This window comes from Phodopus roborovskii, unplaced genomic scaffold, assembly GCF_943737965.1.
Source record: "Phodopus roborovskii unplaced genomic scaffold, PHOROB, whole genome shotgun sequence".
Taxonomy (NCBI): domain Eukaryota; kingdom Metazoa; phylum Chordata; class Mammalia; order Rodentia; family Cricetidae; genus Phodopus; species Phodopus roborovskii.
In genome coordinates this window covers 6,343,098-6,415,186 of record NW_026126651.1, presented here as the reverse complement: position 1 = coordinate 6,415,186, position 72,089 = coordinate 6,343,098, and the positions used below count along the sequence as shown (strand labels likewise).

The window sequence follows — 72,089 nt, the reverse complement described above, 5'->3', positions numbered from 1 at the left end:
CCATCTCCCTTTTGTTTGGATCACTGACATTCAGTTTGTCTTTGGGAAGAGGTCAAGAAAACAGAAATTTGCTATTCATTTATTCTGCTGGGTGACCTCTCTGAGCTTGCAGAGCTTACAGAGTTTGCTACAACCAATTTTTCAAAATTCATGGTAGTCATTTTTTTTTTTTTACACTTCAAGGTCATGATAGACACTGTTCTCTGTGCTCCTTAGAATTCGTCTGAAGAGGTACCTTGCATGACAACAAAATACTTGCAATGGAATTAGTGATGGCACTCACATATTGATTACCATTCTCTAAGATATGTGGTCTTATTTACAATATCTTTATGAATTGTCTTTTCTCCCATCCTCATCTGCCTCTGAGTTACTTAATGTTTCTTTGATAATTATATTTCAATTGAAATATATTAAAAATAATTCAAATTAAAAATGAAGTGAGCAAGGTAAATTGTATCAGTTCAGAAGCTAATGTCTGGTCATCATTAACACATACACACACTCACACACACACACACACGCATGCACACACACACACACACACAGTAACAAGATTTTATCACTTTAATAATCGGTATTACTGTATTGACAGTGTCAATGCCTAGTATAAACCATAGCATCATATAGAAAGAGCATTAGTAAGACAGCCAGCCCGGGGTAGGAGGAGAATGTGCTCAAGGTGACTACACTCACAGTGCACAAATAGAACCTTTTGGTTCGGTTTAGCTTATGATGCCTTCAGTTCGTGTCAATGGCATAGTCAAATCTTGACATCTTATTCTTTTTTTTTATTTTATTTATTCTTACTTTTCTTACTTATTCTTATTTTTTACATTCCATCATCTTGCTTTCTTTTGATCACTTCTGAATAATAACATTTTTAAAATTTAATTTATATAAACAAGTCCATTTAAATGAGAACAAACATTTATAGACAATATTTGGGAATTTGGGTGTCATTCTTTCCAAACTACTTCCTGCTGGTAATGGGTGCTGTCATGGGGGATTCTTAAACAGACTCCAGACCACTGGTCCATCTTCCCAACCCAGCTTCCACATTCTACATTTTTTCCCAGCATTCATTGGATTGATCATATTTTTGTACTATGATTGAGACGTATCTGTTTACCATTCTCAAGGACAAAGGCCTTGATATTAGCTCAAAACACAAGAAAAAAGTAATTGCTTCTGACTTCCTGCATTGTTCTTACACAGACAGAGCATGTCTTGAGGGATGTTGATGTCCAATGTCTAGATTGGAGTTGTCAGTGATCCTTAGATGAGGATTCTTTCAGGACCAAGTTTGCCATCTCCAGAGCTTGGAGAATCATGGAGAATAAAATTCTCTGGGAAATGGCTCAGAGGAGAAACATTTTATACTATTATGTTCTCAGTTTCAGATTTATAGTTTGAATAAGAACATTCCCACTTATAAAACTGCAAGCAGAAAACATGTTCAATGGGAAAAATACAGAGGATACTTGAGAAATTCATTGACAGTGCCAAGTTGAAGAAATTCTTCTGTCTGACTACTTTAAGGACGATATGAAAATTGGATTTTAAAAACCATTTGAAAGCATTTCAGTCCCTGGGGAATTTCTGAGAGGAGAGGAAGTCTGTGTGGTGTGTTGAGTCTCCACCCCTGTTGACTAAAGGAGGGATTATTCACCATTCTCTACTTTCTGACATCTCAATGGTTTTCTGAAGATGGCTTGCTCTACACTCATCCTCCTCAGGCGTGTCCTCCAGAGCCCTCTGAAGAACCCTTTTGAGGGACCGATGATGCCTATTTTGCCTAAAGGAACCTACGAAGAAGTAAATTATGGGGTTGGCACAGCTGTTCACACAGGACAGGACAGAAGTGATTCGGTAAAGGTGACACAGGGGGTAATGGAGATGCACTTCCAGCCAGTAGAGCAGGAAGAGGTAAAGCCCAAGAGGCAGGCCACAGATGAGGAAGGTGACCACTGTGAGTGAGATGGTAACATACAGCCTGGTCAGCGGGTTCCGCCTGGAACCACAGAGGATCCTGACCAGTAGGGCCACACTGGACCCGACGAGAAGAATCAATAAAAAGATCAGAAATGCAGTTACAATAAAATCAACATTTTTCCACAAATGCTGATGAACCTTGCTCAGAAACCCTGAGAGGTACCATTCAAGGATGCTCGTCAGAAGGGACAGAGCCCAGATTAGGGCACATATGATAGCTGACATGTTTTCTGGGCGGTGACAGTGATACCATATGGGCCACAATACAGACAGGCAGCGCTCTGTGCTGATAGCGCTGAGTATGCTCAGGCCTGAGATATAAGGAATGAAAGCTGCATTGCCCAAGATTTCTTTGCTTAGTTTATGGGCATAGAAGCCATAGAAATCAAGGACCCGAAGGAGCGAGTCGATCAAGTGGCAGGAGAGGAAGAAGGAATCTGCAAGAGCCAGGTTGAAGATGTACACTGAGATGGCTTTCCTTCGCACGTGGAATCCCAGGAGCCAGAGTACAATGGTGTTTCCTGTCAGTCCAACCACGGCAATAACGAGGGCCAGGAAGTTCAGGGTCAGGATTGGGTTGCAGTTTTGATTCTCAGGCTTACCAGTTTCATTTGTTGGTGTAGATTCGGTGTTGTGGGGTGAGATGGTTGGGTCCATGTTCACAAATCTTCCAGCAGTGTCCCTGAGAACACAAACCATATTTGAGTACCTTAATATGGTCCCTTCTCCACAGGGCTGTAACATTATGCAGATACCGTTTTTAGCATTTTCTTTCTTTTTTTTAATTTTATTTAATTTTATATAACAGTCCAATTAAATGAAAACAAACATTTATACACAATATTTGGGAATTTGGGCGTCGTTCTTTCCTAACTACTTCCTGCTGGTAAGGGGCGCTGTCTTGGGGGATTCGAAGAAGATTCAGATATCCTGGCTGTAGTCGTTTTTAGCATTTTCAAATAAATTCATGCGTAAATGAAAGGAGAGTACATGGCTGCACGGATTAAGCCACTTACAGAGAGCTGTAGAGTTCTGGACTGTGGATTCAAACTCACAGTTTGTTGACTCTAGAGTCTGAGTTGTCCTTCGTATGTATAACTCAGGACCTCTAGATCACAAGGAAATCATCCATGTTATTCTATGTCATATACATATATTCTATGAGGCAAACTTCTCAATTCAGGAGGCTGAATGGACCAAGCACTATTGCTCTCTGGACCATAGTTTTTGGGAAAAGCAAAGAGGTGATCATGACACCCCCATGACTGAGATGGTTCCATCATCCATGGAGAATGAACAGCATGTTATAGGGTCACATCACAAGGATTCTGTGGACCTTTTCTAGAACATTTATTAGGATGACCGGCTCTGGTGATCCAGAAAGGACCTAGGAGGCAGTGCTTAAAGACAAGAGTACTTGGCATCCTACCGGGCCCGCTGCTCCATTGCTCTGGTTGAGCATTGGGCCAGAGTGCGGGTCTAACAACCCCTCCACCTCCATGGAACCTCCTGGGTCTGCTCTGAGCATCCTGGACCTGCCTATCCACGATGCCACAGCCACCTGATCTTTGGACCCCATCCCTGGTTCTCTGCCAAAGGAGAGACATCCTAGAGAGCTTGGACCATCCAGAGTTATAGAAATCGAACTCCTGACCCACCTATGCCCACCGGGAGAGTAGGGCAGAGAAAGACTCCACCTGCACCCACTGGAAGAAGTGATGGGAAGACGGCAATACAAGAAAACACCTAACAATAGAAAGACAAGCATGACACCACCAGAATCTAGGGACTCTACACCAACTAACTAGACCTGAACATCTCAAAGCAGATGAAGCAGAAGAGAACGACTTAAAAAATATCTTCATAAAAAAGATAGAGACCTTCAAAAATGATGTGAGAAAATTCGAACAGTTCAAGACCTGAAAACTGAAATAGAGACAATAAAGAAAACCCAAACCGAGGGAATGCTGGAAATAGAAAAACTGGGCAAATGATCAAGAACTACAGATGCAAGCATAACCAACAGAATACAGGAGATGGAAGAGAGAATCTCAGGCACTGAAGATAAACTAGAGAAAATAGACTCATTGATCAAAGAAAATCCTAAATCCAACAAATCCTTAACACAAAACATCCAGGAAATGTAGGACACCGTGAAAAGACCAAACCTAAGAATAATAGGTATAGAAGAAGGCGAAGAAGCCCAGCTCAAAGGTGCAGAAAACATATTCAACAAAATCATTGAAGAAAACGTTTCCAATCTAAAGGACATGCCTATGAAAGTACAAGAAGCTTACCACACCAAAGAGACTGGACCCAAGAAAAAAGACCCCTTGACACATAATAATCAAAACACCTAACATACAGAATAAAGAAAGAATATTAAGAGCAGTGAAGGAAAAAGAACAGGTAACATATAAAGGCAGACCTATCAAAATTACACCTGACTTCTCCATGGAGACTCTCAAGGCCAGAAGGTCCTGGATAGAACATCTGTTCTACAGGTACTAAGAGTCCACGGATGCCAGCCCAGGCTAGTATACCCAGCAAAACTCTCAATTGTTATAGATAGAGAAAACAATGTATTCAATGACAAAGCCAAATTTTCACCCCCAGACTGATAGCTGGGAAACCAGCAATGGACCAACTCAGACCCCCTGAACATGGGTCTCAGAAGGCCTGGGCAGTCTAAGGGACCTCTGACAGTGGAACCAGGGTGTATCCCTGGTACACAAAAGGACTTTGGGAGCACATTCCCCATGGAGGGGTACTCCCTTTACCTAGAGGCAGGAGGAAGGGCCTATTTCCTACTCCAAATGATTTGACAGAGTTTGTTGACTCCTCCTGGAAGGCATCACCCTCCCTGAGGAGTGGGTGGGTGGTGAGATGGGAGGGGATTTGGGGGACATGGGAGGGACAGAGAACTGGGATAGACATGTAAAATAAGAAAAAACAATAAAAAAAGAAAAAAAAACAAGAATACTTTCTATATTTTTCAGGGCTTAGATTTTTGTATATTTTATATATTCTTTTATTTTTAAAAGCATGTAAATTTAAATATTACATTTAAAAAGTGTGTGTGCTTGCACACATGCATGAGTCCTTGTAGAAATCAAAGTTCAAGGATTTGCTTCTTTCCTTGAATCTTGTTTTTCCTGGGGATTGTATTTAGGTCATTAAGATTTGGTAGCAAGTACTTCTATGCACTAAGGCATCTCATTGGCCTACATTGTGGCATGGCTATTTCCTCAATGAGTGAAAGAACAGATGAGTTTCCTTCTAGTATTAGGTAATTTGGATTAAGTAATAAAATATAAATTAAAATAAATAAAGATAAATGAATGTGTATACATACATACATATATATAATTTAGTTATAAAAATATAATTCATTGTAATTATTTTTATAGGTAGGTCTGTATATTTTGGAATGATGTCTATGCCCAAATAATTGAACATTTTTGTTGTGAGAATTCAGGATAGTTTTGGTTAGCATCTAAAATCATTTTCAGACTTTGAGCTGGAGCTGCATTTGTTCATCAGTACAGAAATGAAATATTAAGTTAGAGAAAGGGATATGAAAATCAATGGAGGAATATTAAGAGTATGCTGTGGAGTGAATGATATAATCCAATCCCTATCTCTCTAAAGATATCTTGAGTAGAGTTCATTTGCTAATTAAAGCCTTTGTATTAAAATAGTTTATTGATGGAGAGGCACATGCAGATACTAAATAGAAAAAAAGACAGCTCACAGCTGGGGGACTAATACCAGGTCCCAAGAAGAGAGAAAACAAGAGACAAAGTCACAAATACAAAACCTACTTCTTCTGGTTTGTGGTGAGGTTAAACGTCATGATGGGAGCACATTGCGTAGGAGAGAGGCTCATTTAGTGGAGGTCAGAACGCGGAGATGGGGTGCCTGTGCTAGCATCTCCCTTCCTCCCGTTTGTTACATTGGGCACTCAGCTTCTTGGATGAGACCACATACGTTCCTTCTTGGACTCCTGTTTTGATACTTGTCTACAGTGGTCTCTCAGATACATTAAGAGTGTGATTTAGTAATTTTGTAGAATTTCCTTAATCCAGTGAAGTTGCCAGTCATGTTTACCCATTAAAAACCCAAACCACATCAACTTTGCACCCAAATACATTTCCTAAAAATCATTCTGAGTAGCATGGATATAATTCTACTTAACACAGGTGTCCTGCATACAACGAAGGCGCAGTAGTCCACCCCTTTAATCTCTGCAGGGTTAGCTTGCTCAGTAGCCAACACCCACAAATATCTTTTGAGACTCAGACTAACTTCTTAGTTGCCATTCTCTATAAAAACAGTATGAAAAGCCAAATGTAGAAACCCCCCAGCATACAATAGTATAGGGCAAACATTCTCATTCTAAAACAGAGAATGTCAAGAAAGTGTGGGCCCACAGCAACAAGGAAACCCACTAGCGTACACACTAAATCCTGCATCTTCATATCCGTCACCAAGGTCACATGGCACTGTGGTGTGGCCTCCAGTTACAGACCATGCAGCCTTTTTGAAGGGCTTCTGTGTCCTCTACCTGAAGCTGCTCCAGAAAATATCCCATGTCCCTGGCATCTCCAGTTCCCTTGGATTTTCATTTTGCCTTCAGCTTTATTCTTTTCTATTTAAAAAATTATTTTTCATTTTACATACCAATCCCAGTTCCCCCTTCTTCCCCTTCCCCACCCCCCTCACCTACCACCATTCCACCCCTCATCCACTCCTCAGAGGGGGTAAGACCTTCCTTGGGGAGTCAACCAAGTGTGGCATACCAAGTTGAGGCAGAACTAAGCCCCTCCCCCTGTATTAAGGCTGAGCAAGGTATCCCATCCTAGGGGGTAGGCTCCAAAAAGCCAGTTCATGCCCCTGGGTTAGGTCCTGGTGCCACTGCCAGCCCCCCTAACAGATCAAGTCACATACTGTCGCCCACGTTCAGAGGGCTTAGCTCAGTTCTATGCAGCCCCCCCCCCAGCTGTCAGTTCAGAGTCTGAGCTCCCACTAGCTCTGGTCAGCTGTCTCTGTGGTTTTCCCAGTCATGGTCCTGACCGCCCTTGTTCATCATATGATCTTTTCTTCTTCTCTTCGACTGCTCAGTCCTATGCTCGGCTGTGGGTCACTGCATCTGCTTCCATCAGTTACTGGATGTAGGTTCTATGATGACAACTAGGGTAGTCACTAATCTAATTAAAGGGGAGGCCTGTTCAGACACCTTCTCCACTCTTGCTAGGAGTCTTAGCTGGGGTCACCCTTGCAGATTCCCGAGAATGTCTCTAGGACCAGGTTCCTCCCTAACTCCACAATGTCTCCCTCTATCAAGATATCTCTTTAATTATTCTTCCCCTCTGTCTCTCCCCCAATTGGTCTTCTCGATATTTCATGTTTTCATCCACCATTCCCTCCCTTCTACCTCCCCTGCCCCATTTACCCAGGAGATTGCAACTTTTTCCTTCCTGGGGCCTTCCAGGCATGTCCCTCTGTGGTCCCCCTTTTTACCTATCAAGTCCATTCTTACAGCAAGTTAATCAGCAGATTCAATATACACACAACAAAATACCACCAGCTAGTTCTGTGACAGCTTGGAATGATTATTATACAATTTGTGAGCAAATGCAAAAAGACACAGTTAAGATCATTTCAAAAGTGAAAAACCACGTTAGAGGGCACACACTAGTGGATGTAGAATTACCACAGAAGTAGGTGTGAGTGTAACTAGACCAGAAACTAACACATATGTTTAGATAAAGGGAAAGATAATATTTTAGTACTTGAAGCTAGATGGTTTCTGCCATAAATAGCTAACTTCGTTGTTGTGTGAAGGTAGCCACAGACAATGCATAAATAAACATTGCTTTCTCTTCTTTCCTCTTATATTTGTTTCTCTCCTCTCTCTTCTCTCATTACCTACCCACCTACACAATACACCCCCACTCCCCACACCCATATGTGTCTATATATGCTATTATGTCTGTGATTTTAATGAGCTGAAATTTCAAACCAACCTTGGTAGATGAAAGATGATGACTTTAGCAGGATTCAGATATCTCCATAGTTTCTTTAAACATTTCTTTTTTCCGAGACAGGGTTTCTCTGTGGCTTTGGAGCCTGTCCTGGAACTAGCTCTTGTAGACCAGGCTAGTCTTGAACTCACAGAGATCCATCTGCCTCTGCCTCTGCCTCCAGAGTTCTGGGATTAAAGCCATGCACTAGCAGTGCCCGATTGCCATAGTTTCTTTCTTAAGAAAAGCTTTTCTTGCTCTTTCTGCACCTAAGACATGTTGTCTAAGATTTCTTGGAGAGTCAGCTTTGCAGACCGACGTTGCTTTCACTGATGCTCGGGCTGGACTAACGATTCAGAAGGAAGTGGAAGATGGCTTGATGCTGATAATGGTAGACAAGATGTGAGCAATGCTAACTTTAAATCATAACGTCGATCTGAATATAGGATGCCAGAAACCACGTTAGATGGCGGGACGCAGAGGAGGGATGCCAGCACTGTGAGCTCAGGGGTCACATGCAGCTTGCTGGGTAGCATCTGCCGGGAATCACAGAAAGTCCTGTCCAGTAAGGCAGGGTAGACTCAGAGAACACAACAAACAAAAGTACGGGCCATTCAGGAGTGATGAGATGCATGGAGAAACCACAGTGACGGACAAGTCTCTAAACTGCGAGCCTTAGGGGTGCTTGTGCAGGTTGCTCAGCAGCAGACATTGCCCAGAGCAGGGCCCACAGGACACCTAATGTGTGTCTTGTGGCAGTAGTGACAACATAGATAGGTCATACAGAGACAAGAAATAGTGCGTGCTGAGTGTGTTCGGGTCTACTACAGCCTCCTGGACAGGAACAGTTGATCACCATGAGCAAGTCACTGGGAACTGGGGAGTTAAACCAGGGGTCCCACAATGCAACAGCACAGGGAGAGGGAGGCGGTCTTTCCTGGTTGCAGATATTGATGGAGAATGCGATCCTGAGCATTCTGAAGCTCAGGATTTAGAACACTACAGTGTCTCCTGCCAGTCCAAACAGGACAATAATGAAGGCTTGGGCGCTCTTTAGCAGAGGAGCCTTGTAGAAATAAGGATGTCCTAGGGTTTCTATAGCAACAAAAGCAGCTGTGGGAGGGAAGCGTTCGTTTCAGCTTATAACACACAGGTTCCACTCCATCGCTGAGGAAAGTCAGGGCAGGAGCTCAAAGAAGGAGGCTGGAAGCAGGAGCTGAAGCAGAAGCCGTGGAAAGGAGCTGCTTACTGACTTGCCACTTGTGACTTGCTCAGCCTGCATTTTTGTAGCACCCGGAACTACCAGCCCACAGGTGACACCACTCATAATGGACTGGGCCCTCCCCCATCAACCATTAGTAAAGAAAATGTCTCACAGACTTGCCTACAGGCCAGTCTGGGGGTGGGAGAGTCATTTTTCTGAACCTAGGTTCCCTTTTCTCAAAGACTCTAGCTTGTGTTAGGTTAACCTAAAACTAAACAGCACAATAGAGAAATGTTCTTAGTTTCAGTCATTGCTGTAACTTGGGTTTCCCCCATTGAGCTTACTGGAACCTTCAGTAGTGCCCCTGGGAACCCAACCAAGACACAAGTGCCCACAGAGCATACTCCCTCATTCTCAGGACCACCACGTGATGTTGGAATTACTGTCTTTGTGTCTCAGGGGAAGAAAAAGGCACAAAATTATTTTTAAAAGCTCGGGTGTCTACACTTTAGATTGGCCAGGTTCCTATTGGCCCTAAATACTATATTTTTCCCTTTTACTGACAAAGGAACATTCTCTAGGCTAGACATTCATATGGACTCCAACAGTCCATGCCAGACACCACATCATGTCTCCAGAATGTCTTAAGGCAAGAAAACAAGTCTGGGATAAGATTTGAGAAAACAGGACTTTGGTCACAGGCAGTGCCTTGTCCTGGGCTAGAAATTTTTCTCTCAGCTACTGAAATTAAAAATGGTAAAGAAAACCTCCAGTCACAGCCATGACTATTGATGTAGGAGACGCTTTGAGGATGTAAGAGAGTCTGACTTTTAGGACAGATAGTGAAGACAGTTTCCATGTAGCCCCTTGGAGACAGGAAGAAGTCTATGGACAGATAGTGAAGATGGGTTCCATGTAGCCCCTTGGAGACAGGAAGAAGTCTATGGACAGATAGTGAAGATGGGTTCCATGTAGCCCCTTGGAGACAGGAAGAAGTCTATGGACAGATAGTGAAGATGGGTTCCATGTAGCCCCTTGAAGACAGGAAGAAGTCTATTTGTGAGGATCTAGCTCTGTGTGTGGCTGTCTGTGTTCTTGGTGTTTGGTCATCAAATAAGTGAGTGGAGAAGGAGCATGATGGGAGTGGACTATGTGGGTCAAATGTAAGAGTAAAATGAAACACAATTACAGGTGCTAGGACATTTAAATAAAGCAAGGTGAATAATATTTTATTCTTCATGACTCTCTGGAAGTTCTATATGTTTAGAAAAACTTCCCAATTAACAAGGATGGACCCCTCTCCTCTGCTCAGCTTTGGGCTCTCTCCTTGCTCCCCTGGTAACCCAGAAAGGGAAGCATCACATTTGCCTCCCTAGGACTTAAAGTACCACAGAAAAGATATCAGGGTTTTGTTGAAGTCCATTAAAGGGAAGTTACTTTCTCTTGGTCAAAAGGATAGATTCTGAATTCTCCCTCTAACTCTGTGTGGATGCATGACACCGATCTGCTCAACGGATTAAAACATTGCGTCCTTTCCTCTCCTCCCTTAAGAGATCACCCAGCTTGTGTTTGTCAGTCACCTGGACAAGAGATTGCTAAGGTGGTGGAAGGATGATAATTCACTTATCTCTGAGCTTCCCTCACTCATACAGTTAAGCTTGTCTGATTCTCCGAGTATACTCTAACTCAGGAAAGCACACCCACCTCTGCATGTGGGACAAAACATACCTTTCTCTGAACGTTCTCACTCATCACTGAAACCTTCACCCTCCTCTCCCAAGGAGTGTTTTCTTTTTCCAACTTTTGTTGCTGGACATGCCAGCTTTCTTGGAATCTAACTCAAAAGAATTATTTTTTTCTTTGCTCCTCTCCATCTTCCTCCATGTGGCAGCCGCCCAGATCTACAGCTTGCCAACCCTGTTGTTTTACTCTGAAAGTCTAAGAAAACTGCCACTGAGCTTCCTTCTGAGTCTATTTTTTGTAATCTTTTTTGAGGGGGTTGTTTTAAAATTCTTTTATTGCGGAGGGAACCCTGATTTCTCCCACAACACAAGGACTCATTATGGCTTGGCTGAGCATGTTGATCTATTTTTGTATATAAATTTGTGTGTATGTCTGTGGCTGGGTTGGGGATAGAGTGACAGTTTGGGCTGAATTGCCCAGTAACATAAAGAACAAAGGAAGGAGGGTGAGGTCTGAGAGCCAGGAAAAGGTGTAGTGGAATTAAAAACCAAACAACAAAGGGAAGACTTAATTGGTGTGGTGTGAAGTGAGCAACGTGAACGGATTCTTTCTTTCTCCCAGGAGATCCTTAGTGGCGCTTCCTTTGCAGGAAGAAAAACCTTTGCTTGAGAGGAGTCATTGAAGGGAAGTAGAAGTGTAGGACTTAGAATATAAAGAGACCATACACACACACACAGGCACACACACACACACACACATGCACACACAAACAGGCACACACATGCACACATGTGCGCAAAACAGGCACCCATGTACACACACAGGCACACACACACACATATATAAGCATGCACGCACACATGCTCACACACATGTACACACACATGCAGGCACAAACAGGCACACATGCACACACACAGGCACACACACAGGTGCACACACAAGCACACACACGCACACACACATGCACATGCTAGCTGTAGAAATAGTAACTGATCTGAAATCAACAGGGACTTTCTCTTTGGGGGTCTTTCAACAGTTGAAGGGATGAGAATTAACATCTTTTCTCAACTTTTAGAAGATGGCATTGGAACAGAGAGGGTGACTGATTGGCTCTTAACACTGTGGATGGATCCCAGGGATGCAGCTCCCTTAGTGTTTCTTTTGCCCAGGCCTCCAATCCTAACGTCACAGACTATTCATTATACATACAGAGGAAAGCCTGGGGTTAATTTTCAAGTTAAACCTACGTTTGACATAAAAAAAATTATGGGTTAAATAAAATAGAGCAGAAACAAACTCCAGAGGTGAGGAAGTTTAAAAGGTTGATTCCTCGAGCAAAATGAATAACTAGAAACAGAAATATAACGTTACTCTTCAGAGGTAATAAAAGCAATGAGAATAGAAAGTGCAGCAGGTGTGGCATCTGGGGAACGGGAACGGAGGATGAGCTCATCTGGAGAACGGGAACGAAGGATGAGCTCACTTTGCTTGCACTTGTCAGTCAGTTACAATAAAAGAGCAGCTACAGGTCGATTGTGATTAGGTGAAGAAGACAGGAGAGAACTAAAAAGAAAGTCGGGCCATGGGCATTCTTTAGAGCACTATAATACACTTCAGTATATTATAGAGATATGGGTAGAAGCTGACCAGATGTTGTGCCCCAGCATCCCCTGCCTCACAGAGTAGACGGGACTCTCGCTAGAGGACCTAGAAAGGAGGTTCTCCTATTAGGGTGCAGAGAGGCACCAGGAAGTAAGCGTAGCTTTTCTACACAAGCTCTCAGAGCCTTAGTTGGCTGGAGAGTGTGGGAAGGAAATCAGGGTCTTTGCTGTCTGGACACAGTGCCCTTTGATTTGAACATGTGGCTTTAGGGTCTCCGGGAGACAGCAGGAGGCTGGAGGGAGGAGGGGAGATTTGAGGTTTTGGCTCCTGGTTCTTGACCTGTGAGGTTGTGAGTTGGCACATGCATGGCCATCTTGTCTTACAATTACGGCTAGGTCTTATTCTCTCTCTAGGAACTGCTTCTTACCTCCCTGGCTGTGTTTAGGGCTAGACACAGTGCCCTACTAGTGCCTGCCTCCTTGTGTATTGTCGGTGTCCCTTAACCGTGTCTATCACTGAAAACAGCTCAAGGAACATTCCTCAAACATTTCAATTTGGGCTAGCATTTATTTCTCTTCTGGCACCTTCTCAGGTTTCAGATATACAAAGGAGAATAACACTGAAAAGCAAATAAAACAGTGACACCTACGAAATTTATAGCAGTCAGTCTGGGAAGCAAGATCTGAATGTCATCTTGACTCATTCTTCCCTTTTAATGTTTTATTTTTGAGACAGATTCTCTCCACGTACCCCAGGCTGGGCTGCAACTGACTGTGTAGCCCAGTCTGACTTCAAGTGAATGGAATACTGCGTTCTCCCACTTACTAAGATCAAGGGAGCGTGCAACCACCTCAGTTTTTATCTTGAAATGAATGTTCAATGCATAGCAACATGTTTGAATAACCAGAATAAAAGAAACGCCATTGGCCTTGGTAATCTTATGGAGATCTGCTCACTCTGTTTTCACAAGAAAGCCTCATGCCGCCTTTCCCTGAAGAAAGTCCCTGCATGCAGTTTCTCAGTGTAGAAACAGAAGGATGTGAACATACCCTTAATGAACAAAATTCTTAACAAACCCTGCAAACAAACATATCTTGACACAAATCCTTACCTTTCTTCCGATCTTCTGTCAGGAGTTGGAGAGCTATCTGTCCAGAATACAAAGAGTCTTCTGGGGTTGACAATGCCAGAGCATCCTTTATTCCCACTAAGAGATGCTCATAGGAGCTTTAGTAAGAGTGGGGTGGCCTAGTGAGTCTTACATAGATGCTGGGCAGCCCATGTGATTTCTTGTACAAGGGCTGAGGGTTAATAAGGGACCAAATCAATGTGAGACACAGTTCTTCACTGAGATATTCTGGATGACTTCCCAGTTTCCACTCATGTATGAGCCTCTCCCATCCCACCTTACGTGGTGACCCCCCCCCATCTCTGTAAATGAGTGCCATTCTGAAGCTTTAATTGCCAATTATGAGCCCAGGCAATAACAATGTTAGATAAATTGAACTGCTTGTGAGATTTATAACTAAAGTGTATTGCAGTGTCTCTAAAGAATCCCCATGGCCAGACCTTTTTAGTTCTTTCCTGTCTTCTTCACCTAATCACAATCCACCTGTAGCTGCTCTTTTACTGTAACTGACAGACAAGCAAAGTGAGCTCATCCTTCGTTCCCACTCTCCAGATGCCACACTTTCCGTACTTTTATTTTCATTGATTTCATTACCTCTGAAGAGTAAAGTCATAGTTATGCTTTCAGTTACTCCTTTTGAGAGGCGAATCGGCTGAATTCTCTTATTACGCAGAGTGCAACCAATGCAGTGCATGTGCTTTCCTCAGTCCATTATTATCTACTTCAGCTCATTGTAGACAGTAAGGCTTAATAAATGTCATCTCCTATGGTCTCTTCTCTTGTGCCAGGTTCTCCAACGCTTTGCCATTTAAAAATGTCTTTTAAAACCCTGTTTTAAGTTCTTAGAAAATTATTCAATGGACTTTTCCCCCCTATGTGATATAAGACACCAATATGTGTTCTTTTCAAACTTGCATGTAGCAGCCTTAATCTCCAGTACTGCAGAACCGGATAGTATATTTTAAGATGGGGCTGTAACAAAATGATTGGATGCAGATACATTTGTGAGCATGCACCACCCCAAGTCAACATGCCAGGGGATTAGCATGCGGACATACATGAAACAGGAAGCATCATCATGCCACCTCAGTAGTCACCAAGAAACCTCAGGAAAACCATCATTGCCAACTTCTTCCCTGAGATGGCTAGTGCTCAGAAAATTGAGAAAATAAAATCCTGTTTTTTTAAGGTACCCAGTCAGGGTGACTTTGCTTTAGAACTCCAATTAGACCTATAGTATGGCAGGTAGGGTTTTTTTTTTCAGGCCTTTGGAGATATAGATTGAGCAAAGCTAGATGATTGATTATATACTTATGTATTTATTTAGTCACTTAATGATTCTTTTAAAATATTACATGTTTCTAATTAAAATAGAATTAATTTACTTTCCCCCTCCCATCCCAGTGCCTCTAAGTAACCCTCCCTTAAACCCTCTTCTGCTCACCCATTTTCAAACTCACACTTTTAACTCTGACTATTATTCTTATGTGAGTATGTGTCTCTATGCTTTATAAAGATCTATAAATGCAACCTGCCAAGTCTGTTTTTATTGTTGTGCATGTATGGATTCAGGGCTGACTGCCTTTCATTGGAAAACCAATAATGGGGTTATATGCCTGGGACAGGCTAAGTCTCCTCCCAGGGATCGTTAGCTGCTCATAGGTCTTCTTAAGGCGTGGGGCCTCATGGAATTTCCCTTCCCACCTTGCCATTTCCATCGATATGGCTGTTGCTCCCATCCTGATTATGCAGCCAGTTCTAGGAGAGACACTTTCGCGGCAGACTTTGTGGTATTCTGGCTCTTACGATCGTTACACCTGTCCTCCATTATGTTCTTTGAGCCATAGATGCAGGGGCTGTGAAGCAGATGTATCCTTTGGTGCTGGCTCCCCATGATCTGTTGATGTCTACACTGTTCAGCTGTGGTTTTCTGTGATGCTCCCATGTACTGTAAAGGCAGGAGTGGTAGCTACATTTATCTGTGGGTATAAGGATGGATAGAATTTAGAATGTAGAAAGGAGTTATTCTCGTCTAGCAAAGGGTCAGAAGTAGATTCTTTTAAAAAGTGTATGCACACAATTTGTTTTAAATAAGCCATAGAAATGACATATAGGGTCAGTCTGATTACAGAGATCACTAGAAGCAACTCCAAAAGGCAGGGTTTTGTGACATGAACACAAGAATTTGGTCACAAATGAGAATATGTTTGGAAAAACCCTATCTTTTTGATTGTGTTAGCAATTTACAAGAGATTCGAGACTCTTCTCCAATTATGAATGTCCCAGTTTCTTTAAAGATACAAAATAAAAAAAATAAAGATATGTCACAGGAGTTCAAAAAGAAAATGCCAATAAATACAACAATGCATTCTAAAAATAATTCAACCCTTTAAGTTAAATCACCAAGAAATCACTATAAAATTCTAGAATGTTGCCAGCTTATCAAATAAGAATGAAATCCATGTAATACCAATGATATTTAGTAGTCAACTTAAGTTACAGTAAGAAGCATTGCAAATTTATGCTATGAAAAGCACAAAAAAGAATTCTAGCAAATTTTGGGACCCACCAAAAGGAAAAAAAAAATCACACAAAATAAAGGACTATGGAAAAGCATACAAGTAAAGTTCTGGTGTAAGTTACCATCTCTTAGGTGGGTACAGAAGATGGTGTTCTAGGGCCTCAGGAAATGGAGTTGTAGGGAATGCAGTATCAGTTAAACTATAAAGAGATTTTCTTCTGTCTTAGAAATGTGGAGTCACAGGTTAGTCTGTCTCTTCCATGAAAGGATGTAGCCAGTCCGAAGACATCTCTTTCATTTCCTCAAACAATTAAGCATACATTTACAATATAGTAAAAATAATGAATCTCTAACATTTATTTAGGAGAATGTTAAGTCAAATTGATCTGGCATATAGAGACAAATAGTACTATGACCTTACATGTTAAATATAATAAAGTTGAACTCACAGAAGTAGAGAATAGAGTGGGAAGTGAAGCGAGAGAAAAAACAGAAGTTTCTGATCAATGGGCACAAAGCTTCAGTGAGAAAGGAAGAATGCATTTAAGCGCTACTGCACATTAAGTATAATGAAGTCATAATATGTAGTATGTTTTGCATCTAATAATAAAGATGATTGAGTTATAGTAAGCACCTTGATTTAATCATTCTCTATTATCTACATACATCTCACAAATTTGATTAAACCATATAAATGTGAGTTATAAATAATAATAATAATATAAAATATGTACAAAAAAGATTATAGTAGCTTTGGAAATGAGGCAAATGTCATTCTACGTCTGAATAGTCAAATAAAAAGTTCATCCATACCATTGACAACTCATGAGCAATTGAAAATACTCAACAACAAACTATTATGTTCGGGTGTTTCTTGAGACCAGTATGTTGACTGAAATAAGCCAAGTTCAAAAGGTTAGACTCTGTCTTAGCTTTCTTCTGCTGTAATAAAACATTGACTAAAAGTAACTTGGTAAAGGAATTGAAGAGAAGCTTAGGCAAGAACTCAAGGCAGGAACCTGGAGGCAGGAAATGAAGCAGAAGCTTGAAAGGAGCACTCTTTACTAACTTGATCATCATGGCTAGCTCAGCCTGCTTTTTAATGCCACCCAGGACCACCTGACCATGAGTGGCACCATCCCCAGCAACCTAGATCCTCCTACATTAAATAGTAATCAAGAAAATGTCCTATAGGCTTGCCCACAGGCCAATCTTGTGGAGGCATTTTCTCAATTAAGTTTTCCTCTTCTGAGATATATCTGGGTATTTATTAAGCTGACAAAAAAAAAAAAAAAAAAAAAAAAAAAAAAAAGCAAAAACAAAGTAATTCAGTAAGAGAGGTTCAAAGAAAGAAAAAAATATTGATGATACAAAGAAGCACAGAGATTTTTATTTTACTTTTAGAATAGAAATTTTGTTAAGGAAGCCTAGAAAAATAAGATTGAAAACAATTCACAAATTCCTGTCTTTGATATTTGCCACTGGAGAATAATGGCTAAAAAGATTATGTCTGTAATATATAGCTCAATGGTGGATATAATGTTTGTTTGTCATGCGTGGCTTCCTGTATTTGATCCCTGGTACTGAAAACACTTACGAAATGCATCGGAAGACATTGGAATATTTCCGATTTATTTAAGGGGCACAGGTTGACAAGATCATATAACCGTCAATGGTGGCAGGGCAGTTTTCACTCTAAAAGTCACATGTGACTCTCTAGGGAGCAGGCTCCTCATAGGTGCTCCTCATTGCCTCCTGACGCCTCCAGGGTCTCCTTAGTGAGGCTACCTCCATGTTCGTCCCCATTGGGAGGGACACCGAGTCCCCCTAGAGAAGCAGCTTGAGGCCCTGCCCTATTATTGACTGAAGAAGCCAATGACTGAAATGATGAATCTCTTCATGGAAGACAGGACAACCTTAATTAGGCAAGGAAGATATCCCAAATCCAGATTCATAGGGACAGGTTGATGCTTATGGCAGGCCAGAGAGGAAGGAAACCAGCATACTGTGAGCAGGATGGTCATAAGCAGCCCTATCAGGGACAAGCTGAAGCTAGACAGACAGACAGACAGACAGACACACACACACACACACACACACACAAGCCATACATTACTGACAGCGATAAGGTGCCCAACACCGGCCAACCATCTCTAAATCAGCATACAGGATGCCACCATAACTCTTTTGTAGGGTATTCAGCAGCATGGGAAGGGCCCAGAATTAGGTACACATGACAAACGACATTTTTCTCAGTGGCAGCAATAGTATTAGATAGTCGGAAGTAGATCAGGTAGTGCTTGATGCTGTCGCTGAGTATGACTGGTTGTGTGATGTCTGAAAAGATCGATGTTAAGAAGATGGAAACAAGCGTGGAAGGATTGGAGACTGCCTGGGAACTCACAATGCGGGGGCAATGGAAGAAATTAACTCAGGTCAGACTGAGAATTTAGGCAGCGCCGTTGCTAAACACACAGGAGGTCAGAGTCCGACATTTACCCATATTTGTTGCCAGATGAACTAGGGTGGTGATGGGCACATGCAGACTTGGGGAGCAGGGTCTCCAAGTCACAAGGGGAGGAAGCTTGGTTTTAGTTCCATTCATTGATGTGCTTCTTCCCGTGAGCTGAGATAATTGAAACCCCCACTGATGCTCTTGGGAATAGCAAGACTCGACATGCCATGGATGACTTTTCTCAGGGCCACCCTGCCATGTGGAAATCACCGAACCTACGTTCCAGGAGAGGGAAACACATGAATGCAGAGAACAGATGACTTACCAAATCTAAAGCGTTCATGAACAGAGATTCAAACTGAGGTCATGTTCTCCATAATATTGTGCTTTCTTTGCAACATGGATCCACTGCTGGTTTGAGAAAGGCTTGTGCTAAAGACCCAGGGATTACTCTGCCCAGGACTAGACATTTTGTCTTGATTGCAGAAATTCAGGAAGATGAGAGGTGATGTTGGTACCTTTATAACTAAGAGTAGATGCACACAGTGGAGAAGGAAGTGTGGTGATATATTGCTTATGGTTCAGTAAATCCACTGGAGATCAAAATGCAGAGCTAGTCACGGCCACGAAGCCAGGCACTGGTGACCTTTAATCCCACCAGCTACACTAGTTAGCTATAGAAGCGGGCAGTGGTGCCACACACCCAGGACTACGGAGACAAAGGCAGATGGGTCTCTGTGAGTTCAAGGCCACCCAGGGATACATTAGAGTAAACCACACAAAGGAGATCTCAGCACTTGGGATCCCATGCCTTTAATCCCAGTTCTAGAGGGGTGTAGAAGATAGGAGTATGACATTCAGTATTCAGTCTCAGAGATTTATTCTCTAGCCACACTTAGGAAAGGACAGTCCTTTTGGTCTGAGGTAGAGGTAAGAGCTAGTGGCCAGCTGCTTTGCTTCTCTGATCTTCATTTTGAACCCCAATACTTGTCTCTGTTTTTTTTTTTTTTTATTATTCCTGTTACAGTGAAGATGCAGCTCTATTAGCTTGAGACTCTTACGACCTTTGCTAGGACAGATGTGACAGTTGCCGAGCCTGATGGGTTACAAATGACTCACTCTGACAGCTGTTGAAGCCAGAAGCCAGAGTGTCTAGCTGTGAGTACTGCACGCTATGATCTCACTGCTCAGTAAACGAATGAATGCCCGAGTGAGGAGCCTGGGGGTAATAGGATATTTGGATTAATTGGAAAAATAAAAATACAATTAAAGCCACAAGAACACATAACTGGGATGAGATGTAGGAAATTGCATTCAAGTGTTTTTGTGAACACTTTCTTCTGTCTTTGGAGCAATTAGTTACATGGGTCTAAATAACTGAATCTGACCATTATTTGCTTTTAAAGTTAATACCCAGTGAGGATTTTCTGAGAACTTTAGAAACCTTTTAGTGCCCACTGAAACTCACGTTCCAATAAAATGTAGTATGGTTTGACTCTTAACGCTACATTCCATTTGCGAGATGCTTCTTAAAAGTTAGATAACGGAAGTGAGTGTCCTAACAAGGGAAAAGTGATGGAGATGAAAGCGAATCCAGTAAGATTCAGACAGAGACAGGCCCAGGATGTAAGACCATGTGAGAGATTTTGGTGAAGTATGAGGGTAGTCCCGATTGCCAAGAGGACTTACCCATCTCTGACTTCTGGAACAAGGCACCCATCTCCCCACAGGCTGTGTGTGGGCAATGGCAGTACCTGTTCTGTCTGGTCTTATGCTACTGCAGCCATAGCTAGGGTGGCTTTCTCTTTGACACCCATGCCCTTGCTTGTCCCTTTAAGCCTAAGGATAGAAATAGGGTGACACTACTGCTTGCCTTAGGGTGTTTCACAATGTACTGCAAACTTTAATCCAGTCCAACTTGAAAACAGTCTCTTCATGAGTTAGCCCTTCCTTTTCCAGGGAGGTCCCTTGTTTCATGTTTTACACCCTACAGATATGTAGTATAGCGTAATTTTGGAAACGATGGATCCCTATGACAGCTCATGACTAGAATGAAGGGGCTGCCTGCCATCTTGTTCTTTACATATATGTAAACGTCAGTGTTGTCCATGAAAGCAGGTTTTGTTAGTGACTATGGGGAGATGGACAAGAAAGGAGGAAATTCTGGCACTGCTCAATGAGATTGAGACATGAGACTGACCAGATAATATAAAGTTAAAAATATATTCCCATCTTATGCTTAGCTCTATTTAAATATACTATGTTTTAAGATTTATGTATTCAACAAATACATGATTACACTAAGGAAATACAATTTTAACATGAAATGTAAAAGAATTTTAAAGTCTACCTCAAGCTTGGGTTCCTGTGCGTATTTTTGGCCATATCGTTTTCTTTCCACTGAGTCGAGCTTCTTAAATATTTTGGATATTACTCTTACTGGATGCATGGCCTGTTAATGCTTTCTCCCAAGGTAGGCTGTCTCTTCACTGTTAACGCTTTCCTTTGTTGTGCAGAAGCTAATGTGACATAATGTCTGTCTGTCTGTCTGTCTGTCTCCCCTCTCTCTATATGCACATATAATTTTAGGTTAACACATAAATAAGTTGATGTTACTGTGACATTTTCATATGTTTATATATATATGTTTCATATGTGTTATATATATATATATATATATATATATAATTGCACTTTATTTTTTTATTAATCCTTTCAAACTACCTCTTCCATTTCCCCTCACTCATTCCCTTCATTTCTTCAAATATTTTCCTTCTTTCATTACATATGTAGCCTATGTGGGCCTCATTTATCCTACCTGTTAGGCCTCTTTCAGAAGACCCTTGCAGTACTGTTATTCATGAAAATGTAAATTAGGAGAGTTAATGTGGAAGCCAGTACAGAAGTTCCAAAATATCTAAATTAACTACAGCATAGTATTAATCTTCTTTAGGACCCCTTCAGGGAGATGACCATTTAAACAACACTTCCGCCCCCTAGTGACAGGTGTGGAAGTTATGGATACAATATTTAATGTATTCTTTCAAAATTATGTGTCTAAATCATAAGAATAAAAATAAGAATCAATGTCTTGTAAAGAAAGATACGTTTACACATTGGAAGGAAATTATGAGCATTTGCTTCTTGTCTCAGAAATGAGCTTTGTTTAGTTGCCTCATCTTCTCTGTTCCTTAACTGTTGCTGAGTTGTGGTGTGAATGTATAGAACTCCACACTGCCTTTCTCTAGGTATACATAGTTCCTAATGAAACAGTGGACAGGAGTATCAAGGAGGCAATCAGATATTAGTTGCAGAGTGTGTCTTAAGGTTGCTATAATCTACAGGGGTAACTAATATTAGACTCCTTCATATGACTGTTAGTTTCTGAGTATATGCCATGTTCCAGAAAGTTCCCTAGTTGATGTAGTTGTGAACAGCACAAAGTCCCAGATTTAGAAGGTTGCAAATTTGGGAGAAATGACCTTTACCATTTTCTTCTAGCCAGGGATTATGATTCCTAACTACATTTGATGAAACTGATCTGGGAAGAGTTTTCAACAGTAACTTGTTCAGAGTCTCCGGCCTTAAGGATGTTGTGAATCACAGCAAAGGTGATTGAATGTGTCTGGACGCCATTTTCCTAGACAGGGATCTGTCCTGGGTTCTGAAAGTGGGTTTGGAAGGAGGCTGATTCAAAGTCTGTTGTGGAATGCTTCAGCCTTTTGGACAGAGGAGAGAACATGAAGATGTGAGGGGCTGCATATGCCCACAACTCACTGGAGCTGGAAACCATCCTAGTGTAAGCTCTTCTAATATCTTCACTTACAGATGGCGCAACTGTACACCGTAGTCATTAATAACAAACTGACACTAACCTTATCTTTTCCACGTGTTAATAAAGAGAGCAAGCATATTTCAAACAAGTGCAACCTGGATTAAAGCTATTATGGATAGCTCTTGGAGGTGAGGTTACAAGGTTTTATATTTTCATCTGTAAACATTGCTGTACTTTTAGGTGTTTTGCAGTGAGGATGTATAATACCAAGTAAAAATAGATGTTTTGAAAAGAAGTCATATCTTCCAAGATTCAAATAAGGCTGATTCCATAAACATTTTTAATTTTTTTCTGTTTCCTTGACATTTTCACAGTATATCTGTAAGTATTGTAGATATTATAAGCTCCCAAATATACATTTAGCTTCTCATCCTTAAAGTACAGCAAAATTGCCTGACTTTGAGCCATGCTCTTATTTCAGGTAACATGATTACTCTTGGCACACATGAATGTGATCAGTGGCAATGAAATGAGTTGCCCTGTGGCGACAGCAGTTAATATCCATTGTTAGTCTCTCTAGAAACACTGAACTCTAAGCTTCCTTTTGAGACAGAAGTGTTCAGGATAGAAGCTGTCTGACCTTCATGTGATGGGCCTTCTCTCATTTATACTCATAAAAACCCATCTCAAAAAATAAAGTGGTATAGGCCTGTGTTTTTGTTCCCAGGCACTCTATTCCCTGTCTGCTTTTGTGTCAATAACATGCAATTTTTGTTACTAAGGACCTTTGGTTTTGTTTGAGGTGCGATATTGTGAAATTCTTAGCATTGTTTCTTGTTAGAATTGCTTTGGGGTATTTGAAATCTTTTGTGGTTTCACATGATATTTTTCTACTTAAGTTTATAATATTGGAACTTTATGGATATAAGATTAGATATTTAGATAATGAGGGCTGCACTAATTAATATAATTGCTTCTTCTTCCTTAGTTCTCCAGAGGGCATTGCGGGGCTGGAGTATGGGCTACAGATGGGGCAGAGACAAGGCAATCTCCCCCAGCAACGAAGATATAGTGTATAGTGTAAACAGTGATTATAGTTGGATTTTAGAGTAATTTTGATGTGAGATCGAGACAGGCTCTGTGGCTTACTGCTTGGGTTACTTTAGGAGACACTTACACTTTTATGAATATCAGCATCTCATTTTGATGTTATACAGCTAATATGGCCATCAAATAATATCATGCACACACAGGGTACACAGACTATAGAATAGAAAGCACTCAAGAAATGATAGTGAGGATGAGAATAATGTTATTGGTGATGATGGCTGTAGCAATGTCAGCCTACACTGTAGAAACTCTAGTGGTGAGAGGCCTTCCCTAAAGTTTGTCTACATTTCCATCCAAAAGGTTACCTGTTCTGGTACTGAATCGATCCAAGTCCATAGATACGGGTCCTTATTCTCTGATTCATATTTCTCAAACTGTCAAAAGTTTTCCTAAGTTTGATGCCCATATTTTCCTGCAGTCACCCTGCGCCCATTGCATCAGCACACCATGTGAAGCTTTTACATTCCTTCTGTTATATTATTTACTAGTACTGGAGAGTTCCTAAATCATCTTTGTGTGAACACACAATCTCAGAGACAGCAGGGACTGCCACCTTTGTTTAATTTACCTCTTGTAATAATTCTGAGAGTTTTTGTATCAGAAAAGCTCCCAGTTATCTGTTTCCCATGGTGATAGAAGGTACCATGTAGTCATCACTGGGCAAAGGCACGGAAGCATACATGTGAACAACCCTGGGTGTTGAGACTAATTGAAGATGGGTAGCTTGTATTTCCCTTCTCCCCCCACCCCCTGCCAGAATTCTGATTTGCATGGGAGCCATTAGTGACTGTAAGAATGAGGTCACACATCTAGGTTTGGGGAATTGCAATTTGGAACCGATTCTGTTAACTGATACTACAGAGTATCTAGCCTAGGTCTAAATTGCTCCTTAATTAAGTCATTATTTTTATGGGTTTTGGCCAGAGTTGCAAAAGCTATGTCCCTTCCAAAGGCATTATGATGCTTTGCCTTTTAAAGTTAAAAGTAAGAATCTGAAGACACGATACTCCAAAAGGCAAACACTTGACGGTGAGGAGGTGAAAATCCATAGCCGTTGACATATAGAAAATTCCAGGATGCAGGGAAATATGTGTGAAGGCTAGTCCTATTTGCCAAGAGAATTTTTTTTTTTTTTGTGCTGCCATCTTGCTTGACATAGTGATAGGCTGGCTTCTATACCTTTCATTAGTGAGGCGTTTTTCCTCTCAGCTTCTGGTTGAATTGCACCGAGGGAAGACAAAGGCAAGCTACTTGTGTTTCTCATATCTGGGCTGTCCACAGAGCTCAGTGCTGTCAGTGTCCATACCTCTGTACCTCTCTGCTCACTCTCTCCTACCTATAGCTACGCTCTCTCTTGTCACTGTTGCTTAAACGGTTTCTCTAGACCTGAGGTGGGAAGGGCGATTCTCTCCTATTAGCCTTGAACTCATTCCCTGCTCCTTGTCATTTCCCTTCATCTCTGCCTGGCTAGTATTTCCCCCATGAGACACTCCAGATCCCTTCCAGTTCAGGCCATCTCTTTCTTCCTAGAACAGTTTGAGATACCAACATGAGAACACCTTTGAAAAACAAAACAATGGAAACTACTCTCAACGGCTCTTACAATCCTCTAAATTTCCTCAGTGTCTATTGTAATAGCTCCTTTACTTGTCCAGTTTTGTTAACGAGACCTCTCTCTTTTGGTTAGTGTGACTAAAGGGTTGCTAGTTCTTCATTGATTCAATTCTTTGTTTCATTAATCTTTGTATTTTTTTCATTTGTAGCTTATGAATTTCAGTCCCAATTTTGATTATCTTTTCCACCCATTGTTTCTGGGTATGGATTGCTCTTGTTTTACAGAGGCCTTGAGGTGCATCTTTAAGTTATTGATTGGAGAATTCCCAATATTTTTGGTACATGCAAACTAAAACCGCCTCGAGATTCAATCTGACTCTAGTCAGAATGTTTATCATCAAGGAAAATAAAATAAAATGACTTAGCTGGAGGGATGGTTCAGTGATTGAGAATGCTTGTTGCTTAGGCGGAGAAGCCATGTTTTATTCTCAGTTCCCATATACTACTCAGTGACTTCCAGCTGCCTGGGACTCCAGCTCCAGAGGATCTTATGCTACCCTGTCTTTTTCGTTTCCAGTAGTTCTGATACTATGTTTCTTTTATGAAGTTAGATGAGTCAACATTCAATCCATATATTCATTTTTATTCTTGTATTAATGATACATTTTTCTTAACCTGTATCGATCTTTATGTTTTCTTGGATGTATGACTTCCAGGTTAATCTGGTTGGACGTCTGTTTTGTCAGATTTCTGGTATGCACTTCCTTGCCATAACATCAATAAGGCCAATACCCACAGTGCCTTGGGAAACCACATCACCCAATATAGGTTGCAACCTGGATTGTAGGAGTAAACACAGACCTCATACACTGTTACAAACTGATAACCATCTAAAGATTGAAACTGTTCTAGCTCTTCTAGAATAGGATGAGAAAGTTGTATTGTAGTTGTAGTCATTGGGTCTGGGCGCCACAGCTGAATTTTGATTGGTTGTAGTTTTCTGTATTGGTCTCTGTGGCAAAGAAACATTTTTCCTTGATTAAAGGTGAGGATTACAGTTATCTGTGAGCACAAGGACAAATATTTAAAAAGTAGTTAAGAATTACATTGATTTAGGAAAGTGGTGGTTTTAAGGTCTTCTTCAGGATCGATGTCGGCACTAACCCTGGGTAGTTAGCCCATTTTCTGAGACTAGATGTAATTTTTCCTCTTGTTGCAAGGACCTTAAATTCTATTAGATAACTGTTGTTAACGGTCAAGGTATGAGTGTCACTACAGCGCCCACCTGTGAGGTTACTGTGCCATGCTTATGGTTGCTGTGGCTCACAGGTAACTTAACTGAGTAGGACTGTTGGTTGCCTCCCTCCTTTGGGAGCTTGTGTGGCACTTGATTGGTTTTAAGGATAGAGGTCATAGTTTTTATTTTAAGAAGCAGAGCAAACTTCCAACTATATTAGAGACAGTTATTTATAGAACTGGTCTTATAAACACACTGACCTTTTTTCCAGAGTCCCCGTGATGTAGTAAGATCTATGTAATCATTTATTCAGAACCAACTGTCTACCTGCAGCAAAACCCATGCCACAAGACGGTATGGCCATGGTAATACAGCTCGAAAGGAAAATAAGGAACATTTTCTAAACTATCATGTGTGAAATAACTATAAACAAGGATCTGTGACTGGGATAAAGCTTCTTTTCATTGCTGGCAAACTGAAAGAAATGTTGCCAAATGAAAAAGAACGAAAGAGTAGGAAAAATAGAAACCTAAGAAATGTATTTTTGTAGAGAAGAGCACAGGCATTCCCCTTCTGGATTAACGATTCACAGGCAAATCTCTTTAGAGAGCAAAGATAAAATAAATTCCTCCCATGGCATTGAGGAACCCTGAGGCTTTTTGAGAGAAGGCGCGACAGGGCTGTACTCGCTGCAAAATCTGTCCAGAATAACAATGGTGAAGATAAGGATGGATCAGAAAGCAATGTGTTTGGAAGTGGTTGATGCCAAAGGGCAGACCACAAAAGATGGCCAGCACTGTAAGCAGGACTGTCACATACAGTGGCATCAGACACGAGCCACAGACACCATAACTGTCAGGGCCAAGCTGGACCCTAAAAGAATCACAAATAAAACAACCAGATACAAATACTGTACGTAATTGTCTTTAACTGGTTTCTGTGATAGAGTAGCATCCAACTAGAAAGCCCAGCAGTATGGACAAAGCCCAGAGCACCCCACTTGTGAGAGCTGAGGCGTGTCTTGGTATGCATCAGTGTTACCAAGTGGGGGACAGTACTACCAGGCTGTGTTCCATGTTGACACTGAGCGTGCTTAGAACTGTGATGGCAGGGCATGGTTGTTACAAAGATTAACCCTCCAGAAAGGGACATTGTCCATGAAAGTGTATTTGGAATATCTGATTGATGAGATTGACTGGCTGCAGAGGATGAAGAGGGCAGCTGTAGCCAAGTTAAGGATGCTGGCTGAGATGGTGCTCCTGTGCATGCAGAACACAAGGAACCCGAGCACAACTGCATTCCCTGCTACCCTGACCAGAGCAGTGACAGCCAGAAACGTTTTGACTCAGGACATAGTAGCGCAGTATTGGTTGAACTGAACCAGCGAATGGGATGCTGGGACCATAGCTTATTTTTTTCTGTGTCATTCTCAGAAGAATGACCATCCGCATCTCGGCTCTGTAGGTTGTAAAATCTCTTGTTCCCATGCCTTCTGTACTGGAGGGTGATGTGGTTGCATTGTTTCTTGCCAGCATCCCACTGGTGCTTCTGGGAATAGAGACAAACTTTTATTCTTGCTTTTAAATAAATTCTACTTAAATTAGGAACAATCTTATTTTACATATCAATCCCAGTTCCCTCTCCCTCCCATCCTCCCATGCTCCCCACCCTGGGGTCCCTGTGCTCTCACTAGGTCAGGCCAGCTGATTCTGTAGGTTTCTACAGCATGGTTTTGACTGCTTTGCTCACCACTCCTCCCTCTCAACCATCGGATTCCAGGAGTAGGGTTCAGTGCTTAGCTGTGGGTGTCTGCCTCTGCCTCCATCAGCTCCTGGATGAAGGCTCTAGGTGGCATGTAAGGTAGTCATCAATCTCATTATAGGGGAAGGACATTTAAGGTAGCCTCTTCACTATTGCTTAGATTCTTAGCTGGGGTCATCCTTGTAGATCTCTGGACATTTCCCTAGTGCCGGATTTCTCTTTAAACCTGTAATGGTATCTCTTAAAACCTCTATTATGGTATCCCTTTTCTTGCTCTCCTGTATTTCCCCCCGACTCAATCTTCCTGCTCCCTCATGTCCTCCTTTCCCCTCCTCTTCTCCCCTTTCTCTTAATTCCTTCTCCCTTCTCCTGATGCTTCCAGTTTGCTCAGGAGACCTTGTCCCTTTCCCTTTCTCTGGGAGACCATGCATGCCACTGTTAGAGTCCTGTTTACTTCCTAGCTTCTCTGGCGGTATGGATTGTAGGTTGGTAATCATTTGCTCTCTATATAATATCCATATATAAGGGAGTTTATACCATGTTCTTCTTTTTGTGACTAGATTACCTCATTCAGGAAGAATTCTTTTAATTCCATCATTGCCTGTGAATTTCAAGATTTCATTTTTTTTTCTGCTGAGAGCACTCCATTGTGTAAACGTATTACATTTTCTTTATCCATTCTTCAAGTGAGGGGCATCTAGGTTGCTTCCAGGTTCTTGCTATTACAAATAAAGCTGCTATGAACATAGTTGAACAGATGTCACTGTTGTATGAATATGCATACTCTCAAGAGTGGATCTTGAGGTAGACTGATTCTCATTTTCCTGAGCCATATTGATTTCCACAGTGGCTGTACAAGTTTTCACTCCCACCAGCAGTGGAGGAGTGTTCCCCTTTCTCCACATCCTCTCCAGCATAAACTGTCATTGGTGTTTATGATTTTAGCCATTTTGACAGGAGTAAGATGGTATCTTTGAGTTGTCTGGATTTGCATTTCCCTGATGGATAAGGATGTCCAGCATTTTCTTAAGTGTCTTTCAGCCATTTTGGATTCCTCTATTGAGAATTCTCTATTCAGTTCTGTATCCAACTTTTTAATTGGATTATTTATATTTTGGTGACCACCTCCTTGAGTTCTTTGAATATTTTGGAGATCAGCCCCGTGTCAGATGTGGGGTTGGTGAAGATCTTTTCCCAGTCTGTGGGCTGCTATTTGGTCTTGTTGACTGTGTCCTTTGCCTCACAGAAGCTTCTCAGTTTGAGGAGGTTCCATTTATTAATTGTCGATCCCAGTGTCTGTGTTACTGGTGTTATGTTCAGGAAGCAGTCTCCTGTATCAATTTGTTCAAGGGTACCTTCCACTTTCTCTTCTAAGAGGTTCAGTATTGCTGGATTTATGTTGAGGTGTTTGATCCATTTGGACTTGAGTTTTGTGCATGGTGATAGACATGGGTCTATCTGCAGTCTTCTACATGCCAGCATCAAGTTATGCCAGCACCATTTGTCGAAGATGCTTTCTTTTTTTCCATTTTATAATTTTAGTTTCTTTGTCAAGAATCAGGTGTTTGTAGGTGTGTGGGTTAATATCAGGGTTTTCAATTAGATTCCATTGTTCTACCTGTCTATTTTGTGCCAATACCAAGCTGTTTTCAGGACTATAGCTCTATACTAGAGCTTGAAGTCAGGGATGGTGATATCTCCAGAATTTCCTTTATTGTACAGGGTTGTTTTGGTGATTCTGGCTCTTTTTTTTTCCATATAAAGTTGAACATTATTCTTTTAGGTTCTGTGAAGAATTGTGCCAGTATTTTGATGGGGATCACATTGAGTCTGTAGATTGTTTTTGGCAAGATTGCCATTTTTACTATGTTGATCCTTCCTATCCAAGAGCATGGGAGATCTTTCCATTTTTTGGTGTCTTCTTTAATGTCTTTCTTTAAAGACTCAAAGTTCTTGCTAGATAGGTCTTTCACTTGCTTGGTAAGTGTTACCCCAGATACTTTATGTTGTTTGTGGCTGTTGTAAAGGGCGATGTTTGTTTCTCTGATTTCTTTCTCACCTCCTTTTTCTCCTGTATATAGTAGGGCTAATGATTTTTTTAAATTAATCTTGTATCCTGCCACTTTGTTGAAGGTGTTTATCAGCTGTAGGAGTTCCCTGGTAGAGTTTTTTGGATCACTTATGTAAACTCTTGTATCATCCACAAATAGTAAGAGTTTGACTTCTTCCTTTCCAGGTTGTATCCCTTTGATCTCTTTTTGTTGTGTTATTGCTCTAGCTAGAACTTCAAGTACAATATTGAAGAGAATGGAGAGGGTGGACAGTCTTGTCTTGTTCCTGATTTTAGAGGAATCACATTGAGTTTCTATCCATTTAGTTTGATGGTGACTGTTGGTTTGCTGTATATTGCTCTTATTATGTTTAGGTATGATCCTGTTATCCCTGATCTCTCTAAGACCTTTATCATGAAGGGGTGTTGGATTTTGTCAAAGGCTTTTTCAGAATGTAGTGAGATGATCATTTGATTTTTCTTTTACAGTTTGTTTATGTGGTGAATTACATTGATGGGTTTTCATATGTTGAACTATCTCTGCGTCCCTGGGATGAAGCCTATTTGATCAGGGTGGATTCTGATGTGTTCTTGGATTCAATTTGTGAGTATTTTATTGAATATTTTTGCATGAGTGTTCATGAGGGATATTGGTCTATAGTTCTCTTTCTTAGTTGTGTCTTTTTGTGGATTGGGTACCAAGGTAATTGTAGTTCTGCAAAAAGAGTTTGGCAATAATTCTGCTTCTATTGTGTGGAATGCTTTCAGGATTATTGGTATTAGCTGTTTTAATTTCTGGTGGAATTCTCCACTGAAACCCTCTGGCCCTGAGCTTTTATTGGTTGGGAGGCTTTTAATGACTGCTTCTATTTCATTAGGGGTTATAGTTCTATACACTTGCTCATCTGTTCTTGATTTAATTTTGGTACATGACATCTATACAGAAAATTGTCTATTTGCATTAAGTTTTTGAATTTTGTTGAGTACAGGTTTTCAAAATATGACCTGAAGATTTTCTGGATTTCCTCAGTGTCCAATGCTGTGTCCTGCTTTTCATTTCTGATTTTGTTAATTTGCATGTTCTCTCTCTGCCTTTTGGTTACTTTTGATGAAGGTTTGTCTCTCTTATTGATTTTGTTGAAGACCCAACTCATTTTTTTACATTGATTGTTTGCATTATTTTCTTTGTTTCTTCTTTATTGATTTCAGCCCTCAATTTGATTGTTTCCTGGCATCTACTCCTCAGGGGTGAGTTTGCTTCTTTTTGTTCTAGGGCTTTCAGTTGTGCTGTTAATTCTCTAATGTGACTATCCTCCAGTTTTTCATGTGTGCTATGAACTTTCCTCTTAGCACTGCTTTCAAAGATTCCCATAACCTCGGGTATGTTTGTCTTCATTCTCATTGAATTCTAGGTGGTCTTTAATTTGTTTTTTTCCTTGACCCAGGAATGGCTCAATTGTGCATTGTTCAGCTTCCATGAGTTTTTAGGGTTTCTGCAATTTGTGTTGTTGTTAATTCTAAAATATGGTTGTCCAATAAGATACAGGGGGTTATTCTTTTTTTTTTTTTTTTTTTTTTTTTTTTTTTTTTTTTAGTATCTGTTGAGGTTTGCTATCTTGATGAGTATGTGATCTATTTTAGAGAAGGTTCCATGTGTGTGTTGAGAGGAAAGTATACCCCCCCCCTTTTTTTGGATGGAATGTTCTGTAGATGTCTGTTAAACCCAATTGGGTCATAACTTCTGTTAATCCTTTGTTTCTTTGTTAAGTTTCTCTCTGGTGGTCCTGTCTAGTGTTGAAAATGGGGTGTGTGAGGTTTTATGTGTGATTTGAGTTTTAGTAATGTTTCTTTTATGAATGTGGGTGCCTAGCTTTTCTATTTCCAGCATTCCCTCAGACATCAGACTGTTTTTCTCCCCATTGTCTCTATTTCAGTTTTCAAGCCTTTCAGTGTTTGAATTATTTCCATAGCTGTTTTGTTTTGTTTTTCTTGGCTTTCCTTGTTTTCTTTAAGAGATTTGTTTATTCTTGCAATTTTTGGTTTGTATTTTCCTCCAATTCTTGATTTTTTTTTTCGTTTTCTTCTTCCATTTTTTTAAGGGATTTTCTCATTTCCTCTTTGGGGGTGTCTATCATCTTCATCAATTTGCTTTTAGGGTTGCTGTCTTCTGCTTCATGTCTGTTGGGAATTTCAGCTCTTGCTGGTGTGGAGTCCTTAAACTCTGGTCGGGTCATATAGATCTTTCTGTTGTTGAATGTGTTCATATCCTTTCGTCTTCCCATCCCATCTTCCAGTGGGTACCAGTGCATTGTCTCTCTCTTCTAGTGGGCATTGGTCTAAGCTTCTCTTTTGGTGGATGTAAGTAGGTCCAATACTCCAATGGCTCTCCTTCCCATGGGTGGAGACAGGACTAGCAAGGCAATGTTGGCAGACTCTGGATGGCCTGGCACTCTGAGACAGGTTCCCCTGTGTGTAATCCACAGGCCTCAGGAGGCTCTGAGCAGGGCACTGGAAGTGGTCCAGAAACAGGCCCACATTCACCTCCTTACATGGATGGAGGCGGGTCTAGCACTGCTGAGTAGGGAGACTCTGGATGGCTTGGTCCGCTGGGACAGTCCCCAGGCTTCAGGCTGCTCTGACTCTTTCTCGTTCATATATCCCCACTTCTATTACATTCTATACAGGTGCACAGAGCAATTAAATCATATATCATGCCTTCTAACCATAAGTCCCAATAATCTGTCTTCTCTTTGTACCATATACTAATTGAAGTGTAGTGATTTATAGTAGTGAATTTCAGCAAAGAGAAAACAAAATACTCTAAATTCATATTGTTTCCAGATGCCCACTATGAAATAAATATATATCAGATTAAATAAAATAATTGACAAAGGCTTCTATACCATTAAAAAACCATGTTACTTGTTTATTGGAGCATTAGTAACAACATTCAGTACACGGGAGACCTAGACATGCAATAACAGATAAATGAGTTGTGAAGTTGTGACAGTCACACACAATATGATATTCCCCAATTGTCAAGTTAGGAGTTCCTGTCATTGGATAAAATCTGGATATAGTTATGCCCAATAATTAGGCTCTAATGTTTATATAATCTCTCAAGATAGCTAGACAATAAGCATTTAAAACATAAGCCTATTAAGATTTTTGATACTCAGACCTTAATGTTCTACCTTCTATCTCAAAGTCTCATGCACTTGGGTTGACAACAATTACCACAGAACTGGTTTCAGGCATGAGAAACCACTTTTTGAATTGTTGGTCAGGGTAATCCCTGTGATTCCCAAAACAATATGAATTATAGATGTAACCATTTATCATTTCTTAGTGGTTGAGGGTAGGTCCATATTGCTGAAGACACTTCACATTTAGAACAAAGGACTCAGATAATTTGAGCTTGATGTGATCTCTTTCTTGTGCTATCACTCACATGGTTCCAGGATATACTTAGAAACTTCCAATGGAAGGAAGCAATTAAGCGGTCCTACCAAGCTTTAATACTTACGAAAAATGTGAACACTCATAATTCAAGTTATGAATGATATGCATTCAAGGGGAAATAATTTCAATGACACTCAATGGAAAGTTTTTTTTTTCATGAGGGGTCAGACAGTCACAGAGAGTGAATCAGGGAAAAGACAAGGGAAGAAGAGGGAAGGCTTGACTAAGGGATGCTAACCAGGGCATTAGGAAGGGAAGGAACTGGAAACATTCTCTCTCCACCTTCAAGAGTGCTTGATGTTAATGTATAAAACCTGACCTTATGTTTTCATTGCTGAAGATGGCAGACAGGTGAAGTCCAAGACTCAAATTGGTGGGTGGAGATTTAGAATAGGCAGTCTTAAAGGTGCTATTTATTTACTAAGCAATTTATGTAAGGAATATTTTAAAATTATACATATATTCTAAAATGTGAGGACATTAAAGTAAACTGTAATTGTGGGAATTTCAATTCATTTCTCTTAACATTTAGAAAACAACTTGTAAAAAAAAATATAGGGACATTTCTTTAAAGTATAGTATTCAGTTAATCTTTATCAAGTTCAATGACCAAAGAAATCCTGACCTGCTTTGGGCCTTCTTTGGAGGGAGGGTTTTTCTACAGCGTGAGCTGTCCTGGCCCCAAGTGATTTGATCCCAAGGGTTACACATGAGACAGCTTTAGGGCCCTGCAGTCAGTTAATTGTTTAACAAGCCCATTTTACCCAATTTCTACAAAATAACAATTTTCTGAACCAACCGAACAAGGCTGTGAATATGGCCCACATAGATAAAGGCCAAGTTGATTCTCCAAGCAGTTTTTTTTTTCTGATCAAGGATTCACTTAACTGCGACACCAGACTGTTTCCTGATCTCCAGGATTTCCTGAAGAACCCGTCTCTCCACCTTCCTCCCCAGGAGTGTCCTGCATGGCTTTCTGCAGTAGAATCTTCAGAGTCTTCCGTTGCAGCCTGTGGTGTCTAATGGAGCCAACAAGGAAGTAAATGATGGGGTTGGCACTGCTGTTAACACAGGATAGGAAAGTTGTCATTTCACAGATGCAAGGAAAAATTCTATGCAACTCCACAACACAATCTAAGAAGAACCAACCGATACCAAAGGGAAGACCAAAGAATAAGAAGGCCAGCACTGTGAATGCAATGGTCACATACAATCTGGTCACAGGAATCCTTTGTGAGCCAAAGAAGATCCTGACTAACAGGGCCAGACTGGATCCACAAGGAATCATAGATACTACTACTACAAACGCAGCAGCGATAAAACTGTAAGTCCTACAGGAAGAACTGTCATAATAATTAACCAGAAAGCCACAACTCTTCCCTAACAGGAGGCTTAACAGTAGAGAGAAGGCCCAGAGCAGGGCACACATGACAGATGATGTGTGTCTTGGTCGTTGGCAGTGATACCAGATGGGCCACAACACAGACAGAGAGCGCTCGACACTGATGGCTGCAATCATACACACACCTGCAAGGTAAGCAAAGATTAACACAGTGAAGGGAAAGATGGGGATATGGAAGTAGCTGATATGGAACTGTGCAAAGATATTTCTCAGGAAGTACACAGCCTGAAAGCAGAGGAAGAGGAAGTCAGCCCCAGCAAGGTTGAGAACATAGACAGAGAAGGCGTTCCTGTGCATTTGGAATCCCAGAAGCCACAGCACTATGGCATTTCCTGCCAGTCCAACCACGGCAATGGTGCCAATAAGAATATTCAGGATATTGACCATGTTGATACAGAATACGTTTTCAATGTAGTCGCTGTCATTCATTGTTGTGTTGGCAGTGCTCCAGGACGGTGTAGTTAGATCCATGCTTGGGAATTTTCTGCTGGTGCTCCTACAGAGTAAATAGAGACATGAGCACATGGTACTTTCTGTCAAGTCCACCTGGCTATGTGGGAATGTCTGGCATAGGTTCACAAGCTTGCAGAGATTAAGTAATTTATCCAATCCCCAAAGTGCTAGAAACTTCTTTAAATCCAGTTTTTACTATTCAGTCTATCTGCAGACTACAGCCTCTAGTGATATTGGGGTAGCTGGTGGTTGCAGTACAGTTGCTGATGTTTTATGCTGCGTAAGGAAGAGACTGAATTCTGACACTGACTTTTTAATTTAATTTTATTTATTTTTCTTATTTTAAACATCCATCCCAGTTCCCTCTCCTTCCCTCCTTCCCTCACATTCCCCCCCCCACTACCCTTCTATCCACCCCCCCCACTCCACAGGGAGGGTGGTGCCTTCCAGGAGGGGTCAACAAAATCTGTCAAGTCATTTGCAGAAGGGACTAGGCCCTCCCTCCTGTCTCTAGGCTAAGGGAGAATCCCTCCATGGGGAATGCGCTCCCAAAGTCATTTCGTGCACCAGGGATACATCCTGGTACCACTGTCAGAGGTCCCTTAGACTGCTCAGGCCTCCTTACTGAGACCCATGTTCAGGGGGTCTGAGTCGGTCCAATGCTGGTTCCCAGCTATCGGTCTGGGGGCCGTGAGCTCTGTCTCTACTGACACTGACTTTCTTTCTGTTCCAAGGCTGAGGTTTGTTCTCGGGTGTAGGAATATGGAAGACCCTGGCAAAGCTGTAGCTGCCCTCTGTCTCACTGTAAGGGGTCTATCAAACGGGGAAAGCGGAATCTTAAACAAGAGTCACGAAGGGAATGGCACTTCTTATGAAGACCTGGGTGCCAACAGTCACACTTCTTATGCTAGAAGGGCCGAGTCTTCATTTTGTAATTTGAAAACTAGAAGGCAGAGAAGCCTTGAAGGACATTAAGCACTTTTGTGTTTGTTTTTATGTCACCAGTGTCCTGCTCTCTGCAGGGTTATAGGAAAGATTTAAGAACTCTGTCCTCACAAACAAACAAACAAACAAACAAACAAACAACTATAACAAATGAGCAAATGAACCATGAGTTCAGGGTAGTTGAAAATTTGGAGTAAATTTTGTTCTGGTTGTGACTTGTACCTATGTGCAAAGGCACATGTCGTGGTGTCTCTTCACAGCCATAAAACCCCAACTGAGACATAGTCTATAACAGTTCACCCGAAAGTGAGGAATCCATATCCTTGTCAGAAACCCATATACATTTTTTTCTGTAATACATCATATTTTAGGTCATAAAGCATGCTTAGTGAGTATAAAGGACATTACAATGTTTTGTACAATATCAGTTCACAATGGAATAGCTTTAGAAGTGGTTACGGCCACAGCCCTTCCACTGATGTGGTGGGTACAAGCTACCCATGAATTAGACTGGGTCATTATCTAAGTGCTTAAGAACTGTTTAGCTGTTAAACTATTCATATAAACATTGGACGTAAGTATTGTTTAGGCTATCAAACTGTTACTATTACAATTGAAAAGTAAGACGCCACTTTTAACAAGAGCAGATATTGGGGACACAACTTCCCCATGCATCTGTTTGCTAATGAGGGGTAAGCAAGAGCTTTGGGAGAATGTGGCTGTATTTATTTTAAAACCTATTCCATTGGCTTTCCACTTACATGATAACAAAAGTGTGTATAATGTGGCAGAAATGTTTTATGGGATTAAGAATTGTTTATTCAGGACTTGTAATTAATTTAAATCGTAATACCTAGAGGACTACAATTTTGAAAAACCTTCACTCTTGGTTGCCTACTATTCTCATGACAACACTGAAATAATGTGTCCTACGATAAAATGGGAATGAAGCAAGATGTTTTCCTGGTTTAATACTATTTTAAAAGAAAAAGCAACCATTTCTGTATAAATCATTTATATAAATAAGCACAAAGAACATTGTGGTTTTCCTGTAACAATGAGACCAGCATAAAAGTGGCAATGGTTGGACATGCTTTCCTTAAACAACATGCGTTGTGGTATTGTCTCTGGGGGGAAGCACAGTTAGATGTACAAAATGGGCTTCCTGAAATCACATTAATATCATATCCTCGAGTTTTTCTCTCTGCATCTCTTCTGATGCTTTTCTCTGTGTTCTTTTCCCTATTTTTTTTTTTTTGAAAAGACAGCAAAAATCTCACTATGATCCCATGGTTGAGAGACCTTCAAGACTTTTATAGGCTACCAGAGAGACCAAGTCCATTACTTTCTCTCTTAATGAATTACCTGAGCTTTACATTAAAAGGGACCCCAGTTTGCATTCTGTCTGAATCAGATGACAAGCACGTTACCAGAAATTGGATAGTCAGAGATGAGTGGGGAAATGCAACAAGGCTTTCAGAGGAGCAACACTCCGGCTCATCTCTCCTTCTCCAGTACCAGTTTCTCCTGATGATCGTGAGAGGCAAGCAGTGGACAGCTCCCTTCTTCACGCTCTTGCTTTATCATTATTCTCCACGCATCTCCTCTGTCCCTAAGACCTGATCTTTGTAAACAAACACTTCCTGTGCTATTCTTCAGTTGTTCAATTTATAACCATCCTTTCCTTCTTGAGGGCAACACGCAAACATTGCAGATCAGCCTTGAGAAACAACAAACAATGAACCCGTTGTGCAGGGTTTTGCCCTGGGAAGCAAAATGGCCACACAACCTTCTTCCTTAAAGAAACAACAGAGATGAATAGGAATGATCTTAGGAAAGTAAGAAAAGTCTGTTTAAGCCGGTCATCTCTGTGCTTCAAAAGGAGACTTCTTTGTCATGCCTCCCCAGGAGGAAGCCCCGGACCCTGCATGTTGCATTTTGTAGTAGCAACACATGGGTGGGAACTCAGAGAAAGCCCATGACAGTACCACTCTGAACATTCTTGGAGCATATCCTTACCTTTCTCCCAAGGATGAAGAAGGCCCGTTAGTAGACTGATTCTAGACTTGGCTGCCTTGCTCTGAAATTGGGATTTGCCTTCAGGATCTGAGGAAATGTGTCTGACCCAGGTGTGAGGCTTATGAAAGTGCTGAGTAGTCTTTGTGTCACACAGCAGAAGCCTTTGGGTCCAGGTCCAGATGCCCACTAAGTTGTTTCTTGGCACCTGCCCCATTTACACTCTTATTGGCCTCTCCCATCCCATCCTTTTAGGTCTAGCTGTGTCCAATAATTACTCTTCCCTCATTGATGGACCAGTTCCCATCATAGCTGGCAACGTCAAGTAGTATCAATCAGCTTGAGCTGTGTGAGTGAATACCCGAGTCCTAATCATGTCATGCCTCACACACCAGCCTGTCCCACCCCATCCTGACTGGTCTGCCTTCCCTTAAATAATTGTTCTTCTCTCCATTAAGGGACAGTTCCCACAACCAGCAATGTCAAAGAGTGCCAGCCTGGGGTCTGTGACTGTGTAACTGAGGCCTAGGCAGACTACGCCGCCTTGCAGGCTGTGCGTGGTGATGGCTTGTCTCTCCTGCTACTTCCACAGCAGTGCTGAATTCAGTGTGGTCTCCTTCCAAAGGACGTTCAAGCTGACAGTCTTTTTGAATCCTCTGCAGGTGACCTAAGTTCCAACCCTTACCCATCTTCACACTCCTTCACTAGCGAAGAACCAGTCTTCATCTTCAAGGCAAAGATACAGCAAAGACAAACTACGCTCAGTCCTGTTTACAATTAAACCTCTGCTTCTCAGGGATTCGACTTGCGTACCTTCAGAACAAATGTTTCCGTACGGACTGTTCCAGGAATGGTAATCATGTCTTTGTTTCAGAAAGTTATTTTTAGCCGTCTTGCAACACTAATGCCGTTTTCAAATGGTCACGTGACCACCTATGCTTACCGTGTTATGACTACCCGTTGTGATTACCCTGTTTCAACCACATGTTAATTTCTAATCCTGTATCCCCGACTACTTCCCCTACTTGAAAACCCCCTACACCTGAGCTCTATCAAATGTAGATGGAGATTTCTGTCCCACCTGGTCCTGCAGCCCCTTAATCTCAAATAAGCAGAGGCTTATATTAAGCTCAGGCTCTAAATTATTTATTCATTTTTTAAAATTTATTTATTTTTTATTTTACATGTCGATCCCAGTTCCCCCTCCCTTTCTTTTACCCTCTCTGCCCCCTCCCATCCCCCACCCCCATTCCATATGTAGGGCTATGCTATCCAGGCGGGGTCATGTAAATCTGTCAAGTCATGTGAAGTACGGACTAGGACTTCTCTCCTGTCTCTAGGTTAAGGCAGTATCTTTCCATGGAGGATGTGTTCGCCAGGTCCTTTTGTGCACCAGGGATACATCCTGGCTCCACTGTCTGAGGTCTCTTAGACTGCTCAGTCCTTCTGGCTGAGACCCATATTCAGGGAGCCTGAGTCAGTCCCATGCTGGATTCCCGGCTATCAGTCTGGGGGCCCGTTAGCTCCTCCTTGTTCATGTCAGCTGTCTCTATGTGTTTCTGCAGCCTGGTCTTGTCCTCTCCCCTCTCTCTAAATTATTAACCCATTTCAATTAAACTATGTACTGCCTCTTCGTCTTGGCTTACAATGATGCCTTTCGTCAGTTACATGACATCTTTCTGGTGGCCCCTCTCTGCCTTTCCTCTTCCCAGAACTCTCCTGGTCTCTACCTATACTTCCTGCCTGGCTCCTGGCCAATCAGCATCTACTCATCAACCAATAAGAGGAACGTGCATTCACAGCATACAGAAGAGCATCCCCATCACATCCAGTGCTGAATTCTTGAATCCCATCCTAGGAGGGCAGCAGCCCATGTACTTGAATCAAAATGTTTGCTTTGTTTTTTTTTTTTTAATTAACTTGGCTATAATGATTTGGGTCAGTGATCTTTCTCCTCCCATATTTGGAGTTAATACTAGCACCTCTGAACAGAAATGTTGCTTTTTATTTTATTTCATCAGTACAAAGAAGTGTGTTGGCCCACCCACCTCATGAGCCACAGATGTCAGCATGTGTGCCAGTTCATATAACATGCTCTATAAAATTTGCTAATCTTATGTTCTTGGAGCATAAATGCTCTGAATTTTAAGCCTGTTCTTCTATGATTTAACCTTACATTCTTAAAAATCACAGGCACTTTGAGCACATATCCAGCTTTTTTTAAAAAAAAATATGATTTCATCTGGAAGACAAGAGGGACAAGTACCTTGGAGGTTATGGGAAGAACGCTGTGCTTTGGATGTGGCTTAACTCTGTTGACCAATTAGTGGACACCTGTTCAGCCAGGATGATGGCTTTGGGAGGGTCTGTGGGGCTTTTGAGGGGTGAATCCTAATGGCTGGTCCTTGGGAACTTGGTCCTGGGTTCACATGTGATCTCTAGTAGTGTTTGAGAGTTGTTGTAAAAGGAGAATGTCTGGCCTTGCTTGGGTCATATTGCTTCCTGTATAGAGACAGGATCTTCCCTCTGCACATGCTCCAACATCCAGCCTTGGCCCTGCCCAGAACCCTGCAACACATGAGATGCTCAAAATGATGTTTTATTGAGGTCTATAGTTTAGGTAATTTTGTTTTACCAACATCAAATACCCTTTCTGTTGAAGTCTTATACCAGTGTGGGGTTCACATTACTATAGAGTAGGTAGAAGCTACACCAATACATTATCGATTACTTTCCAACTTTCTTTTACACTAAAATTAATTTAGATTAAAATGTTAAAACAACTGAAAACCAATGCGTGGGACTGTAGAGGGATTCTGTGGCACTGACCACGCCCATTGGGGGTGGAGCCAGGGGCAGAAGTGACCTGGGGAACTAGGTCTGAGGAGGAGCCTGGGAGCGTTCCCTTGCATGCAGGACATGGATAGGAGAGCATCCGGCGGAACCTGCTGGTGTTCATGTGTCTACGTTGTAAGTTATTTCTTCCTGACTAAACATTTATTTGGCCTATTTGTTTATCCCGATCCTTATTAAAACCACAATGTGGGATTGAATGCCTACACGTAAGTCACAATCACTATCTGTGGGACACTTCCCATTGAAATGTCTTTCAGGAAAGTCTCCCCCGTCACCCTAGCCCAGAATAAGCAGGCACAGTTGACATCAGTCCTATTCCAGGCTTCCGTTCCCTAGGTTCCAGGAAGGTATAAAACTGAATTTTAAGTTTTCAGCTTTCTTCTTTCAGAGACCTCCCTCTTCTATTTTGTTTGTTTCTTAGAGCATGGCATTTGCCTTCCAGCTCCTGCTTACATTTCTGTCCTGACTCCTTCTGAAGATGGACTCTTATTCAGAAGCATAAACCAGGTAAATCCTTTTCTTCCCTAAGTTGCCTTTGGTCAGAATGTTTTGTCACAGGATCAGAAAAGAACCCCAGCTTATGCTGTTCTGAGGGGAGCAAGGAGCCTGTCAGGGACTGGGCTAGAGACCATTCTTGCAGTGTTTTCTTGGAGATCCTGGCTTTAGTGAAGTTGAATTTAAAGATAATGGGTTAATTTGTTTGATGAAGAAAAGATGTGTTAGACAAGCTTAAATTGTTGGAAAGGCGTGTATAGACAATGTCGAAGCTGCAACTGCCAAAGAGATTAGTATCATTGAGCAGAAACCTTGGGTTCATCACGGGGAAAATAGGAAAGTGTTTCCTTAGGGTCTGAACACAGATGCTGTTAACAGCTGTGGGCCTAGGAGTTGAGGCTTCATCTCAAATTGGCATCAGAACTTCCTTGTACTGGGCTTGAAGTTGTGAAAGACAAACATACAGGGGGGCATAAAAGGCAGCTGAGGTCAGGCAGTGTGGTAGTGTTGGACCCAGAGAGGACTACCAGGGAGGCCACTGTATAAAGTTGTGAAGGTGATGTTTAAGTTGTCAGGGAAATTCCAGGATAGTAGAGTTGCCAGAACAATCAGATATCAGCCAAAAAGGGCTTTGGGCACATAATGGAGCTGGCTGAGGAAGCTATGTGTGCTCCTAGAAGCAGATTTGGAGGATTGAGGCTCCCCAAGTCTTGTGGTGGGTGGCCCAAGTGGTTATGAACATCAGATGGCTGCACTTGAACTGAAGGACAGTGTTTACCCTGCCTGATTTTGGTTGTGCTTTGATCTTATCGGTTTTGGATTTCACAATTAGGAAATGTTAGGCTGTTAATTGTTACGAGTAGGTTTTCCCGCCAGTCTGGTCCCGCCAGTCCCACTGCCACGCCAGCCCCAATTAACACACCGAGACTCTGTATTTGATAATGTACTGGTTTCTTATTGGCTAGCTCCGTCTTAATTATTAACCCATTTCTATTACTCTAAGTGTTTCCACGTGGTCTCATCTTACTGGAGAGTGAGGCTGGTGTCTGTTCTCCCCCCGTCTCTACATGTGGACTCCTCCTGACTACTTCCTCGAATCCTCCTTGTCTCCTTGGTACCAGGAGTGGGGTTAATTGTGTTGTGCCTCTTAATTCTTGCTTTGAGAATAGAGCACTGAATGGTCCTTGTATTTTCAGATCATCATGAGCCTGTGGATTTTAGAGGTGGAAGGGATTGGATTAGACGTGATTTGTTCAGATGTTAAACTGAAAAGAGGTGGAGTCATAGATTTTAAAGGAGTCCTGGGATTCTTGGCAATAAGCAACATAGTTGGATTCCTGCAAGAATCTCCCGACAGGTAATGTTTAAAGTTGTGAGTGAAAAATCTAAGCTGGAGACTCAAGGATATTGAAGAGGGCAGGCATGTGGAATGCCTGAAGAGAAATGATGCAGGGAATTAATGGAACCAGCCACAGAGAGGAGCCATGTGGCCACAAGAGGTAAGACTAGAGGCAGCAATGTCTGAGCTTATTGGAATTAATGCCATCATAGCATGTGCCAAGTGTGCCAGACATAGATCTGCAGAATTTAATGTTTTTATTCCGTGACTTAGTTTTGCTTTGGTCAGATACTTAAAATCAACAATGAGGTAAGCACACCTCAATCCCCCTTTGTTCATCATTGTGCTTAGCAAAAGCAATAACTCAAGACTTAGAAAAAGTGTCTCACAGAGTATCAGAAATTCAAGTTGGGAACAATTTACAGTGTCATGCTTAGTTTGTGTTAGGCCCTGGTAGTCTCTCTTTTTAAAGGAATGAATGTATACATGCAGGTTTATAGTGTTGGATGATTTGGAAGATGTAGAAAGTAAAAGTGCAAACGCAACAGAAGGCGTAGACAAGTGATGGAGAAATTCTTGTTATTCCTAAGCCTCTTTGGTGGGTAGCCCTGAATGTATTCAGGATTACTCAAGCATGCACGAATAATTGAAGTTTGTTAGTAGGACATTGAAATGAACATGATGCACATCCCCGTTGGGCAGCAGGAAGCACTTAGGTGTACATAATGACGATGGGAAGTGCATCTGAGATGGTTGCTGGCCAGAGGAAGGAGAAAGGCAGTGAAGGTGAATTCTGAGTGCTGTTGCTGAGAGGGAGTGGAGCATGGGCAGGTCCAATGGAGGGCTTCTAAGAGGAGTGCAGTAAACGAAGAGGACAGCCCAACACGACACGGCTCTTCTCTGTGCTCTCTTCTACAGGACGGGGATTTCTTTCCTCTTTTTTAAACTTATTTTTTCTTATTTTACATATCCATCCCAGTTCCCTCTTCCTCCCATCCTCCCATGGCCCCTGACAGTCACCCCCACCCATCCCCCCCCACTCCACAAGGAGGGTGAGGACTTCCAGGAGGGATCATCAAAATCTGCCAAGTCATTTGGGGTAAGGTCTAGGCCCTCCCTCCTGCCTCTAGGTTAAGGGAGAATCCCTCCATGGGGAATGGGCTCCCAAAGTCCTTTTCTGCACCAGGGATACATCCTGGTTCCACTGTCAGAGGTCCCTTAGACTGCCCAGGCCTTTTGACTAAGACCCATGTTCAGGGGTCTGAGTCACTCCAATGCTGGATTCCCAGCTATCAGTTTGGGGTCCATGAGCTCCCCCTTGTTCAGGTCAACTGTCTCTGTGGCTTTCTGTAGCCTGATCTTGACCCCTTTGCTCATCACTCCTCCCTCTCTGCAACTGGATCCCAGGAGTTCAGCTCAGTGTTTAGCTGTGGTGTCTGCTTCTGCTTCAACAGCTACTACATGAAGGTTCTATGATGACATATAAGGTAGTTATCAATCTCATTATCAGGGAAGGGTATTTATGGTAGCCTCTGTAGTATTGCTCAGATTGTTAGTTGGGGTCATCCTTGTAGGTCTGTGGACATTTCTCTAGAGTCAGTTTTCTCTTTAAACCTATAATGGAGGCTCCCTCCATTATGGTATCTCTTTTTTTGCTCTCGTCTATTTGTCCCATGACTCAGTGTTCCTGGTCACACATGTTCTCCTCCCCTCCCCTTCTCTTTCTTTATCGTAACTCTCCCTTCACTCACTCCCTAACCAACCCCCCACGCCCAATGTGCTCAGGAGATCTTGTCCCTTTCCCCTTCTGTGAGGGACCTTGTATGAATCTCTTAGGTTCCTCCTTGTATCCTAGTTTCTCTGGCAGTGTGAATTGTAGGCTGGTGATCCTTTGCTCTATGTATAAAATCTACATATCAGTGAGTATATACCATGTTCCTCTTTTTGTGACTGGGTTACCTCATTCAGGATGGTTTCTTCACATTTCATCTATTTGCCTGTGAATTTCAAGATTCCATTGTTGTTTTCCACTGAGTAGTATTCCATTGTGTAGATGTGCCACATCATCTTTATCCATTCTTCAGTTGAGGGGCATTTAGGTTGCTTCCAGGTTCTTGCTATTACAAATAATGCTGCTATGAACATAGTTGAGCACATGTCTTTGTTGCATGGATGTGGATCATTTGGGTATGTGCCTAAGAACGAGAGAAGACCAGATTCTGCAGGAAAAGCTGCTGCCGGGGCCTGGGTGGTCTTACTAGTATTTGCTGTTCAGTAATTTGATTAAATGAAAGCCATGCATTTGGGAACTTTTTTTCCCCCCAAGTAACATAGGCGTCATTCAACCTTCTTCAGCAAATTATAGGGCCTTAAAATTTACAAAGCTATATATATGAATATTTCCAACTCTCCTAAGTGAATACCCAGAACTCTCAAACTGAATACCCAGAAAAGTAATTATTAGAAATATGACTGTAACAGTAGCAACTCATAGAGCCACCTGCATACTTTTGAGATTTCACTATTCTTTTATGCCTGTGTTGATAAATATTTTCCATTTGATCTTTGTTAAGCTGACAAGAGTGAAATGGTATCTGCAACACATACTTTTTATTTAAATATTAAAAATGAAAGAAGTAGACTCTTTGAATTCCATTGTCCAGATACCACCACATCCTATCTTACCATCTAATTACTTTTATCATTAGCATCTCTGAATAGAAACTTTTTCTTTTGTTAACTTGTGCATATGAAGTTGATCTTAAGATCTCCCTAAGGAAAGTCAGAAATCCACATCTAGAACAAATTCTTTTTCTTTACTATCTTATATGAAATCTGTTCTTTATGTCCTTACATTATAAATTCTCACTTGGCATATTCACTCTCATTTTCTATGATTTCTCCCTTTGATCTTATTGCTACAATTACTTTATGATACTTATAAGTTTTTTAAATTGTGGTTTAACTAAGAAATGGACAAGGACATAATGTTTAGGAGGCCGTAGGTAGAATGCCATGATTTGGATATGGATGAACTCTATCCTCCCCTAGAATTCATGAGATTGATGTTTGCTCCTCAGGGTGGTGGCTTTGGAAATTTTTGTGTGAGTTTTAACAGGTAAAACTTAGAGGATGGTCTTCAGTATGTTGGGGGATGGCCTCAGGAATCAGGTTGAAGAGACGGATCAGTGTTGAAAGTGTGTACTGCTCTTGCAAAGGACCCTATTGTGTTTCCAAGTATGTGAAGAAACTCACAGCAACCTGGGACTCCAGCTTGAGGGGAATCTAATGTCCTCTGCTCCCCTCTGCAGGTGTCTGCACTCACTTGCACATACCTCCCACATAGAAGTTTTAGTTAACCTTTTACAAAAGAATATCCACAGATGTAAAATATGTATATGCAGGTATTTATGATACCTATTAAAAGTGAAAATTAAAAAGGAGCACAATGGGATACAGAATATAGAATATATATTAGAATGTAATATAAGTTATAAAAAATCAGATGGTACCATCTTCTGCTGAGAAGGAGTATCAGGAATTGCCATATACTGTGGGTAAAATAAAAGAAGGTGCTAAGGAATGTATAAAGTCAGGTAAAATTTCCTAAAAGTACAAAAAAGAGGCTTGCTGTAAAATACAGTAGCCAAGTTATCTAGAATTAATAAATTAATAAAAAACCCATGCCCCGCATAACTTTACAAAAGCAAATGTAGCTGAAGCTAATGACAGAACCCTAGCTAGCAGGTATAAGGCCCTGGGATCAATCACTAGCACCTCAGAAGCAATATAAACAAAATTTGCAATAGTGACTCTCTTTGCCACATCTAGAAGTGTACAAAATGTTCTTTATAGGTAAGTGAATGGGAAAAGAGCGGAACATCCATACAAAGTGAATTATTAATCACCATTAATGTTAAAAGGGCCCACTATAAGAGGACAAGGAGGAAGTCCAAATGAAGTTAGTTTAATAGAGCCACTTGCTGGATCAAAGTAGCAAAACAAAGCATTGGAAGACATAAATCTACAGTGACAGGAAATAGTGATTACCATGAGCGACGGTAATGAGAGCGTACAGGATGTTTAGAGCATCAGCGCTATTGTGTATGAGACTATGAAGACAAGCCAATGACATTCTATTTTTGTCAAAATCCACTGAGCTGCATTCCAGACAACCAGACACCATGGCTGCTTGCCACGAACTGCCACCAGCTCATTGCCCTGTCCATCACTGTGAGACTCCAGTGATCCTAACCGGTCCCCCCCCCCAGATACTATCTAAGCCACCATAAGAGGCAGGAGGTCCAGACCCCTCAGTGCTTGAGGAACTCACTACAGCCATGCCAGTGGGACAGAGCTTTTCAGTTGAGCTATCAAGCCTTGAGAACCAGTTCAAGGTCACACTCCAGGGGAAACGTGTTCCGAACTTCTTGATCAAGGTACTGCAACCCCTATATTGTAGGTGATAATCAGAATACCTGGGGTAGAGGTTATAGCACAAGTACCAATAGACAGAGGACACCACATCTTTTTCATGCTTTTAAAATTCAATTTACAAACAATATTATTTTACGTATCAGTCCCAGTTCCCTCTCTGTCCCATCCATCCTCCCATGCTCCCTGCCAATGCCCTCATCATATCCCCCATCCACTCTCCAGGAATGGTGAGGCCTTCCATGGGGGATCATCAAAGTCTGTTATAGCATTTGGGGCAGGGCCTAGGCCCTTCTCTGTGTATTTAGGTAGAGAGAATATGCTTCCATGGGGAATGGCTCCCAAAGTCCATTCCTGCATTATAGACAGATACTGGTTCCACCACCAGAGGTACCACAGACTGTCCAGTCCTCCTAACTGACACCCACATTTAGGAGGCTTGGTTTGGTTCAATACTGGTTCCCAAGCTGTCCGACTGGAATCAATGAGCTTCCCCTTGTTCAGGTCAGCTGTCTCTGGGTTTCCCCATCCTGGTCCTGACCCCTTTGCTCATCACTCCTCCCTCTCTGCACCTGGATTCCAGGAGTTTAGCTCAGTGTTTAGCTGTGGGTGTCTGCTTCTGCTTCCGTCAGCTACTGGATGAAGGCTCTAGGATGGTGGATAAGGTTGCCATCACACAGTATATATCTTGCAATTGTTCATTGCAATGGATCATTCTGACTCCAGGCCTCTGACTTCTGCTGCCCTATTGATCCTGGGCCCTCACTGGGATTCCTCCTGGATCACCTGTTGTTGTTCTGTGTCATGGATATCCTGCAGATTTGAATCTGCAATAAGTTGTAATTTTAAAAAGTGGCACACGAGAGAAATACACCGTTCGACAGAGCTTAGGGTGAGGGGTAAATGGGGAAAGGGGAGAGGGGAAACCAGCCTCTGGGGACAGGTGTGGCAGAAGAGAAGAGAGAGGCAGAGAGAGAGAGAGAGAGAGAGAGAGAGAGAGAGAGAGAGGGAGGGAGGGAGGGAGAGAAATGGAGGGAAGGAGGAAAGGAAGAAGGGAGGGAGGGAAGGGAGACTGTTTGGAGTCATGGTCATACTGCAACTAGAGTCTGTATTGAAGTCTATGGGCCACCAGGAGCCACTTAGAGGCCCAGGGGTCTGGTCCACAATTTGTGGCTTTATTGGGAGTCTGAAGGCCATGCTGCAGTGGTGGACATACAGATCTCAGTGAACATCAGGTGGTGGTGGCTCAGATCCAGGGAATCTGTATGTTGACATGAGCCATGGAAATCAACCCAGTCAGAGTCTGGCTGCACTAGGGCCTTGGGCCCAGACATGACCCCCAGCTGCAGCCGTAACCTGGATGTTACTCTGGCGTTGGCTATCAGTAATGCAACTTAGGCCTCAGGTGCAGCATGGCTCCGGGGAGCCAATATGGTCCCAGGTGGCTGATCAGACCCTGGACAGATCCATGTTGCAACAGGAATAATAGACAACAACTCAGACTCTGGTTGCTGTTAGGCCACAGACCTAGACATGGCCCTTGGCAGCAGCCTGGGTCTGGACATCACCATGACCCTGGGTGGCAAAAAGGCCTCGCACATCAGCCTACTCCACTGTCTTCATGTCTTCTGTTCAGCCTCTTTCCACTCTACATGAGTGATCCCTATTTGCATCAGATGGGTTGTGGATGTCTCCCCTGCCAGGGTCTTGGGGACCCAGGATGCACTGTGGGTAGTTTGCACCCACCTGGGCAGAGTCCTCACCATTGTCCTTAACATAATATGTTTTACCCTTTTCTTTTGTAATACGGTGCATCCCTACTGCAGTTTCCAGTTGGTCCCCTCTTCCCAGTCCTCTCGTTACCTCAGATCCGCCCCTTCTGTTTCTCTTCAGAGAACACCGGGTCTCCCAGGAATAATGACCAAACATGGCGTAGCAAGACACAGTACGACTGGACACAGCCTCTTACATCGGAGCTGGGCAAGGCAACCAGTAGGAGGAAAAGAATGTCAAACACACAACAGAACCATAGACAACCCGCTCCAACTTTTAGGAGTCCCACAAAACACCAAGTCCTAGCCATAACATAATTACAGAGGATCTAGCTCAGGCCCATGCAGGGTTCAGAATTACTGCTTAAATCTCGGTGAGCTCTCATGGGTTGGTTCTGTGGGCTCTTCTCTTGGTCCTCATTCGCCTTGGCTCCTTGCAGCTCTTTCTACTCACTTTTCCATAGTGTCCCCTGTGCTCCGAGGGAAGGTGACTTCTTCTGATCTCCAGCGTGGGCTCTCTCTGTACCTAATGTTTGGCTGTGGATTTTTGCACTTATTCCCATTAGCTATTGGTGAAAACTCTTGTTAATTGGACTAGGCACCGATCTGTGAGGATAGCAGAATAATTTGATTTTTTTCTATCCTAGGTTTCTGGGTTATCCAGCCTCTGGTTCCTGGCCATTCAGACAGTGTCAGACATGGACTTCCTTTGCTGGTATGGGCCTCAAATTAGATCAGTCATTGATTGCCTAATTTTCCAGTTTGTTTATATGGTGGATCACATTGACAGATTTTTGTATGTTGAATCATCCCTGCAACACAGGTATGAAGCCTACTTGGTCATGGTGGGTGATTTCTGTGATGTGTTCTTGGATTCCATCTGCCAGTCTTTTATTGAGTATTTTTGCATCAATGTTCATGAGGGATATTGGTCTGTAGTTGTCTTTCTTAGTTATGTCTTTGTGTGGCTTGGGTACCAAGGTAATTGTGGCCTTGTAAAAAGAGTTTGGTAATGAACCTTCTGCTTCTACTGTATGGAACAATTTGAGGAGTATTGGTATTATCTCTTATTTAAATTTCTGGTAGAATTCTGCACAGAAGCCAGTTGGCCCTGGGCTTTTGTTGTTTGGGAGCCTTTTGATGACTGCTTCTATTTCATTAGGAGTTATAGGTCTATTTAAGTAGCTTATCTGCTCTTGATTTAATTTTAGTAAGTGATAGTCATCCAGAAATTTGTCCATTTCCTTTGAATTTTCAAATTCTGTGCCATACAGGTTTTCAAAGTATGACCTGAAAATTGTCTGGATTTCTTCAGTGTCTGTTGTTATGTCCCCCTTTTTGTTTCTAATTTTGTTAATTTGCATGTTCTCTCTCTGCCTTTTGGTTAGTTTGGATAAAGGCTTGTCTATCTTGTTGATTTTCTCAAAAAAAAAACAACTCTTTGTTACATTGATTCCTTGTATTGTTTTCCTAGTTTGTACTTTATTGCTTTTAGCCCTCAAATTGATTATTTCCTGGTGTCTACTCCTCTGGGGTGAGTTTGCTTCTTTTTTCTAGGGCTTTCAGGTACGCTGTTAATTCTCTAATGTAACTATCTTCCATTTTCTTCATATGCGCACTTAGTGCAATGAACTTCCTTCGTAGCACTGCTTTCAAAGTGTCCCATAAGTTAGGGTATGTTGTGTCCTCATTCTCATTGAATTCTAAAAAAATCTTTAATTTATTTATTTCTTCCTTGACCCAGGAATGGTGCAATTGTGCATTGTTCAGTTTCCACGAGTTTGTAGGGTTTCTGCAATTTGTGTTGTTGTTGAATTCCAACTTTAAAGCATGGTGGTCTGATAAGATACAGGGGACTATTCCAATTTTTTGGTATCTGTTTAGGTTTGTTATGTTGCCCAATATGTGGTCGATTTTAGAGAAGGTTCTATGTGTAGCTGAGAAGAAGATATATTCTTTTGTGTTTGGATGGAATATTCTACAGATGTCTGTTAAACCTATTTGGATATATCTTCTGTTAGTTCTTTTGTTTCTTTGTTAAGTTTCTGTCTGGTCCTGTGTAATGGTGAGAGTGGGGTGTTGAAGTTTCCCACTAGGAATGTGTGAGGTTTTATATGAGCTTTGAGGTTTAGTAGTGTTCCTTTTAGGAATGTTGGTGCCTTTGTATTTGGGATATAGGTGTTCAGAAGTGAGACTTTACTGATGGACATCTCCTGTGATGAATACAAAATGACCTTCTTCATCTCTTTTGGTTGATTTTGGTTTGAACTCTATCTTGTTAGATATTAGGATGGCCACACCTGCTTTCTTCATGGGTCCATTTGATTGGAAGATATTTTTCCAACCCTTTACCCTGAGGTAATATGTCTTTGAAGCTTAGATATGTTTCTTGTGTGCAGCAGAAGGATGGATTCTGTCTTCATATCCATTCTGCTAGCCTGTGTCTTTCTTATTGGTGAATTAAGATGATTAATGTTGGGGAAAAGTAAGGACCATTGATTATTAATTCTTATTTGTTTTAGATTTGTTGGTGGTGGTGGTATTGTGGGTATATTTGCCCCACTTTTTCTTTTGGTTCTGGTAAAGTGGGATTATCTATTGCCTGTGTCGTTTTGAGTTAACTTTCTTGTGTTGGACTTTTTCTTCCAGAACTGTCTGTAGGGCTGGATATGTTCTACAAACACTGAGAGTCCATGGATGCCAGCCCAGGCTACTATACTCAGCAAAACTGTCAATCACTATAGATGGAGAAAACAAGATATACCATGACAATGCCAGATTTTCACAGTACATATCCAGGAACACTGATCTTTAAATAATTTTTTTTTTTCAAAATGCAGTGTTCCTGCTGTTCCTCCATTATGTATCAAAAGAATATATCTTGTTTCTTGATCCTTGGAGGCTTGCAGCTAGGAGCTTCTGTAAATCTCAGATAAAAGCTTTGAGTTTGTCTTTGAAAACCGCTGGTGCTATTACAATTTTTGGGTTGAGAGGAAGTTGTAAATTAGCTAAACCCATGTTTTACATTGTGGTAGGCATATATGTTTTAGGTTCTGTGCTGAAATATTAGAATTTAAAAATGAAATCTCCCTAAAAACATCTTGTGTTAAAGGCTTGGTTGAAAGATAATAAGGCTTCAAGGGATTCATTTTATCATGAGGTCTCCAATTTCATCATAAGAATGACAATGTATGACCCATAGTTAGTTGGAATGGTTGGGATTGGATTCAAAGTATATGGTAGGGCCTGGCTACTGAAAGTAGATCACTCTAGGAGGGCCATTAATCATATTATGTCTTTGTGACCCATTCAAGTCTTTGTTTCCTGATGATCATGACATAGTCATATTTTCTTTACTATTTCATTCCATCATCATGTTTCTGTCTTACTCAGTATTTGAAGCAATGGAACTTGCAAACAGAATGACCTCTGTGAGGCCATGAAGAAAAACATTGTCTTCCATTTTAGCAATTAGTTATGTAAATTACTTGCCTTTAACAGCCAAAGATTCACATGACCAAGTGAGAAGGTATTTGCATGGGTCATTAGTATCAATAGTTTCTTATCAGTTTACATAAAAATGTGAATGAGCTAGAGATAGATCAGCAGTTAAGGAACACACTGTTCTTACAGAAGTCCTGAGGTCTTTTCTCTACACTCATGTCAGGTGACTTATACACAATTTTGAGGTATCTGACAACTCTGGCCCCCATGGTCACCTGCACTGATATGTAATTACACATATAGACACATGCAATACTATTAAAAATATAAAAAAAAACTTGCGAATCAACGCTGAAGCGACAAAGTTTAAAACTTATGGAGACACCATTAAAAATCAGATAATTGTGTGGCTTGGGGAGTCTATGGGACCACTGGCAGTGGGACCAGGATTCATCCCTAGTGCTTGAACTGGCATTTTGGAGCCCATTCTCTTTGGGGGGATACATTGTTCAGCCGGGATATAGGGAGGAGAGTCTTGGTCCTGCCTCAAAGTGATATGGCAGACTCCGTTGACTCCCCATAGTGAGCCTCACCCTCCCTGAGCAGAAGGGTGGGGGTGGGGAAAGGTGTGAGGAGTGGGAGGGAAAGAGGGAGTGGGAACTGGGATTGGTTTGTAAAACGAGAAAAGATTGTTTTAAAATGTTTCTTATGAATAACCAGTAAATACATAGTTACTCAGATATTTAATTTCCAAAATCATCAAGAAAATACAAATTAAAATTCAAGGGCATGCTGCTTTGTACTTCTTAACATGGTTTAAGTTCAAAGAATAAAGACACCATAGTCCTTTGTTACATCTGAATGACTGCATTCCCCATATATTTCTGATGGGAAGTAAGGCAGTAACACCTTGATGGTGTTAGGAAAAGATTTTACTGTGAATTCATCTTCAGTTTCCACATATATTTTACTTTAGATTCTGTATTCAGGACATATGAAAAATCTTTAATCTTTAATGATAATACACGTGCAATCCCAATATGAAATACTTAAACTGCGGCTTTTCTATCTACTTATACAGTGCTCACTCAGCATCATAAATGATGAATCAAGAAACATAATTACATTGATAAATCTCTAAAGCATATTGTGCTGTGTGAGAATGGACTTAGGAAATAAAGGAATACAGATAAGCATTTGAGTAGTGCATAGGTTTACTCATATCAACTCCACACTACCTGTACATGAATGATAGCAGTATATGATAACAATATCATACATGAACTAAACTTGATTACCATGAAATGTATTCATGATATGATTCTTATTAAGGTAATGCAAAACATTATAATGATATAATGATAACAACGATTTTCTCTTGGGCAAGTGAAGTGACTTTGAATATCAGGGAATCTTTCAGAAGACTTGAAATGTTTTGATCGTATTCTGAGAATATTGAGAATATGGGTATATTTGTTCTCCAAATACATGTGTTGTACAATTATAACTTGGATATGACTCTCTATTAAACTCTAGCAAGGCAAAAAAATTACTAGTGTCCACAGCAATTTACATTAACATAATATTTCATAATATCAACAATTTGTAATTCATAATTAACTTTGATGTATGTAGAATAAAAGCTAATTTGTCATACATACTCTTTAGCAATACTTCTGTTAAGATAGTGTTCCAGTTATGTTTAATTGTCAGCTTGAAAAAGCCTAGTGTCCTATGAGATGAAAGCTTTTTAGCAGATTCATCTAGATCTGGTTGGTCAGTGGGCATGTGCATCAGTGACTATTACTAATTGATTAATGGTAGAATTTTATTAATTGTTTACTAATTGATTCGTGATCCCAGCTCACCAGGGATGCAGCATCCCTAGACAGATCTTCTTGGGTTGTATAAGAACGCTAGATAAGCATCAGCAAACAGGAGAGAGGCGGCAGTCAGCATTCCTCCCTGGTTTCTGCTTCATATTGATGCTTGAATTCTTACCTCGCTTCCTGCACTGATGAACTGGGAGAGGAAGACAGAGAAAACAAATCCTCTCGCCTCCTCAAGATAGATTCATTCAGAATGTTTTATCGCAGCAACAGAAAGGAAATTAAAACAGAAACTGGTACAGGGCGTGGGTTGTTCCTGCGACACACACATAGCCATGTAGCTTTTCATGCCTTTGGATCATTTTGTTGTGGCTGAGACATTCTAAAGGACATAGAGAAAAACTACTGACAAACTACCAGTGCAGGTGGGCAGTTTAAAATTTTCTGCTTCACTGAGAAGTCTGCCAGACACACTATGGCCTATGGGCTGAAGATGGATGCTCCAATGTTACAGAGAAACTTTGGGTGACTGCACAGGAAGCAAGATGCCTCTTAATTCTAGAGTTTATATACTATCCTTCTGAGGTCTTTGGTGGAGTTGAAGACAGTTATGGTTGTGATTTTCCTTAGTTATGACAAAAGATAAGTTACACATAAAACTTTAGACTCACATTTATAGGATAGATGACAAAATACTTTCTTTAAATTTTACCAAATGTTAGTGGACTAAATATTAACTATAGTTCTTGCTTGATAACTGTTTTGTTATATATATACTTTTACTATGTAAAAGTTAAAATATTTCTTTTTATTTAGATAGAAAAAGAGGAGATTATGGGGGATGTCCTTCTGTATATATGTTTCTCTTATTGTTGATGAATAAAACACTGATTGCTCAGTAGTTAGGCAGGAAGTATGGGTAGAGCTATGAGATGAGAAGAATTCTGGGGAGAGGATGCAGAGAGTGAGCCACCAGAGAAAGGCGCCATATAGCTACTGGGAAGATAGGATGTGCCAGGCATTCTCCGTAAGAAAAAGCCATGTAGAAATACATAGATTAATAATTAAGAGAGGGCTAGCTAGTAAGAAGCTTGAGCAGTTAGCCAATCCGTTTATAATTAAAAGAAAGAGTCTGTGACAATTGGCAGCTGAGGTTTCAGAATCAGCAGTAACTAAAACCAGAGCTGTAGGTCAGGTGGTGGTGGCACACACCTTTAATCTTACCACTGGGGAGGCAGAAGTAGGCAGATCTCTGAGTTTGCAGCCAGCCTGGTCTACAGAACAAATTCCAAGACAGCCAGAGCTACACAGAGAAACTCTGTCTCTAAAAACCCAAACAAACAAACAAACAAACAAACAAAAAGCCATATCTGCATTATTGAGGAGGTCCTGTTTTTCTCTTGGATGATGGGATTGTGGGTCACCTGGGCTGAGAGTCCCCTGTGATTATAAAGAGTTCAGTAGCTTTGAGATTGAGATAACAGGAATGTATTGTCCCTATGGTCAGCCCACAGAAGCTATAGTCTGAGACAGCCTAGGCTGTATTTTAATTTGGCAGCTGAACCTGACAATGATTAAGAGTCTTCCAGGGGACACTAGTTTTAAAGTTATGGAAGACGTATCATTGAATGGGTCATGGATAGGAACGTGGCCTTTGCGGCATATGGTGGGTGGGCGTCTCTTTGGAGAGTCCAGGAGTGGCCCCTAGTGAATGTTCGTCATTAATTGTAGTGAAGACCTAGGAGATTGGAGATACCAGGACTATGAGATGTTTGCCAAGGACAGGGGTAAATGTGGAGTGTAGCTTACCATGAGTCTAGGGGAGACAAACCATGTGTAATCTATGTGGGACAGCTGAAGGGGGACTGCTTAAGCCTTTGGGACACGGAGTACACAGATGGTGGATATTGAACAATAGCATTTGAATTTATACTGCTGGATATTTGGGTTGACTTTCTGCTGTGTTCTTTCATTTTGGAGTAAGAAGCATGATTTGCTTTCAATTTTAGAGGAACCTACAGTTAAAAGACATCTATCTATCTATCTATCCATCTATCCATCCATCCATCCATCCATCATCTATCTATCTATACAGTGTTCTCTCAGCATATATGCCTAGATGCCAGAAGAGGGCGCTAGATCTCATTATAGATAATTTTGAACTACAATATGGTTGCTGGGAATTGAATTCAGGACCTCTGGAAGAGCAGCCAGTGCTCTTATCCTCTTTAGACTCAAGACTTTGGGGGTTTTAAGTGGACTTTTAGTAATTTTTAATGAGACTTTTAATGCAATTAAATTTTTAGAGACTGTGTAACTCTTAAATCTAACCATTTTATGTGATGGTGTTAAAATAAGATCTCAGGGACAAAGATTTTAAAGATTATAGCCTAAAGTGAAGTTGACAAGTGATGAAATATCCTAGTTAGCAAACTGTCATATTGTCACAGCCTAGTATCTCCTGGGAGCAGATATCTCATTTGAATAAGTATTTTTATTCAGTTCGTCTATATGCATATATGTGAAGTATTACAATGTTTGTTAATTTATGCATAGGAATTAGCCTTCCGTGAGCCTTGCCATAACTTGTGCAAGTGGCTTCGGGATGTATAAATGAGTGAGCAAGCAAATCAATAACCAGTGTTCCTCAGTGGTTCTGCCTTCCATACCCGCCCTGACTTCATTTAAGGTGAACCCTGGCCTGGAAGAATGTGCCATTTAATTCTTTCCTCCTCTAATGTTCTGTTGGTCAGAGTGTTGTATCACAGGAACAGAAAGGAATCCTCAGTGGTTCTGCCTTCCAGACCTGCCCTGACTTCATTTAAGGTGAACCCTGGCCTGGAAGAATGTGCCATTTAATTCTTTCCTCCTCTAATGTTCTGTTGGTCAGAGTGTTGTATCACAGGAACAGAAAGGAATCCAGAAGAGCATGGAAGAAACAAGAAAGGTGCAAATAGCCGAGACTCAGTTTTTATGGTTTCAGGCTGAAGCAAGGACTCTGACAGGATCTCAGCTAGGCACCATGCCTGTGCTATTCTGTTTGAGAATATTGGCATCATTGTACTATTATTCTGAGAACTTTATTGAAGTTGAATTTAAAGATCATGCACTGTTTTTTTTTTTTTTTCTTGAGAAAAGGTGTATGGGCAAATTTAAAATTTTGGCAAGAAGTGTGCAGACATTGAAGAAGCAGAAACTGTTAGAGAGAGCAAGTCATTACAAAGACCCTGAGCTCTGCACTGGGCCAAAAGAGAAGTTTCTTGAAGGGGTCATATACAGAAGCAAATACACTGTGATCCAAGAAGGCAGGGCTACATCTCTATCAAATGTCAGAACTTGGCCTTGGGTCTACATAGTACTCATTTTGATTGAATATTTGTCATGAAATATGGTCCCCAGAGAGGGATGGTCAAAATACACATGGAGACATGGGAGAGACATGACCTTGGAGTGCTAAGCAAGGCATAGTAAAAGGGAACCATAGGATGACACTCTACATTAACATTCAAGCATGCATGGATATTGATGTATTTGGTTACAAAACATGATCTCACTCTTCCAGTGATATAAATGGCATAAGCAATCAACTTGGAGGTGATGATTACAATCTGGTGAATGAAAATTTAACAGGCTGTCTTAAATTTGTGTACTAAGTGATTCATATGAGATATATTTATGAGGTTGTGACCTCTCCTAAATCTTCATAAATTAAAGGATACTAGGATTGTGGGTAAATTTTATGCAATTATTTTAACATTGAGACAAATGTTCTTTTAAAAATAAAGAGAACACTTGGGCAAAATCTAACCATCATTTAATCACTGTCAAGTTCAATGAACTTGAAAATTCTGAATTTTTCCTGCAAGGCCTTAAGACTTCCCCTAAGGGAAAGCTTTCTCCACAGTGGGAGCTTTACTGGCCCTGCATAGCAGGTTTAGCAATGCAGTAAGCAGTACATGATTGACAAGTTTGTCTCACTCAACTTTCACAAGAATAATTATTTTTTCAACAGATTTAAGGTTGTCAGATGTCCAATTGAGAAGGGTATAAAAATTGTCTACATGGCCAAGGACAAAGTTGCCAGCTGCTCCACTAGACTGTTTCCTGTCCAGAAGAACTCCTCTCTCTACCTTCCTCCTCAGGAGTGTCCTGTATGGCTCTCCTCAGAAGCATCTTCAGAGTCTGCCTCTGGAATCGGTGATGCCTAATGGAGCCAACAAGGAAGTAAATGAAGGGATTGGCACAGCTGTTAACACAGGATAGGAATGCTGTCACTTGATAAACATTACAAGGGAAAACCCTATAAAGCTCCCCAATCCAACCTAAGAGGAACCAGTAGATCCCATAGGACAAGCCAAAGAGCAGGAAGACCAGTACCGTGAGGGCAATGGTCACATACAGCCTGGTCACAGCAATCCTGTGGGAGCCACAGAAGACCCTGAGCAGCAGGGCCAGGCTGGACCCCGAGAGGACCACAAGTAAAACGATCAACCAAGCAAAAGTGATGAAATCCAATCTCTCACACCAAGCGGAAAGAGAACTGCCAAAGAAGATACCACATGCATTCCCTTCCAGGAGGCTCAGTATCAGAGAAAAGGCCCAGAGCAGGGCACACATGGCAGCTGATGTGCGTCTTGGTCTTCGACAGCGGTACCATATGGGCCACAGGGCAGACAAGCAGCGCTCAGTGCTAATGGCGCTGAGCATGCTCAGACTTGAAAGATAAGCAAAATTTGACACCGTAAGCAAATAGATGGGCAAGCCAATAAATATTGCATGGACATGATAAAGTATTCCCTTCAGAGAATACAGAGTCTGAAAGAAGAGGAAGAGGAAGTCAGCCCCAGCCAGGTTGAGGATGTAAACAGAGAAGGCATTCCTGTGCATGTGGAAACCCAGAAGCCACAGAACTATGGCATTTCCTGCCAGCCCAGCCAGGGCAACGATGACTCTAAGGACATTCAGGGTAAAGATCTCTGTGGCACAGTATAAATGCTGATAGTCGTCACTTTCATTCATCGCTGTGTTGTTAGTCCTCCAGGCTGGGGTGCTTAGTTCCATGCTTAGAAATTCTTCACTAGTGTTCCTGAAATAAAAAAACAAGGCATGAACACATACTATATACTCTCTGCCTCCCTCCCTCCCCACCAAACTCTGTGGGAATAATAGACCCTGGTTCACACGGAGGCAGAAACAGCTTACATAAATTAAGTCATTTGTCAATTTTTAAAATTTCTCAAAGTTTTTTATTGACTTGGGTTATGTGGTGGTTTGAAAGAAAATGGCTCCCATTGGGAGTGTCTCTTAGGGTGTGTGGCTTTGTTGGAGTAGTTGTGGCCTTGTTTGAGGAAATATGTTGTCACAGTGGGGATGGGCTATGAGGTCTCCTGTGCTCAATCTGTGTCCACCGTGGGACGCAGTTCACTTGCTATTGCTTGTGGATCAAGAAATTTCTGCTCCTTCTCCAGCGTTATGTCTGCCTGCCTGCTACCAAGTCCCACCATGATGATGATGACGGAGTAAACCTCTGAAACTCTAAGCCAGCCACAATTAAATGTTTTCCTTTGTAAGAGTGGCATAACCATGGTAATTCTTCATAGCTGTAGAAATCCAAACTAAGATGGAAATTGGTACTGCACACTGGGGTATTGCTTTGGTAGCCCTTACCATACTTTCATTTGGAGGCATTTGAACTTTCGGAGGTTGCAATGCTTCGAGCATTGCTCAATGGACAATACTAGTAGGAGAGTGGAAGCTAGTGGTGTTGAGGGTGATTTGAACTTTGGGGACCTAACTCAACAAGTTTCAGGAGAGAAGAATGTTACTGTTGCCTAGAGATCATTCTTTTGATGCTTTGAAGAAGAATGTGGCTGCTTTTTGCCCTTGTCCATAGAGTCCTCCTGAGGCTAATGTGAAGAGCTTTGGATTAATTCTATTGACAGACAAAAATCTCAGAACAGCCTAGTATAGATTCTGTAATGTGGTTATTAGTGATAACTCTAATGAAGATTTGTGACAAAAAAGGGACAAATCATACAAGGAAAAATACAAAATGTACAATCTGAGTAGAAAAGGAACGCTAGGAAGGAGAATGGAGCTAAGTCCTGTGCTCAAGGAGATAAACAGATTAACAAATGGAATAAGAGAATGTTGACATCAGGGTAAGACTCCACCTAGCTAAGCTTTCTACTTTTGGAAAGGAATTAAAGAAAAGCTCAGAGAAAGGTGTGGTGGTGCACATCTTTAATCCTAGCCCTTCAGAGGCAGAGGCAGACAGATTTTGTAGTCTGAGGCCAGTCTGGTATACAGAGAAAGTTCCAGAACAGATAAACTTAGCCAATGAATGGAACCATGGAAAAGGTAAAACTAGTGAAGATGTAATTGAATGAGGGGGCCATGTTCAGTCCCAGCAAACAGCTGAACCTGGCAGCTTTAGCCTCATGGTCTGGCTTTAGAGTAAAAGATGGAAGGAAGGGGTTATGGAATCTTCCTTTGTGACTAAGAAAATCCGGTGAGTCCAGGAACAAGTAAGGTTAGTTCCTGAATGGAGGCCTAGAGGCATGACTTTATGAAGCCGAAGCCTGGATTGCTTTGGAGAGCTCAGTGCGATGGAGAGGCCAGAGCTGTGGGTTACCTGCAAAGAACTGCTAACAGGAAGTAAAACAAGGCCAAGGCAGAGAAGTGTGCTGCAGTCAAAAACCTGCAAGAAGTTGGAGATCGGAAGAGCATTTGACATCAGACACGGGGAGACAGCATTTGGAGTTTTCCCAGATGGTTTTTTGGTCTTGCCTTGGTCCAGTATTTTCTCATGATCCCCCCTTTTCTCATTTTGGAATGGTAATATTTATCTGTGCCATTATATGCTGGAAGTATGTGGGTTGCTTTTTGCTTTTGCTTTTCAGGGGAGATTATAGTTAATCTCAGAAAAGACTTTGAACTTTAGGCTTTTAAATAAGTTTGAGACTGTGATCGACTATGGGCACTTTCAAAGTTGGACTGAATGCAGTTTTACATTATACTATTGCTACAAGCCTATGGGGGGCTAGGGAGTGGAATGTGGTGGTGTGAAAGAAAATGATCCCCAAAGGGAATATTAGGATGTGTGGTTTTGTTGGAGTAGGTGCTGCATTGTTGGTGTATATATATCACTGTGAGGGTGGGCTCTGAGTTCTTCTATGCTCAAGCTATGTGCAATGTGGAACGCAGTTCACTTTCTGTTGCCTGTGGACCAAGATGCATAAATCTCAGCTCCTTCTCTAACACCATGTCTGCCTGCACACCACCATATCCCACCATGATGGTAATGGACTAAGCCTCTGAATCTGTGAGCCACACTAATTAAGTGATTTCCTTTATAAGAGTTGCCATGGTCATGGCGCCTCTATACAGCAATAGTAACCCAAATTAAGACAGGCTATCTGCAAACATATTCATCTACCCACACTGGGGTAGCTGATAGCTCCAGTAGAGATGCTCATCATCCAATGCTTTCAGGAAAAGACAGTGTTCTGAATGTGAACGAGTTGAGTATCAGAAAACATATATAGAGTGAAGAAAATATCATTGCTAGTGATTCCTTCAGTGGAAAATTCTTGTGGTTGTGAATAATTACTTATGCTACAGAGCTGAACAATGATGGCCATTGCGATTTTGCAACATAGGAATGTCCAATATAGAGCTGTAAATATTACTAAGAAAAAATTTGGACCCAAGGCTAGGCATTTGATTCTGGATTCACTGTGAATCCTAAAAGCTAGCTGATATTTTATGAAAATAAAAAGGCATAAATTTATATGGAAGTATTTGAGGGCCAAGGTGGAAAAGGAAATATAAATGACTTTGCTTTGGAAATACAAGTCCCATCCGCTAGGAAGATCAGTGGTAGATGTAAGTGAATACAAGTAGACCCTGGGACGTAGACCAGTTTGGTCAGGACAAGCAGGGTCACTTAGTGCTTTGCTCCACTCCTACCCATTTATATTTATTTGAAAGTTTCCTCTTTCCTCCATGATCCCCAGAGACATCAGAAGAAAGCACATCTACCCTGACATCTCTCTTCCTATCACCTTAAGGATCAGTTCAAGTGGAATGATAGACGTTGCTGCTCTGTGGCACGGACACGTCCCAGCAAAGTTCCCTGTATTAGCCCTCTCTGCCATCCCCTGTGGTGGGGAATATTGGATGAGTCTCAGTCCCCATGAGTTGATCCGGGTTGGTATGAATAGAATTGGGAATGAAAAAGGATCAAAACCCAATTGTTCACACCTAGTGAGCTTCAGAAGCCCAAGACTAACATCAAAGCATCCACTCTCCAGCTTATCAACAATGAATGGTTATTGTCAATATTTACTGTGGTGTTAGGTACCTGGGTTGTGTTCTTTACTCTAACTATTAGTCTTTGTAATGTCATTCCACACTTCTCTCCTTCCAATCTTGCTGTTCTTCTCTTTAACATTAGGCACAAAACTGTTTTGCAGTACTTCCTTAATTAATTTGAACTTCTCAGTTATTATATATTATCATATCTCCATTAGCATGAGAGGTGCAGTTGTTGTTTACAATTTCTCTTTTTCTTTCTAATGTTAACATTTGTTGGCTTTTGTGTTGAGTTCATCTTCTTTTTCCCTTTGAGTGTTGTTTGAGATTGAGATTTTGATTGTACCATGAGTTCTATATCAGCCTGTGATTTCTTCATTCTTATCCAACCCAAACATCCATTAAAGAAAGGTAGTTTTTCTTTAATCACAGGATACTCCTGGCCAACCTCCATCTAAGACATCTACTTTAATGATGCTTAAAATATCTAAGGATGCTTAGAACAAGCTCTAGGCCATGATGACCTAGAAAAATAGTTGCCACTCAAGGTCTTTGCAAGAAATTGCCCAATGAATTATATTGTATTCATTAAGATCACAACATTTATTTTTGAGCCTTAATTACCCCTAAGAGCACAAATTTCATTCAGGGCATCATACAGCCATTAAGAATAGTGAAACATGAGCTAGATAAACACCACCCCCCAAAACAAAACAAAACAAAAAAACCAAACCAAACCAATCAAAAAACTGAGCTTGAACTTAACAGGGTAGTATTACTGTGACCTCTCACAGTTATTTCACAATAGGCTCCTCAGCTTCCAGAAACAATGTCAGGAAGCCAAAACAGAACAAAATCAGTGACACCTTAAATCGTTACTGTATATGTTCCAGCTGCATGCCAGTCTACAAAGAATATTCCTGCTCCTCATTGCACAGGCTTCCCCTCTGCTCTCGGCTCATGTGCTTGAACTACAAGCCCTATTGGGGAAGATGTTCTCAAATTGTCACCAGACACATCTTGTTACATGTCCATGTTTTATAGTCATATCAAATGCATTGGTATAACTGATGTTTCTGACCTATGTTTAAGCCATTCAGACCTCAGATATAAAAACCATGTCACCAATTATATATGTAATTGACCTCTAAAATAAGAAAGCATAAAAATGTAATGCTGTACCACAAAAGGGAAAAATACATTTAAATAATGAGACTCTGCAAAAGAACAAATCTCATAAAGATAATAGAAAACGGGATTGAGAAAGAATCAAATATTTTTAAACTCAATAACTGAGTAAACTAAGATGAACAAATGAGAAACAAATTGTAGAGTCAGTATTTAGATCAACCAGGAAAACCCTAAAATTACAAGTTAGTATGTGTATCCAAATAGTAATCTTAAATATAGATGGTGTTAAACCATTACTTAAAAGATAGCATGCTAAGAAACAAGGAGGACCCTAAGACAGACATACATGATTTCTTGGAGAAGGGGAAAGGGACAAAATCTTCTGAGCTAATTGGGATTAAGGTGGGGGGAGAGAGTTCGGAGAAAACGAAGGGGAAAAGAAGGGGGGGGAGGACGACATGGGAGAAAATAGGGGAGGGTAAGAAAACAGACACCGCAATACAGGGAGCCATTATAGGTTTAAAGAGAAATCTGGCGCTATGGAAATGTTCAGAGACCTACTAGGATGGCTCCAACTAACAATCTAGGCAGTAGTGGAGAGGCTACCATAAATGCCCTTCCTTTGTAATGAGATCAATGACTACCTTTTATGCCATCCTAGAGCCTTCATCCAGGAGCTGATAGAAGCAGAAGCAGACACTCATAGCTAAACACTGAACCAAACTCCTGGAATCTGGTTGTAGAGAGGGAGGAGTGATGAGCAAAGGGGTCAAGACCAGGCTGGAGAAACCCACAGAGACAGCTGACCTGAAAAAGGAAAAGCTCATGGACCCCAGACTGACAGCTGGGAAGCCAGTGTAGGACTGACCCAGACCCCCTGAATGTAGGTGTGGGTGTCAATTAGGAGGCCTGGGCAGTCTATGGGGCCTCTGGTAATGGAACAGTATTTATCCCTAGTGTACGAATGGACTTTGAGAGCCCATTCCCCATAGAGAGATACCCTTTCAGCTTAGACACATTGGAGAGGGTCTAGGCCCTGCCCCAATGATGCGATGATCCCACACAGAAGGCCTCACCCTCCCTGGGGAGCAGAAGGAGAATGGGATGGGGGGGTCAGTGGGGGACATGGGAGGATGGGAAGGAGAGGGAACTGGGATTGACATGTGAAATAAGATTGTTTCTAATTTAAATAAAAAAGATAGCATGCATGAAGGTGTGACAAAATATCATCCAACTGACAGCTGTTTACAAGAAACACATTTCACTGATAAAGACGTGTACAGAGTGGTAAAATGTGATGGGAAATGATATTCTAAATGAATGGAAGATAGAAAATAAAAAAATTACATATGCATAGCACTGCATCCCACAACTGTTTGGCACATATCCTTTTCAGCACCCCACAGAATTTTGTATAAAACATTGTATCCCATGGGACAGTTGTGGTGATTTGAATGTGAGGAGTCCGCATAGGCTCCTGCGCTTAAACACTTTGTTCCCATTTGGTGGAAGTGCTTGTAAAAGATTAGGAGGTGTGGTCTTGTTGGAGGAGGTGTGTCACTGGGGTCAGACCTTGAGGCTTCAGAAGCCCACAATATCCCCAGCCCCACCCCATCTCCCCCTTACAAGTGGAGGCGTGAGCTCTCAGCTGCTCTCCTACCATGCATGCCTTTGCTCCTGCATCATGGACCCTAATCTTCTAAAACCATAAACCAAATTAAACACTTTCTTTTATAACTTGCTTGATCATGATGCTTTGTCACAGCAGCAGAGAAGAAAATAGAAAATGCAATACAACAGTATTCACAAGTGCAAAACAAATGGAAAAGCCTTATATCTTGTGGGATCACAATGGGGAAAAAATGAACAAAAACGATAGCAGACACTTCAAAATCCTGAAGACTGAACAGCTAGTTCATTTAACAAAGAATTCCAAAGAAGAGAAGTTGAGAGTAATAGGGAGGTCAACAAGAGGTGGAGGTGAATGAGAAGATTAATAGGGGATAAAAATAATCACAACAAATTGTTTACATACATGAAATGAATAAAATAGCAATAGTAATTATGAGGAGATACATGCTCATAAAGTTGATTTCCTTTAAAAACACAAAGCTGGTTCAACACACATGAAAAAATCATGAATGTAATACCGCATAGAAGTAAAGTCAACCTCTGAAGGTCATTATGCAGCAAATAAAATGACTGTCTCCTCAGGATAAAAAATTCTGAAGAGACTCAGGATAGGAATATGGTAAACACAATGAAAGAAATAGAGCTATTTACCCTGGAAAAATGAAAATAATTTTTAAATAAAAATGAGACTTTCATCCCTTTATCCCTCTTCTATTCAATATTGTACTCAAAATCTTAGTAAAAGCAATAAGTCAAGTCAAAGAAAAGATCCAAACTAAAAAAGAATAACTCATCCCCTCTCCCTTTATCAGGAAGCAGAATTATTTACTTCAAAAATTTTAAAGCTTAGAAACATCCCATGACAACAGACATTGAAGACAGAAATCCTTTTACAACCTCATGTTTAGCTTGTATGGGTGTACAAGTATTTTCATATCCATGAGACCTTGATATTATTATTACTTCCAGAAAGCATACATTTATACAGATATTTATACTGATAGATGATGGGTTATATAGAAAATTTTACAGAGATAGACAATGCGATGAAGGAATTCCCAACTGTCCTGACTGTTTGCAAGCAGCTCTGATTATATTCAGAATTATGGATGCATGCCCAAGCGCCTGATGTTGGTCATTGAGGCAGCTTTGATGTGGGGATCCAATACTGATTGGTTAGGTACTGAGGAGCACTTGAGTGTGCAGAATGACAATCTGAGATGACTGATCAGCAGAGGAAGGAGGAAGGAAGTGAAGGCGAACTCTGAGTTTGCTGCAGAGAAGCATTTCTAATGGAGGACTGCGTAGTGGAGAGCAATAAACGAGGACAAGCCTAACATAACAGGAACCTTCTCCATGGTCTCTTCTAGGAGATGGGGAGTTTCCTCTGATAACAAAATCTGTGTGTGCTGGCAGCCTGAGGATAAGGTAAGAAAGTGCACAACTTGAAATACCAGTAGGGATGAGTATGAAGTTGAAACCAGAGGAAAAGAACGAGCTCACTGGAGAGCAGCAGGAAAGAGGTTGGGATTTTAATCTATCGATTGTGTGTTGTGAACAGTAGAGCTCCATGTAGCTAGTTAATCCCTTCTTACTACTGACCTATACCCCTCCACACACACACCAACTTCTTTTTGCTGATTATTGGAGCTAAGGAATGGATAATGTCCTCCACTCTCTTATTTTATCATGTTTCCCCATGCACTTCCTCTGTTCCTCTGGCTCTAAGGCTTGTGCTCTTTGTAAATAATCACTTCTTGTGGTGTTCATCAGTTGTTCAAACTCTAAAGCTCTGACTCATTGGAAGCAACATACACACATTGCAGATCAGCTATAAGGACCAATAAACAACAAACCCGTTTAATGGGTTTCTTCCCCGGGGAACAAAATATGCATAAACAAATAGCATACATGAATACAAATGATTTGGGGAAAATGAGAAAAATCTGCTCAAATCAGGCCATCTCTGTTACAAAAGGAAACTCCTGTCTTCATGCCTTCCCATGCGGGAGATCTAGACCCAGCATGTTGCATTTTGTGGTAGCAACACAGAGATATGGATATAGAGAAAACTCCAGGACAGTAACTCTCTGAACATTCTTGGAATGTATTCTTACCTTTCTTCCATGCTCTGGTCTAGAGGTGGAGAGCTGTCCAAGAGTGAAGAAGACCCTTCCACAGATTGATTCTAGACTCTGCTGCCTTGAGTTGGGATTTGCCTTCAGTAGCTAGTCAGTGTTTCTGGGCCAGGTGAAGCTTATAAAAATGTTGAGCAGACCTTGTGACTCCCTGTACGTATGCTGGGCACAAGTCGCACAGTAGAGGTGTTTGACTCCAGATGCCCACTAAGATGCTTCTTGGCATCTGTCCCAATTACACTCATACCAACCTCTCTCATCCCATCCTTTCAGGCCTACTTGTTGCCAAATAATTACTCTTCCTTCTTTTACAGACCAACCCCCTTCATAGGTAGCAACATGATGTAATCTCTGCTTGTCTTTTAAGAGTATATAACTGAACCTCAAGCATATCAGCCTTTCCCTTCCCATGCTAACTGGTCCATATGTCTTGCAAATGATGGACATTGTTGGTCAGTGGCTTCTAAGGGCTTCCACACCCCGAACACTACAGGCTATTGGCAATGTGCTCCATCACTCTCTATAATGTGATGCTAAAACTCTATTGGTGAAGACACCGCATGCTTGAGTACAGAGCATGGAGAAATCAAGCTGGTTCATTCTGACCTGGAGGTTGGAGGGATCTATCCCACCAAGGTGGCGGAGGCATGGTAGCAGGAGGGGGATGCTGGTTGATGACACTCTCCTGGAAGCAGAGAGAGAGAGAGAGCAAGAGGGGAGGCACCCCCAGCCGTGACCCGCTGCTGCCAGCAAGGCTCCTCCTGCTGAGCGTGCTGCAGCCTTCCCATCTCGCTTGGGACCATGTGTTCAAACGCAGAGCCTGTGGGACACTTCCCATTGAAACTGCCACTCTCCATCACACTGATGGCTAAATGTCTCCCAGGAAAGGCTCCCATATCACCCCAGCACAGAGGAAGGAGGTGCAGTTAACAGCAGTCCTGTTCCAAACTTCAGTTCCCCAAAGCCCAGGGAGTAAAATGAATGCACTTTGTCTGAACTTGCAGTTTTCTTAAAGAAACTTCACTGGCTTATTATTATTTTTTTTTGTAGTCCCAGAGAATATCTCTCTCTCTCTCTCTCTCTCTCTCTCTCTCTCTCTCTCTCTGTGTGTGTGTGTGTGTGTGTGTGTGTGTGTGTGTGTGTGTGTGTGTGATAAGAGGAGTCTCCTCTCCCTATGAAGAATGTCCTTAAATGCACTATGTTATCAAATAGCCTCAAAATCATGGTGATCGTCTGTGCAAGCCTCCTGTGTGTTAGGATTTTAGGCGAGCACTGCTATGAATAGCTCCCAACAGCTTCCTTTTTTCATAGTCCTTTGCTCCTCCCTTCCTCCCTCCCTCCCTCCCTCCTTTCCTTACCCTTTCTTTCTCTCTGTCTTTCTTTTGTCAATCATGTTCGTTTCTAACCTAGGTGTCGCGGCTAGCCTGTCTATGGCTCCTGGCCGTCTAGGCAGTGTCAGGAGTGAACTCACTCTTTGGCATGGGCCTTAATTTGGATCAGTTATGCATCAGTCATTCCCTTAAATTCTGCTCCTCCCTTGCCCCTGCTCATTCTGGGTTGGAGGTTTTGTGGCTGGCTTGGTGTCCCTCTCCCACTGTTAAAGGCATAGAAGATGGCCGATCCAGCTCCATATCTTGCTTTACTAGGAGACTTTGATAGGGCCACTCTCAGATTCCAGGGAGTTTCCACTACACTAGGTTTCGGTACCCCAAATGCCTCCCTAATTCCAGTAATCACTCCTCCAGTATATATCTCTGGCCTGTTTATAAAAATAAATCAGGTGTCCATGGGTAAGTGTAGTTACGTCTGTATCTCTGTTTCAGTTCCGTTCATCAACCTGTCTGCTCTTATGCGAATACTATGTGGGTTTCTTTTTTATTTATTACTAAGGTTCTGCAGTATATCTAGAAATTGGGGATAGTGATACCTCCCGATGTTCTTTTATTGCACAGGATTGTTTTAGCTATACTGTATGTCTTTTTTCCAATAAATTTAAGTATTGTCCTTCTAAGGTCTGTAAACAATTGTGCTGGAATTTTGTTGAGGACTGCATTGAATCTGTAGATTGTTCTTGGTAGACTAGCCACTTTTACTATGTTAATCCTACCAGTCCATGAACTTGGAATATCTTTCCATCTTCGGATACCTTCTTCAGTTTCTTTCCTAAAAGACTTGAACGTTTGTCATACAAGTCTTTCAATTGCTTAGTTAGAGTTACCCCAATATATTTTATGTTATTTGTAGTTATTGTTTTTGTGTTTTGTTTTTCGAGACAGGGTTTCTCTGTATTGCTTTGGAGCCTCTCCTGGAACTAGTTCTGTAGACCAGGCCTCGAACTCACAGAGATCCACTTGCCTCTGCCTCCTGAGTTCTGGGACTGAAGGCATGTGCTACTAACACCTAGCTTATTTGGAGTTATGGTGAAGTGTGTTGTTTCCCTGATTTCTTTTAGTCTGATTGTCATTTGTGTATAGGAGGGATACTCTCTTTTTCTTTTATTGTTGTTAATCTTGCATCTAGTCACTTCACTAAAGGCATTTATCATCTGTAGGATTTCCCTGGTAGAATTTTGGGAGTTGATTTTGTATACTATCATATGATCTGCCAATAATTATACTTTGATTTGGAAAGCTGGAAAAGATGGAAGAGCTGAGCAATGCATGCATTGTGGAGGGAGGCAGAACTGGAGGCTTGACAGTGGTGATAGGTGTGAAGGAGGGCTGAGGTCAACAGTAAAATATGTCATTGCCCAATGAGGTCAGAAGAACGCTGTGCAGATACTCAGAGCTTATGCAGGTGCAGACTCAACTCTGTAACACACTGTCCATCTGTGGAATCGCCCCATTTATGGGCAACTATCGAGGCCGGAGATAAAAACAGTTCACAGCTTTCCAACACACAGTAATTCATCTTAGTGAATCCATCTACTCTTGCTGAGGTGGACTCAGTAGACCTGATTTTCTTGTGTCCATTGAGACTGGCTTTGTGACTGAGTTTGTAGTCAGTTTGGAGAATGTTCCACGAGGTGGTGGGAATATGGTATATTGTTCAGTATTGTGATCTCTTGAGTTTTGTATAATTATTTGTTTATATGCCAACTTCTGAGTTTGTCTTTGTTGGATGGGTGTTTTCCCCAAGTTTCTGTCCCCCACCCTGTGGTCTTCTGGCCTATGAAGACTGTGGTTCTGGTGACTGGAGTGTCCTCTGGTCTATTGGGGTGCCTCTGCTGAGGTTGTGGGTGCTGACTTTGCCTGTGGTAAAGCAGGGGGCATCTGCTGGAGTTGAGGGCTGGGAAATCATGTTGGGAGATGTTGGGGCTAGGTGGGTCATTTCTGAGGGAGTGTTGGTGGTCTGCTGGTAGGGGCTTACTTGGGCTGCTGAGTATCAGTGTGGTCTCTGGTAAAGCAGGGGTCTTCCACCAAAGTTGTTGGCTGGGGTATATGAATTATGAAACCTTTTAATATAAACGTTAATATGCTGTTTGAATAAAGTGCATATTTTTAAAGTATAATGTGTGTTGTGTTGTTATCTCAGAAAAATGAAAAGCTATTTTGGCAAGGATTCTTTCTCAAAGTAAATTCAAGTAAGTTCTTTGGACATCTGCCATAAGGAAATGGGTAACCAGGGAGAGAGGTTATGGGAATGGGAAAGGATGGACCTGGGATGCTAATGGAAGAAATGTGAAAGAGTGAAAAGCAAAGGATTCATACTTAAACTTCCATTGTGCAGGGCGTATATTTATCTGCTCATTCAACCAAAGGTCATACTTTAAAAGGCTGAAGATCATGAAAGCAATATATTTTATGATGGGCTCAATTTTGGTAAATGAAGGTATAGAACAGATCTTAAATCTCTTTTCCTACACTGGGTTTCTCTTAGATTCTTGCAGTTAAAATTACTCTCTTCAGAACATTTATGCAAATCTGTAATGTCATGAACAACTGTGACTCAGATTATTCACAAGGTGCACTGGAAAGGCATCATTGTTTTCCGAGAATCCTGAATTTACAGTCACACTTGAAACATAAAAGACTTTAGAAGCTGAATCAGATCCATGGAATCTCTTTAACAACATCCCTTCTGGCTCACCCAGAAGAGAATCATTAGGCAAAAGTTTTCCTAAGGAATAGCCATTTCGTCTATAGCTCTACAAAAGTGAAACTATATTTGTATAAAGAAAGCAAGGAGAGCAGGTAGCACATATTTTCCTGGGGTCATGCCCAGAATTATGCAGCAAAATATCCACCAGCCTTGCCAAAAATTGGTAGTATTCTCCAGGGACTTGCCACAAGAAGAATTTGTTAGTGATAGTCTCAGGCC

The 72,089-nt window shown here is 41.5% G+C and overlaps 3 protein-coding genes across 3 annotated transcripts; all 3 read right to left on the bottom strand.

Moving 5' to 3' along the window:
• Nucleotides 1–1,668: 1,668 nt before the first annotated feature.
• On the bottom strand, nt 1,669–2,652 carry LOC127213790 (mas-related G-protein coupled receptor member X1). The gene has a single exon (XM_051174247.1). It carries the CDS (start codon nt 2,650–2,652, stop codon nt 1,669–1,671), a length of 984 nt encoding a protein of 327 aa, XP_051030204.1.
• Nucleotides 2,653–34,450: 31,798 nt separating this feature from the next.
• LOC127213789 (mas-related G-protein coupled receptor member B4-like) lies at nt 34,451–35,540 on the bottom strand. Its single transcript, XM_051174246.1, is given in 2 exon segments — nt 34,451–35,473; nt 35,475–35,540. Coding segments are annotated over 2 exon segments (1,089 nt in total).
• Nucleotides 35,541–58,585: 23,045 nt separating this feature from the next.
• On the bottom strand, nt 58,586–59,634 carry LOC127213857 (mas-related G-protein coupled receptor member X2). The gene has a single exon (XM_051174304.1). It carries the CDS (start codon nt 59,611–59,613, stop codon nt 58,645–58,647), a length of 969 nt encoding a protein of 322 aa, XP_051030261.1. The 5' UTR covers nt 59,614–59,634; the 3' UTR covers nt 58,586–58,644.
• Between the last annotated feature and the right edge of the window lie 12,455 nt (nt 59,635–72,089).

Coding starts and splice junctions, on each gene's coding strand:
- LOC127213790 (XM_051174247.1), bottom strand. CDS start 2,652: ATGGACCCAACCATCTCACCCCACAACACCGAATCTACACCAACAAAT.
- LOC127213857 (XM_051174304.1), bottom strand. CDS start 59,613: ATGGAACTAAGCACCCCAGCCTGGAGGACTAACAACACAGCGATGAAT.